The 60,948-nt window shown below is 40.0% G+C and overlaps 2 protein-coding genes across 2 annotated transcripts; both read left to right on the top strand.

The window, feature by feature from the left end:
• The first annotated feature begins 1,568 nt into the window (after positions 1 to 1,568).
• Positions 1,569 to 33,048, top strand: LOC141395046 (uncharacterized). The gene is made up of 8 exons (XM_073970426.1): positions 1,569 to 2,292; positions 21,508 to 21,645; positions 21,715 to 21,894; positions 21,965 to 22,158; positions 22,226 to 22,317; positions 22,397 to 23,071; positions 31,450 to 31,612; positions 31,720 to 33,048. Exons 1-8 carry the CDS (start codon positions 2,266 to 2,268, stop codon positions 32,714 to 32,716), a joined length of 2,466 nt encoding a protein of 821 aa, XP_073826527.1. The 5' UTR covers positions 1,569 to 2,265; the 3' UTR covers positions 32,717 to 33,048.
• Positions 33,049 to 53,094: 20,046 nt separating this feature from the next.
• On the top strand, positions 53,095 to 60,124 carry LOC141392482 (uncharacterized). The gene is made up of 2 exons (XM_073965419.1): positions 53,095 to 57,461; positions 59,899 to 60,124. The coding sequence occupies exons 1-2, from the start codon at positions 53,095 to 53,097 to the stop codon at positions 60,122 to 60,124; spliced, it is 4,593 nt and encodes a 1,530-aa protein (XP_073821520.1).
• The last annotated feature ends 824 nt before the right edge of the window (positions 60,125 to 60,948 follow it).

Raw genomic sequence — 60,948 nt, 5'->3', positions numbered from 1 at the left:
ATAAGTCTTTGTTGTTTTTTTTTTAATTTTTTCCTAAAAAATCATGGTAGAACAATAAAAGGTAACAGCAATACCCAGCTGACTGAACTGGGCTGTAATGATAGTGTCAAATTCCATACGACATTTTATAAATTTATTTCTATGTTCGACGTATATTAGGGATATATATTTTTTGAAGAAAAAATATATTCATCAGAAAAAAAATATTTCCCATAAAGACTTCTTCATATCAATGACATGTAACCTCCTCCATGGTGTGGTGTTTTGATAAGTTTGAATAAATAAAACCCTAATTAACACCTATTTGCAAGAGTTCTACTTTTTGTGAGAAATTATGCATTTAGTGGAATGATATGGAAACATTCAAATTAAAAATCTAACGAGTTTTCATTCATGTTTTCCAAAATATTCAATAAAATGTGAAAAAATATTAGTTTTTTAAATTCCAATAATTTATAGACATTTCCTTATTTTGTTTACATTTTACGATGACACTAACATTACAAACAACAAATTTCTATGTGGTTGTTGTTGAGTATTTGTTCTACCATGTAAAAAATAATAAAAATACATTTTCAATGAAAAAAGTACCATTTTAGTACGTTATTTTTCTATCCCAGTTGCGTGTGCGGCTGCTGTTGGGAGACTTCGAGGGAGTCTCGAACTCTGATGCCGATGACGACGAATCACTGGGGCTGTGTTCGCGCAGCATCCTAGTCATTGTCGTATTCCGTTATATGGACGAGTCCAGTACATGGTAGAATAAGAAAAGGTAGCAGCAATACCCAGCTGACTGAACTGGGTTGTAGTGTTAGTGTCAAATTTCATATGACATTTGATACATTTATTTATATTTCGATGTACATTAGGGAGATATATTTTTTGAGAAAAAAAATATATCATTCGGAAAAAAACCATTTCCCAGAAAGACTTCTTCATATCAATGATATGTAACCTCCTCCAAGTTCGAACGATAAGCCGCGCAGTAAATCACCGCTTGTAGAGGCGATACAACGTTAGTTAATATGTGTTAAAATTTTAAAAAATAAAGCCCTAATAAACATGTGTTTCTTTGATTTCTAAAACAAAACATTGAAACAGATTCTCCTTTTTCTATGAATTTCCAGCGACCCCAAACTTTTCTGCAAGAATTCTACTTTCTGCGAGAATTTATGCATTTAGTGGAATGATGTGGAAACATAAAAATTGAAAATGTAACGAATTTTCATTCATGTTTTCCAAAATATTCAACCAAATGTGAAAAATTATTAGTTTTTTAAATTCCAATAATTTATAGACATTTCCTTGTTTTGTTTACAAATACAACTGGCAGTAACGTTACAAACAAAAACAAATTCCTTTGTGGTTGTTGTTCGAGTTGTATTTGTTGTAGTATTAACTTTACCTTATATTTGTTCTACCATGACTTTTACCATTAAAAAGTAAAGAAACAAAGCTTTAATAATTGAAAAATGTGTGTTCTAATTAGTTGCCAACACTGTATGCATAACAAACAATGGCAACTCTTATTACGGAAGTAGTCCATTCACAATAACACATATGAGAGTGTTTCCTTTTGACAAAACAAGAACTATACAATAAGAGAATAATAACGGAAATATGTAAACAAAACGAAAACTTAGTTTTAATATAAAAACGTATATTTTTATTAATATAATTTTTTTAATTGTTATTAACTAATATAAAACAAAAAAGTTTGATACTAATAACTGAATTAAATTGATATTTCCTAGTAACTAAAATTTCCACGAGTGTTGAAGAGAGTGAGAGTACATTTACTGTTATTACAAAAACTCTCCCCATTGCTTTCTCTCTTTGTTACTGTCAAATTAAAGGACGACTCTGTCATAGACAAAAAACGGCAAGAATAGAACATCCGAACAAGAAATTTTCTTAGACAGTTAAGACATTTTCACAGGTGTAGACGTACATGTACATACATATATTTTATTTCATAAGTGTTCAACAATTCATCTTTGTTTTTAATAAAAGAAAAAAATTATGTTTTTTAACATTTTAATTTTGTGAAAAAGAAATAAAAGCAATAATAGAAGCGACAAAAATCAACCAAATAAAAGTTAAAACGAAACGAAAAGTGAAAAATTCCAAAGCTATAGTGAAAAAAAACGAATGAAAATCATATAAAATCGAGTGACGAAAAAACGGGAATACATTTTAATATTTGATTAAACCTAAAAAACATTTCTAGGATACATTTTTTTCGAAAAGTCCAACGTATTATGTATGGGTTCCAAAATTGTTAATTTAGAGGTGAGTTGTTTGAGTGTTAAAGGATTATATAAATGTTGATGATGCAGGAGGAGACATGATGATGAGCCATTAAAATATCTTCAACATTTCCGTTTTTTTTCCAAGTTTTCATAACTCTATATATAAATGTTCCTGTTTTTGCCCTCTCCTCATACTCTTTTTTCCTATCATCATCATGGCTGTCCGTTCTTTGCCCTCCTTTCGTTTCGTTTCCTCAAAAGTCCTGTCAAAGTATGTTATCGATTTTTTGGAATGAGAAGTATGCAGTGTGTGTATATGTGTGTGCGCTCTCATTTTGTTGTACTCCTTTTTTTCTTTGCTGTGTGTTACCACTGACTGACTGAATGCTTTTTTGCCTCCTCTTCTAACAGGATTCTCTTTTTTCGTTTCAAAAAAGTTTGTTTTGAGTGTAGCTTTGAGTGTGTATGTGTGTGGAGCGTGCTGTTGTTTGTGTCCATAGAAAATAAATGTTATGCGGCATTGTGTTGGGTCGGTCGTCTGTTTGTTTTCTCACCGAAATGACCTAAAAATAACAGTGCATGTGCTAATGGCTGTCGACGTCGACTTTGCCTATTATTATTGCTGTTGTCTTGTGTGTGTGTGCGCGCGCCCATGTGTGAGTGAATGTAGCGGTATTTGACGATTAAACTAAACGGAAATTGCCTTTTGCGCGTTTTAAGGCCAACCATCTCATATGTGTTGGCCACATGCATGCTGGCGACCAACCACCGACCAAAAAGCACAACGATAGCCATTGTGGCCACAATGAAATTATTGGCTTATTGCAATAATAAAGTGTCGGTAGGTACCGTGGTTAAAGTGACGTATCTTTTTGGTGAAATATAAAAGGAAATCCTCTTTCCGTAAAATGTTTAAAATTAAAATTTAAAGCTTTCTATATATCCCCGTTTACATTGGTCCTTCGAACTGGATAGTATCAATAGGGAGAATATATGGTCAGCAAGAAGAAGCAATGGTGGAGTCCTACAAACTATCACTCAAGTCTGCAGATTGTTCTAACGGATAGTAAATCAGAATAGAGGATGAAACAGAGTGAATTTATGGTCTCACCAAATGGGCGATTGAAGAGATCAATGAAACTCAGTCTGAAGAGTACCACGAAGAAACATATGACTACATTTTTGTTGAAATATAAAAGGAAATTCTCTTTCCGTAAAATGTTTAAAATTGAATTTATTACAAATAAAATTTAAAGCTTTCTATATATCCCCGTTTACATTGCTCCTTCGAACTGGATCATATCAATAGGGAGAATATTTGGCCAGCAAGAAGGAGCAATGGTGGAGTCCTACAAACTAATACACAAGTCTGTAGATTGTTCTAACGGATAGTAAATTAGAATGGAGGATGAAATAGAGGGAATTTTTGGTCTCACCAACTGGGCGATTGAAGACATTAAGGAAACTCAGTCTGAAGAGTACCACGAAGAAACATATGACTACATAGGTCGAAAGACAGCGGGATGCAACATATGAAATCAAATTAAAAAGATAAACTAGTGAATGTTCCGATTGTTTACTGAGAAGATTGTGTTGCGAAATCAGTTTTTTTTGCGAAGGAGAATGGCCAGATTAAAATTTTCCAATATAAGAAAAAAATCTTGGCACCAGGAGTTGGAAAAGTCAGAGCGAACATTGTCACAATTGCGGGCAATGAATATGAAATTACAAATTGACCTGAACAAAACTACTATTAATTAAATTAAATTAATTAAAACTACATTAGGCTTGAAGCTAATGTGAGCGTTAAGTTTGAAACCATTCGGCAACTCCTGATTATGAATCAACACGGCTATGAAGGAATATGAAAGGTGAGATCATGGTAATTGAACTTCCCATGATTGCATACAAAATGAGACAACTTGCCATCAAACTAAGGGAACAGCTCAATAATACTCTGTGTGAAGCTGGGGAACCTAGGTCAGCCCATGAATATATAGGTTAATTAAAGGACGTCGTAATAGACGGTGACCTTATGGCCCACAGGTTATTCAACCTCTAGAGTGCTGAAAAAGGAAGTTATATAAAAAAGGCATAGTGTAAAATGCCAATCTCACAAGAAGGAGAATAGCCGAGCATTATTGCATTGGTGGAGTGAAGGTGGACGTAATGGAAATATCGAGAAGAACAACATGGACGACAAAGAGGATGTTTTTTTTTTTTTTGAAGCAGGAAGGGAAGGCGCATAAGACCACAAAGTTTAAACCCCCACGGTTGGAAGATGTGATTAGTCCCAGTGCGAAGAAACCATCAAATGAAGATTGTTCAGTCAAGAATGTGAAGCCGGCAGACAAGAGCTCCTAAGAATCATTAAACAATCCCACGACGGCCGGTTCTATGCACCGGATTGACTCGAAGGAATCTTCGACCATGGGCCGTCACCTCAACAATTATGTGTTTGTGTTCGTGTATTTTTTTCACCATGGGAGGGGCAATTTATCCCGGAATGCCTGCTCCGAGCTCTTCTGGTCCGTGCCGGGATTAAAATGAACCCCGGGCCAGTATGGATCTGTTCCGTTTGCCAGATCCGCACCCACCACATGTCAACAATGGTGAGATGTAATGGATGTATGGAATGGGTGCATTTTCGTGGGTGCTCTGGCCTTAGTAGCACCCGGGATTACAGCGACAGGTATGTTGCTGCTTGCTGCGTCAGCACATCACCCAGTGCGTCTTCTACGTCGTCGTCGGAATACGAGACGCCCCCGCAGTCTCCCCAACAACAACAACAACGGCCCGGAAATGCATCATTCCTGCAATTCAATTGCAACGGTCTCCGCAATAAGGTCAGTGAAATTGTGGACTTTATGAGTCGGAAAAACATCATGGTCGCCGCGATCCAGGAAACAAAGCTCACCGCCACCTGTAGCTTACGTTGTGATGGTTTCAATGTTTTTCGGAAGGATCGCACAAGAAGCGGAGGAGGAGGATTAGAGGATTAGAGGATTAGAGGAAACTGCCACAGCTCGCCAGATATCACCATTGTGGCACCAGGTGTGATAAGTGACGTATCCTGGCAATCCGTCATTCCCTTAGTTCGGACCACCTCCCTATCATCAACTCCGTAAACAGACCTCCCGACTTCATAACCTCTGAACGCCGTACTTTCCTGAACCATGGGAAAGCTGATTGGCAAGGTTTCAGAGAATTTACCAATCACCGCTTCAGTCAATTGCCCACCCTCTTAGATCCTCGGGTAGCTGAGAGAACTTTCCGAGACATCATCACTAAAGCAGCCGCTCGCTACATACCTGCTGGTCGAATACCCGAAATAAGACCAAATTTCCCAGCAGAGGCGACGGGACTAGCAAATGAACGTGATGAGCTTCGTCGTACAAACCACGAAGACCCAAGAGTAAGAGAGCTTACTCTTGAAGTCAACAGGCTAGTGGGCGAACATAAGCGGAAAAAGTGGCTAGACCATCTGAAGCAATGCAACATTGGAGCAGGAATAAGTAAATTGTGGGCAACGGTTAAATCACTCTCGAGTCCGGAAAAGAAGGATGACAGAACGGCTGTTACATTCAACGGCGTGACAGTAACTGACCCAAAGAGGTGCGCGTGTTATTTTAACCGGCAGTTCATACTGAACCAGAAAAGGCCGTGCGACCGAACAGTCATGGTGGCTCTTGACCTATCGAAGGCCTTCGATACCGTCAACCATGCCAAGCTGTTCGAGGATATAGAGAAAACTAATCTCCATCCATGTTTGAAACGTTGGGTAATCAACTATATGTGTGGACGCCAGTCGTTTGTAGAATTCAGAAACAAGAAGTCCAAAACCCGTAGAGTGAAACAGGGAGTTCCTCAAGGACGGGTGATATCTCCGGAACTGTTTAACCTCTACCTTTCTGAAATTCCACACCCTCCAGACGGCATAGAGATCGTGATGTATGCGGATGATTGTACGATCTTGGCGTTGGGTCCTATCGTCGATGACATATGTGATAGGTTAAATGTCTACATAGCTGACCTAGTGCAGTTCTTCCATCTGAGGAATATGAAAATATCCGCCGCCAAATCCACACCCACGCTGTTCACCACATGGACGGCTGAGATGAGGCTCCCACTGAACATATTGGTCGATGGTGCACTGATTCCGACCACTAACTATCCTAAAATACTGGGTGTAGCGTTCGATAGCATGTTCAAGTCGTCCGCGCATGCCACAGCTATTTGCAATAAGATCAGAAGTAGGAACAAGGTTCTCAAGTCGCTGGCCGGCAGCACTTGGGGTGCTGATAAAGAAACCTTGTTGACCACCTACAATGGAATAGGCCGGTCTGTGGTAAGCTATGCGGCGCCAGCGTGGTCCGCAAGGGTTAGCGCATCGCAGTGGAAGAAGATTCAAACCTGCCAGAATACCGCCCTGAGGACTGCAACAGGGTGCCTCCTCATGACACCAGTGGACCATCTTCATGAGAAGGCGAAGGTTTTACCGGTGCGTCAGCACAATAAGATGTTGTCGATGCAGGACCTGCTTGGGTGTTACCGCAGCGAGCATCCCTGTCACGATTTAATGGACAGGGCACGTCAGGAGAGACCTTCATGATCTAGAGAGAGAGGTCCAAAGGTATAAAAGAGAACCGCTAGATCAACGAGCCTATCAGGCAGGCTTGAATCGCATTCACATCAACATGGTTGCGCAAGCAGTACGAAGATACAGTGTGAATGCCATACTTGGAAACCATCCCCCATCCATCGCAGCAGAAGAACGACAGCTGCCAAGGCAAACACGAGTGGTTTTAGCTCAGTTAAGATCCGGACGATGCAGCCGCCTCAATTCGTATTGGGCCAGAATTGACGCCACGATACCCAACATATGCCCAGCATGTGGATTGGGACCACACGATACTCTGCATTTATTCAACTGCCCAGCTAACCCCACTCATCTGTCTCCTCATTCTTTATGGACGCAACCAGTCCAGGTTGCGGAATTCTTGAGTCTGGATACAGAGGAACTTGATAACTGAAATAATACACGAACGAACATATATGCGTTGCTACAACAACAACAACAAGAATCATTAAAATCGACGATTTGTGGCCTCTTTGGTTGCTCCTAGAAATTTTTAAAAAATTTCCGAAATCAGAATCTTTAAAAAATATTTTAAAAACCCACGTTTTGTGGCCTCATTGGTTATTGCTAAAAATCTTTAAAAATCCACGTTTTGTAATCTCCTTGGTTGTTGCTAAAAATCTTAAAAAAATCCACGTTTTGTGGCCTCATTGGTTGTTGCTAAAAATCTTAAAAAAATCCACGTTTTGTGGCCTCATAGGTTGTTGCTATAAAAATCATCAAAAAGATCCACGTTTTGTAGAAATCTTTAAAAAACTCCACGCTTAGTGGCCTTTTTAGTTGTTGCTGAAAATCTTTAAAAAAACTTTATGGTTGCCTCTAAAAATCTTTAAAAAAATCCACGTTTTGTGGCCTTTGTGGTTGCCTCTAAAAATCTTTAAAAAAAATCCACGTTTTGTGGCCTTTATGGTTGCCTCTAAAAATCCACGCTTTGTGGCCTCTTTGGTTGTTACTAAAAATCTTTAAAAAATCCACGCTTTGTGGCCTCTATGCTTGCCCCTAAAAATCTTTAAAAAATCCACGCGTTGTGGCCTCTATGCTTGCCCCTAAAAATCTTTAAAAAATCCACGCTTTGTGGCCTCTTTGGTTGTTACTAAATATCATTAAAAAATTCACTTTTTGACCTCTTTGGTTGTTGCTAAAAATCTTTAAAAAAATCCACGTTTTGCGGTATCCACTGTCCTTTTTCTAAAGTCCTTATGATTAGAAGTTCATGTCCTTTTAGGAAAATGCCATAAAAACTCCACGAAAATGAGGGGAGAGAGGTTGTGTAAAAAAGTCTCCCATTCTTGCTTTTTACTGTGTTGACTTGGCTGCCATTTGGCGTGTCTTCTAATTGGTATTTGACACAAATTTCTTTAGTCCCATATACGTAAGTATGTGGATGTGTGTTATGAGACTTCGCTTGTCGTTACTTTGGTATATAATTTTTTGGCATTTCTTAACAGAGTTTTTGCTTTGAAGGATATGTCCATTCGCTCCTTACATGTTAACAAAATTTGCATAAATGTGTCACAGCCCATCCATCGTCTGGCAGTTGTTCAGTGGTGCATTTAACGTTGGAACTACCACAAAAAAAAAAAAAAATAGAAAATTAAAACCTTTACAGACGAAACATGTTTTCTATTGGAAGGAACAAAAAAAAAAACGGATGGAATGGAAAACGGAGCGGAAAGTAAGGCAATTTCTAGTGAAAGTGTTGTTTCGTGTCAATTAAGTAAAGGTTGCGATTAGTTAGTTTTGTTGACATTTCCGGCATTTTTCACTTTCCATGTCTGTCGAAAACGTTTAGGAGCCCCCTGTTTTGTTGGCAACATTTCCGTTTGCCTTTTTCTGGTTCTGGTGAGTAAGTGAGTGAGTTAGTGTGTGTGTGAGTGAGAGAGTTTATTATTTGCTGGTTCTAAGGTTCTAAGTGGTCTAATAATCTACAATTAGATGTGTGGCATTAAAGTGTTTAGTTTGGTTTCTATTCATTCTCATTCTCATTCGTGATATATTGTTGTTATAGTTCTTGTTGTATGTGGTAGTATAACGAAGGAGTGCTAGTTATTAGTTTTATAACTTTGTTTTAAAACAAATGTCAACTTTTTTTCGTTTCTTTGAAAACAACAAATGGACATGGCATGCACACTGTGTGACAACTTTGACCTTTTTTTGCAAAGGTAAAATGACAATGGGCATTTGCTTTAAATTATGGCTACTTAGGATTATAAGAGGATTTTAGAGGATATTTTAATAAAATTTGGCAAAGCAAAACATGATACCAATTGCTGTCCTAAAATTAACATGTTACTCAATGTATGTGGTATTATTGTACTTGCCAACGTCATAAAAAAGTTTTGTGCGTCATTATTATCTACCAGCTGACGTATGACCTAAAGGGCGTATACGTAACTTTGATTTTAAATGCGTATACGAGCGTGTGGAGTGACACAAGCGTTGATTTTTTAAAGAATATTTTTAAGGGCTACCCGAGACCTAATCGTGGATTTTTAAAGACTAACAACAATATAAGCTACAGGGCACTTTCTGCCTCTTGGAAACCTTTAAAACGTGGTGGAGAGAGTAGGTACGCAATGTCCCCAAATAGGACAATTGCTACAAAAGCCCAAAGCCTTAGCGGGGTAACTAAAAGACACACCAGTAAGGTTTAGTTAAAGTTGTATTACTTTCCTCTAAGCTTAGATATGTTTCCTTCGATGGCCGTGAGTAAAATAATGGAGTAGAGGAATAAGTATACAATGATACCAAATTTAAAATGAATTTACAGGGTTGGAAGTAATGATTATATGTTGTTTTTAACGTAGTTTAAACAATAAGAATATAATAAGGAGCATCAATTGTAGATTTTTAATGACCATCATAGCCGCAAGAATATTTTTTAAGGAGTAAGGGGCTTTAAAAACCCTCAAGTGTGGATCTTTTACGGCCATCAGAGCCATAAAGAATAAGAACCATCAAGTGTGCATTTTTAAGAACTATCAGAGTCACAATAATATTTTTTAAGGAATAAGTATTAAGTATGGAGTAAGTATTTAAGTATGGATTTTTACTGACCATCAGAGCCACAATATTTTTAAAGAAATAAGTACTATTTGGGACCATTACGTGTGAATTTTTACGGGCCATCAGAGTCACAAGAATATGTTTAAGGAATAATGGCTATTTAGGACCATCAAGTGTGGATTTTTAAGGATCTTCAGAGCTATAAGAATATTTGTAAGGACTACGGGTCATTTAGACCGTTAGGTGTGGATTTTTTGCGGACAATAAAGTGTGGATTTTTACCATTAGAGGCACAAGAATATTTTTAAGGAGTAAGGACCATTAAGAACAATCAACTGTGAATTTCTTAAGGACTATCAGACTTCTTGGGACCAACAGAGATCTAAGAATATTTTCTAAGAAGTAAGCACCATTAATAACCATCAGGTGTGGATTTTTAAGGACCATAGTTTCTATGGAATGGTTCTTGAGGGTGAATTTTTGAAGGACCATTAGCAGAATATCTTTTAAGGATTAGGATCATTAAGAATCATTAAGTGCGGTTTTTTTGATGACCATAAGAGTCAGACCACGCCACAAAACGTGGATTTTTTAAGATTTTTAGAGGCCACAAAACAGGGATTTTTTAAAGATTTTTAGAGGCCACAGAAAGTGGATTTTTTAAAGATTTTTAGAGGCCACAGAACGTGGATTTTTTAAAGATTTTTAGAGGCCACAGAACGTGGATTTTTTAAAGATTTTTTGAGGCCACAGAGCATGGATTTTTTTAAAGATTTTTAGAGGCCACAGAACGTGGATTTTTTAAAGATTTTTAGGGGCCACAGAACGTGGATTTTTTAAGATTTTTAGAGGCCACAAAACAGGGATTTTTTAAAGATTTTTAGAGGCCACAGAAAGTGGATTTTTTAAAGATTTTTAGAGGCCACAAAACGTGGATTTTTTAAAGATTTTTAGACGCCACAGAACTTGGATTTTTTAAAGATTTATAGAGGCCACAGAACGTGGATTTTTTAAAGATTTTTAGAGGCCACAGAACGTGGATTTTTTAAAGATTTTCAGAGGCCACAGAACGTGGATTTTTTAAAGATTTTTAGAGGCCACAAAACGTGGATTTTTTAAAGATTTTTAGAGGCCACAAAACGTGGATTTTTTAAAGATTTTTAGAGGCCACAAAACGTGGATTTTTTAAAGAGTTTTAGAGGCCACAAAACGTGGATTTTTTAAAGATTTTTAGAGGCCACAGAACGTGAATTTTTTAAAGATTTTTAGAGGCCACAGAACGTGGATTTTTTAAAGATTTTTAGAGGCCACAGAACGTGGATTTTTTAAGATTTTTAGAGGCCACAGAACGTGGATTTTTTAAAGATTTTAAGAGGCCACAGAACGTGGATTTTTTAAAGATTTTTAGAGGCCACAGAACGTGGATTTTTTAAAGATTTTTAGAGGCCACAGAACGTGGATTTTTTTAAAGATTTTTAGAGGCCACAAAACGTGGATTTTTTAAAGATTTTTAGAGGTCACAAAACGTGGATTTTTTAAAGATTTTTAGAGGCCACAAAACGTGGATTTTTTAAAGATTTTTAGAGGCCACAGAACGTGGATTTTTTAAAGATTTTTAGAGGCCACAGAACGTGGATTTTTTAAAGATTTTTAGAGGCCACAGAACGTGGATTTTTTAAAGATTTTTAGAGGCCACAGAACGTGGATTTTTAAAGATTTTTAGAGGCCACAGAACGTGGATTTTTTAAAGTTTTTTAGAGGCCACAGATCGTGGATTTTTTAAAGATTTTTAGAGGCCACAGAACGTGGATTTTTTAAAGATTTTTAGAGGCCACAGAACGTGGATTTTTTAAAGATTTTTAGAGGCCACAGATCGTGGATTTTTTAAAGATTTTTAGAGGCCACAGATCGTGGATTTTTTAAAGATTTTTAGAGGCCACAGAACGTGGATTTTTTAAAGATTTTTAGAGGCCACAGAACGTGGATTTTTTAAAGATTTTTAGAGGCCACAGAACGTGGATTTTTTAAAGATTTTTAGAGGCCACAGAACGTGGATTTTTTAAAGATTTTTAGAGGCCACAGAACGTGGATTTTTTAAAGATTTTTAGAGGCCACAGAACGTGGATTTTTTATAGATTTTTAGAGGCCACAGAACTTGGATTTTTTAAAGATTTTTAGAGGCCACAGAACGTGGATTTTTTAAAGATTTTTAGAGGCCACAGAACGTGGATTTTTTAAAGATTTTTAGAGGCCACAGAACTTGGATTTTTTAAAGATTTTTAGAGGCCACAGAACGTGGATTTTTTTTAAAGATTTTTAGAGGCCACAGAACGTGGATTTTTTAAAGATTTTTAGAGGCCACAGAACGTAGATTTTTTAAAGATTTTTAGAGGCCACAGAACGTGGATTTTTTAAAGATTTTTAGAGGCCACAGAACGTAGATTTTTTAAAGATTTTTAGAGGCCACAGAACGTGGATTTTTTAAAGATTTTTAGAGGCCACAGAACGTGGATTTTTTAAAGATTTTTGGAGGCCACAGAACGTGGATTTTTTAAAGATTTTTAGAGGCCACAGAACGTAGATTTTTTAAAGATTTTTAGAGGCCACAGAACGTGGATTTTTTAAAGATTTTTAGAGGCCACAGAACGTGGATTTTTTAAAGATTTTTAGAGGCCACAGAACGTGGATTTTTTAAAGATTTTTAGAGGCCACAGAACGTGGATTTTTTAAAGATTTTTAGAGGCCACAGAACGTGGATTTTTTAAAGATTTTTAGAGGCCACAGAACGTGGATTTTTAAAGATTTTTAGAGGCCACAGAACGTGGATTTTTTAAAGATTTTTAGAGGCCACAGAACGTGGATTTTTTAAAGATTTTTAGAGGCCACAGAACGTGGATTTTTTAAAGATTTTTAGAGGCCACAGAACGTGGATTTTTTAAAGATTTTTAGAGGCCACAGAACGTGGATTTTTTAAAAATTTTTAGAGGCCACAGAACGTGGATTTTTAAAAAAATTTTAGAGGCCACAGAACGTGGATTTTGTAAAGATTTTTAGAGGCCACAGAACGTGGATTTTTTAAAGATTTTTAGAGGCCACAGAACGTGGATTTTTTAAAGATTTTTAGAGGCCACCGAACGTGGATTTTTTAAAGATTTTTAGAGGCCACAGAACGTGGATTTTTTAAAGATTTTTAGAGGCCACCGAACGTGGATTTTTTAAAGATTTTTAGAGGCCACAGAACGTGGATTTTTTAAAGATTTTTAGAGGCCACAGAACGTGGATTTTTTAAAGATTTTTAGAGGCCATAGAACGTGGATTTTTTAAAGATTTTTAGCGGCCATAGAACGTGGATTTTTTAAAGATTTTTAGCGGCCACAGAACGTGGATTTTTTAAAGATTTTTAGCGGCCACAGAACGTGGATTTTTTAAAGATTTTTGCAACAACCAAAGAGGACACAAAATGTGGATTTTTCAAAGATTTTTAGCAACAACAAAAGAGGCCACAGAACGTGGATTTTTCAAAGATTTTTAGCAACAACAAAAGAGGCCACAGAACGTGGATTTTTTTTAAAGATTTTTAGCAACAACCAAGGATGCACAAGCATTTTTTTTTCTTGAGGAATAATGACCATTAATGACCGTCAGGTGTGGATTTTTAAGGACCATCCGAGCCCCAAAAATATTTTTTTATAGAATGAGGACCCTTAATGACCATTAAGTGTGCACTTTTAAAGTACCATTAGAAGAATATTTTTAAGGATTAGGACCATTAAGGATCATAAAGCGCGGATTTCTTAAGGTCCATCAGAGCTCTTAGAATATTTTTTTAAGAAGAAAGGACCATTAATGACCCCAAGAATATTTTCTATAGTATGAAGACCTTTAAGGACCATTAAGTGTGCATTTTTAAAGGATCATTAGTATAATATTTTTTAGGGATTAGGATCCTTAAGTGTGGTTTTTTTAATGACCATCACATCCACACGAAAATGTTAAAGGAATAAGACCCTTCTTTAAGTGCGGACAATAAAGTGTGGATTTTAAGGACCGTCACAGCCACAAGAATATTTTTTATGCAGTAAGGATTATTAAGGACCATCAAGTGTGGATTTTTTAAGGGCCTCAATAATATTTTATAAGGAATAAAGACATTTAAGGACCATCAAGAGTGTTTTTTAGGAACCTTTAGAACAACAAGAATATTTTTTGTGGAATAAGGTCAGTTAAGGACCGTTACTGTGTGATTTTTTAAAGTTCACAAGACCCATAAAAATATTTTTTTAAAGAATAAGGACCATTAGGGACCACAACGGCGGGTTCCTCGATAGCAGATAGACCCGGAACCACACAACACCCGTGTTCCGGCCAGTGGCTGGCACCTCAGTGTACGCATGTTTGTATTTGTATCGCTGTTTTGTGTTTCCTAGAAATCCTGTTACTGATTCTTTTGGTCCATGCCGGGACGGAGGAAAATCTTTAATGCTCTGGGACTTTAATGCTCTTCATAGTGCTGGCTGAGTAAATTGATAGCTCTACGTGTTGTACGGTCAATGAGGACGCCCCTACAGACTTAGCGGAGAGTGTCACAATTCGCGAGACCCCGTTTCTCTACGATCTGACCATTTAGGCCTCATTGTCTCCATCATCAGACCGCCCGATTTCACCACCTCTGAACGCCGCCCTGGCATCAATCAATGGAAAGCTAATTGGCCGAGTTTCAGAGAGCTCACCAATCACCGCTTCAGAAATCTGTCCAACCTTTCTGATGTTTGGGCAGCAGAAAGGACTTTTCGAGACGTTACCTCTGCTGAAGTGAGACCAAATTTTCCAGCAGGGGCGCCAGGATTAGCAAATGAGAGTGATGAGCTTCGTCGTGCTAACCCCAGTGACGCCAGGGTCAGGAAACTGACACTGGAAGTTAAGAGGTTGGTCGTTCAGCAAAAGCGGAAAAAGTGGTTAAATCATCTGAAAAGTTGCAAGTCATATTGGAGCCGGAATAAGTAAATTGTAGTCACTTTCGAACCCTGGAAAGAAAAAAAATATACGACCTATGTAATGTTTGGCAACGTTACGTTGACTAATCCGAAGAGGTGGGCAAGTTATTTTAATCGACAGTTTCTCAAGAATCCCGGAGTTACAGGACAATGAGAAGAGTACTGCGACGTATTAGATCTCTTCCTGCCGAGGAGGTTATCACAACAATTTACAATAAATGATGTTGCGAATGTCATCATGAACGCTAAATCAGCCAAAATGTTTGGCCCTGATGGACTCGCCATGTGATGGCAGTCGAGTATTTCACTAAAGTTCTCAAAATGTCGCTAGCCACCGACATCATTCCCGAAGTCAAAAAAATTGGCAGATTGGTCTCGCTACTGAAGTCAGGGAACGAAGATGCCAGCAATACGATTGACCGATTTCGCTTTTGTCGCCCGTAACAAAGTCCCTTGATGCTTTAGTCCTCCCCAGCGTCAGAAATAGCTATCCAGTTGCCGATCATCAGCATGGGTTCGGTAGTCAGCACAGCATCACAACAGCGCTACACGCCATCTGCAAACATATTAGTCGAAGGCCCAATCTCAACAAAACATGTGATAGGACATTGACGGTGGCGCTCGACTTATCAGAAGCCATGGATATTGTCAAGCACTCTACGCTTTCTGAGGTATCGATCAGACTACCCACCGGCCATGTTTGAAATGTTGGATAACCAATTAAATGTGTGGACGCCTGTTGTACGTGGAATTCAGGAACAAGAAATCGAAGCCTAGTAAAGTTAAACAGAGAGTTTCCCAAGGTGGGGTGATATTTCCGGATCTGTTTAATCCCTTCTGTATTCCAATCCCTCCAGACGTCATTGAGATCATTATGTATGCGGATGGTTGTACTATCTTTGCATCGGGTATTTCTGAAAGGCTGAACTTCTGTTTGATTGATCCTACCATCTTTTTTCTGCTCGAGGAATATGCAACATATCCGCCACGGAGACTACTGCCACTTTGTTCACTGCATGGACTGCGGAGATGAGGACAGAGTTGAATTTTCTGGTCATTGGACTTTCGACAGAGTGTTCACGTCGTCTGCGCATGCTGCTGCTTCTGCGACAAACTGAAATGCAGGAACAAGTTTCTCAATTCTCTTGCCGTCTTGGAGGTGTCTCAATTAAGCGACTGTAAACAACCCAACATATGGTCGTGTGTCAAACTGTCCTGAGTTCGCTTAGGCTAAAAACGGTTAAATTTCCCAAAAAAAAATGTCAAAAGACCCCTGGAGACACTGCGTGTTGCTTAGGCCAGAAAATTCTGAAGTGCCTCTCGTAGCTTGTGAATACATCTGAAGAACGTCAGCTGCCACGACAAACAAGTGTAGTTTTGGCTCAACAATGATCGGAGTAGTGCAGCCGTCTAAGTTCTTATAGGGCAAAGGATTGATGACTTCTCTCGATTGTGTCACGAATATTATAAAAACCCTGCCCGAGTGATATTGTTGCAATATAAAACTCTCTTCTAGTCGTCAATGAAAACTCTCTTCTGATCATCCAAAAAAATCCCCGCTGATCAACTAGAAGGCCTCTCTTTTGCTCGTCTATAAAGTCTTCCTATTGGTCGTCTATAAAGACTTCCTTCTGGTCGTCTATAAAGACTTCCTTCTGGTCGTCTATAAAGACTTCCTTCTGGTCGTCTATAATGTCTTCCAACGGGTCGGGTATAAAGACATCCTTTCTGGTCGTCTATAAATACTTTCTTCTGATCGTCTATAAAGTCTTCCTACTGGTTGTCTATAAAGACTCCCTTTTGGTCGTCTATAAATACTTCCTTCTGGTCGTCTATAAAGATTTCCAACTGGTCGGGTATAAAGACTTCCTTCTGGTCGTCTGTAAAGTCTTCCTTCTGGTCGTCTATAAAGTTTCCCTTCTGGTCGTCTATATAGTCTTCCTTCTGGTCGTCTATAAAGACTTCCTTCTCGTCGTCTATAAAAACTCCCTTCTGATCGTCTATAAAGACTTCCTTCTGGTCGTCTGTAAAGTCTTCCTTCCGGTCGTCTATAAAGACTTCCTTCTGGTCGTATATAAAGTCTTTCAACTGGTCGGGTATAAAGACTTCCTTCTGGTCGTCTGTAAAGTCTTCCTACTGGTCGCCTATAAAGTCTCCCTTCTGGTCATATATAAAGACTCCCTTTTGGTCGTCTATAAAGACTTCCGTCTGGTCGTCTATAAAGTCTTCCTACTGGTCATCTATAAAGACTCCCTTCTGGTCGTCTCTAAAGACTTCCTTCTGGTCGTCTATAAAGTCTCCCTTCTGGTCGTCTATAAAGACTTCCGTCTGGTCGTCTATAAAGTCTTCCTACTGGTCGTCTGTAAAGACTCCCTTCTGGTCGTCTCTAAAGGCTTCCTTCTGGTCGTCTATAAAGACTTCCTTCTGGTCGTCTATAAAGACTCCCTTCTGGTCGTCTATAAAGACTTCCGTCTGGTAGTCAATAAAGTCTTCCTACTGGTCGTCTATAAAGACTCCCTTTTGGTCGTCTATAAAGACTTCCGTCTGGTCGTCTATAAAGACTCCCTTCTGGTCGTCTATAAAGACTTGCGTCTGGTCGTCTAAAAAGTCTTCCTACTGGTCGTCTATAAAGACTCCCTTCTGGTCGTCTCTAAAGACTTCCTTCTGGTCGCCTATAAAGACTCCCTTTTGGTCGTCTATAAAGACTCGCTTCTGGTCGTCTATAAAGTCTCCCTTCTGGTCATATATAAAGACTCCCTTTTGGTCGTCTATAAAGACTTCCGTCTGGTCGTCTAAAAAGTCTTCCTACTGGTCGTCTATAAAGACTCCCTTCTGGTCGTCTCTAAAGACTTCCTTCTGGTCGCCTATAAAGACTCCCTTTTGGTCGTCTATAAAGACTCGCTTCTGGTCGTCTATAAAGTCTCCCTTCTGGTCGTCTATAAAGAATCCCTTTTGGTCGTCTATAAAGACTTCCGTCTGGTCGTCTATAAAGACTTCCGTCTGGTCGCCTATAAAGACTTCCGTCTGGTCGTCTATAAAGTCTTCCTACTGGTCATCTATAAAGACTCCCTTCTGGTCGTCTCTAAAGACTATCTTCTGGTCGTCTCTAAAGACTTCCTTCTGGTCGTCTATAAAGACTTCCTTTTGGTCGTCTATAAAGACTCGCTTCTGGTCGTCTATAAAGTCTCCCTTCTGGTCATATATAAAGACTCCCTTTTGGTCGTCTATAAAGACTTCCGTCTGGTCGTCTATAAAGACTTCCGTCTGGTCGTCTATAAAGTCTCCCTTCTGGTCGTCTCTAAAGGCTTCCTTCTGGTCGTCTATAAAGACTTCCTTCTGGTCGTCTATAAAGACTCCCTTCTGGTCGTCTATAAAGACTTCCGTCTGGTAGTCAATAAAGTCTTCCTACTGGTCGTCTATAAAGTCTCCCTTCTGGTCATATATAAAGACTCCCTTTTGGTCGTCTATAAAGACTTCCGTCTGGTCGTCTATAAAGTCTTCCTACTGGTCATCTATAAAGACTCCCTTCTGGTCGTCTCTAAAGACTTCCTTCTGGTCGTCTATAAAGACTTCCTTTTGGTCGTCTATAAAGACTCGCTTCTGGTCGTCTATAAAGTCTCCCTTCTGGTCATATATAAAGACTCCCTTTTGGTCGTCTATAAAGACTTCCGTCTGGTCGTCTATAAAGACTCCCTTCTGGTCGTCTATAAAGACTTCCGTCTGGTCGTCTAAAAAGTCTTCCTACTGGTCGTCTATAAAGACTCCCTTCTGGTCGTCTCTAAAGACTTCCTTCTGGTCGCCTATAAAGACTCCCTTCTGGTCGTCTCTAAAGACTTCCTTCTGGTCGTCTATAAAGTCTCCCTTCTGGTCGTCTATAAAGACTTCCGTCTGGTCGTTTCTAAAGACTTCCTTCTGGTCGTCTATAAAGTCTCCCTTCTGGTCGTCTATAAAGACTCCCTTCTGGTCGTCTATAAAGACTTCCGTCTGGTAGTCAATAAAGTCTTCCTACTGGTCGTCTATAAAGACTCCCTTTTGGTCGTCTATAAAGACTTCCGTCTGGTCGTCTATAAAGACTCCCTTCTGGTCGTCTATAAAGACTTCCGTCTGGTCGTCTAAAAAGTCTTCCTACTGGTCGTCTATAAAGACTCCCTTCTGGTCGTCTATAAAGACTTCCGTCTGGTCGTCTAAAAAGTCTTCCTACTGGTCGTCTATAAAGACTCCCTTCTGGTCGTCTCTAAAGACTTCCTTCTGGTCGCCTATAAAGACTCCCTTTTGGTCATATATAAAGACTCCCTTTTGGTCGTCTATAAAGACTTCCGTCTGGTCGTCTATAAAGTCTTCCTACTGGTCATCTATAAAGACTCCCTTCTGGTCGTCTCTAAAGACTTCCTTCTGGTCGTCTATAAAGACTTCCTTTTGGTCGTCTATAAAGACTCGCTTCTGGTCGTCTATAAAGTCTCCCTTCTGGTCATATATAAAGACTCCCTTTTGGTCGTCTATAAAGACTTCCGTCTGGTCGTCTATAAAGTCTCCCTTCTGGTCGTCTCTAAAGGCTTCCTTCTGGTCGTCTATAAAGACTCCCTTCTGGTCGTCTATAAAGACTTCCTTTTGGTCGTCTATAAAGACTCGCTTCTGGTCGTCTATAAAGTCTCCCTTCTGGTCATATATAAAGACTCCCTTTTGGTCGTCTATAAAGACTTCCGTCTGGTCGTCTATAAAGTCTCCCTTCTGGTCGTCTATAAAGACTTCCTTCTGGTCGTCTATAAAGACTTCCTTCTGGTTGTCTATAAAGTCTTCCTACTGGTCGTCTATAAAGACTCCCTTCTGGTCGTCTATAAAGACTCCCTTCTGATCGTCTATAAAGACTCCCTTCTGGTCGTCTATAAAGACTCCCTTCTGGTCGTCTATAAAGACTCCCTTCTGGTAGTCTATAAAGACTCCCTTCTGGTCGTCTATAAAGACTCCCTTCTGGTCGCCTATAAAGACTCCCTTCTGGTCGTTTATAAAGACTCCCTTCTGGTCGTCTATAAAGACTCCCTTCTGGTCGTTTATAAAGACTCCCTTCTGGTCGTCTATAAATACTTCCTTCTGGTTGTCTATAAAGACTCCCTTCTGGTCGTCTATAAAGACTCCCTTCTGGTCGTCTATAAAGACTCCCTTTTGGTCGTCTATAAAGACTTCCGTCTGGTCGTCTATAAAGTCTCCCTTCTGGTCGTCTATAAAGACTTCCTTCTGGTTGTCTATAAAGTCTTTCTACTGGTCGTCTATAAAGTCTCGCTTCTGGTCGTCTATAAAGACTCCCTTCTGGTCGTCTATAAAGACTCCCTTCTGGTCGTCTATAAAGACTCCCTTCTGGTCGTCTATAAAGACTCCCTTCTGGTCGTCTATAAATACTTCCTTCTGGTCGTCTATAAAGACTCCCTTCTGGTCGTCTATAAAGACTCCCTTCTGGTCGTCGATAAAGACTCCCTTCTGGTCGTCTATAAAGACTCCCTTCTGGTCGTCTATAAAGACTCCCTTCTGGTCGTCTATAAAGACTCCCTTCTGGTCGTCTATAAAGACTCCCTTCTGGTCGTCTATAAAGACTCCCTTCTGGTCGTCTATAAAGACTCCCTTCTGGTCGTCTATAAATACTTCCTTCTGGTCGTCTATAAAGACTCCCTTCTGGTCGTCTACAAAGACTCCCTTCTGGTCGTGTATAAAGACTCCCTTCTGGTCGTCTATAAAACTCCCTTTTGGTCGTCTATAAAGACTTCCGTCTGGTCATCTATAAAGTCTCCCTTCTGGTCGTCTATAAAGACTTCCTTCTGGTTGTCTATAAAGTCTTTCTACTGGTCGTCTATAAAGTCTCCCTTCTGGTCGTCTATAAAGACTCCCTTCTGGTCGTCTATAAAGACTCCCTTCTGGTCGTCTATAAAGACTCCCTTCTGGTCGTCTATAAAGACACCCTTCTGGTCATGTATGGTGGAGCCGTCTAAGTTCTTATAGGGAAAGGATTGATGACTTCTCTCGATTGTTTTCTGAATATTATAAAAATCCTGCACTTGTGATAATGTTGCAATATAACACTCCCTTATGTCGTCTATAAATACTCTTGTCTGATCGTCTATAAAAACTCCCTTCTGATCGTTTATAAGGCCTCTCTTTTGCTCGTCTATAAAGTCTTCCTACCGGTCGTCTGTAAAGCATCCCTTCTGGTCACCTATAAAGTCTTCCTTTTGGTCGCATATAAAGAATCCCTTCTGGTCATGTATAAAGATTCCTTTCTGGTCGTCTATAAAGACTCCCGTCCGGTCGACTATAAACCTTCCTTTTGATCTTCAATAAAGACAAACATCTGCTCGTCTATAAAGACTCACTTTTGCTTGTCCATAAATACTTCCTTCTGTTCGTCCATAAATACTACCTTCTGGTCGTACATACAAAGACCTTTCTGTTCTTTTATAAAGACTCCCATCTGGTTATCGTTGTACTCGTCTCCCTTCTGTTCGCCTATAAATACTCCCTTTTGTTAGACACCCCCTTCGGGTCAAACAACTTCGGTCTGACTATAATTCTGATACACAATTTAATATCTTTTTTAATAATTTTATTTCTCTTTTCACTTTCATTGCAGATTTTTCTAATTTACTTTTTTCTGCTAATACCATGGCCTCATACACATGTTATCAAGCGTCTATGTTCGAAAGATAACAGTCGTCTAGTACGGAAAATTGTACGTTCAAAATGGACACCGATATTAGATAAATATCAGGTAAGCAGGAATTCAAACCCAGCATATAGAACCTCAATACTTATTATACCCCTTTTCCACTAATAATAGGTGAAACTTCCTCTCGAATGTCCATTGCATCCATTTCGAGATATATTTGCACCCCGACAAGATGCCAAAAAACGTGATAGACCCACACAATGGACATGCCGATTGTGTGGCAAAAGTTTCTATCAGGAGAAATTTTTGGATTTACATTTTGAGACAAGACATAAAGCAATTATAAATGAGGTAAGGTGGTGGGGGGGAGACTTCAGTCGGGGCAGTATATGATTTAGAATAATGTTGTTCTTCTTTTTAGGCTGAAGACGCTGTATGCTTAGCAGACTATTGCGATATAATGCGTTGTGAAGTATTTCAAACGGAAGAATCATCTTCGTTGAAAATTGGCGATCAAAATATTGCTACAGAAATTGAGGTTTGGGGCGATTCATTTGGTCAAAATTCCGCACTGGCTAAGGCGAATGTAGCATATTTAAGTTTATTACCCATCAGGTGGATAGAAAGTGAAATCAAAAAAAGGTTAACAATAAATTTAAGGGTATCTTCTTCTTCTTTGCAGAACTTCCTCTATTGGTGCATCTCGACAAGCCAAAGTACAAAATCGTCAATTATGTCAGGATAAAATTGGCCAAACTAAATGTCAACAGACTGGTATGTCACACACAAGGACACATTCAACAAATTTCCTTTAAAAATCCCACCTCTCACTCTTTCTCTCTTCCACTTCTAGAAACCTCTAATGAGAACTATATATATAGTAGCAACAACAATAATAACAACAACAACAATGGTGCCTCACGTACAAAATATATGCCACATACACCACAAACACCAGCAGAGAGCTTAACATCATCCGCCGCACCTCACATATATAATAGCGCTAGTGGTAGTACAAGTTCAGCAGCATCGGGATCAACAAGATCACCAAAATCCTATTCATCATCATCATCATCGACGGCTAGCAGTGGTGCTGCTGGTAGTAGTAGTGGCGGCAGCGGCAGCGCCAGCAGTAGTAGTTCATCATCGGGTAGCAGCAGTAGCAAATCATATAGTACAACGACCAGTACTACTACTTCCTCAGCCTCGTCTGCGGCGTCAGCTTCCCCTGCATCAGCAAGTGGTGCTAAAATGAGTGCAGATTCTCCTTATTCCACTGATGCCTCAAAGGATACCACTAATGATAGCTTGAAAGCAAATTCATCCGATGATGATGAAGATGGCGATGGCAGTGAGAGCAGTAAAACGTCAACAACGAATGGCCAATTGACGAATATGCAAAAGATTCGTGCCAATTGTAAGCCAGAAGAGCTGAATAAGTTACAGGCAAAATGTGAATATTTGGTGCGCAGCTGTATTGGAGGCCTTATCCTGTCGATGACCGATCAGCAGTTTAAGGATATGGAAGGTAAAAAACACACTTCTGGTCGTCTATAAAGATTCCAATCTGACCGTCTATAAAAAAGTCAGGGACGCATGCAGGGGGTGACACAAGAAGGCAGCTCCCCTCATCCCAAATGAAAAATTTTCATACAATTTTTGAACATTTTGCTTTTATAGAAACTCTATTAAAAGCGTCTAAAGATAAAATCTGCTGTCTATAGAGACTCCCTTCTGAGCGTCTGTACAGAGACTCCCTTCAAGACGACCTTCTGCTCGTCTATATAAAGACAACCTTCAGCTCGCCTACATAACGAAGATCTTCAGTTCGTCTAAAAGGACGACCTTCAGTTCGCCTATAAAGACGACCTTGAGCTCGTCTATAAAGACGACCCTGAGCTCACCTACAAAAAGACGACCTTGAGCTCGTCTATAAGGACGACATTCAGTTCGTCTATAAAGACAACCTTGAGCTCGTCTATAAAGACGACCCTGAGCTCATCTACAAAAAGACGACCTTGAGCTCGTCTATAAGGACGACATTCAGTTCGTCTATAAAGACAACCTTGAGCTCGTCTATAAAGACGACCTTGAGCTCATCTACAAAAAGACGACCTTGAGCTCGTCTATAAGGACGACATTCAGTTCGTCTATAAAGACAACCTTGAGCTCGTCTATAAAGACGACCTTGAGCTCGTCTATAAAGACGACCTTGAGCTCGTCTATAAAGACGACCTTGAGCTCGTCTATAAAGACGACCTTGAGCTCGTCTATAAAGACGACCTTGAGCTCGTCTATAAAGACGACCTTGAGCTCGTCTATAAAGACGACCTTGAGCTCGTCTATAAAGACGACCTTGAGCTCGTCTATAAAGACGACCTTGAGCTCGTCTATAAAGACGACCTTGAGCTCGTCTATAAAGACGACCTTGAGCTCGTCTATAAAGACGACCTTGAGCTCGTCTATAAAGACGACCTTGAGCTCGTCTATAAAGACGACCTTGAGCTCGTCTATAAAGACGACCTTGAGCTCGTCTATAAAGACGACCCTGAGCTCATCTACAAAAAGACGACCTTGAGCTCGTCTATAAGGACGACATTCAGTTCGTCTATAAAGACAACCTTGAGCTCGTCTATAAAGACGACCTTGAGCTCGTCTATAACGACGACCTTGAGCTCGTCTATAAAGACGACCTTGAGCTCGTCTATAAAGACGACCTTGAGCTCGTCTATAAAGACGACCTTGAGCTCGTCTATAAAGACGACCTTGAGCTCGTCTATAAAGACGACCTTGAGCTCGTCTATAAAGACGACCTTGAGCTCGTCTATAAAGACGACCTTGAGCTCGTCTATAAAGACGACCTTGAGCTCGTCTATAAAGACGACCTTGAGCTCGTCTATAAAGACGACCTTGAGCTCGTCTATAAAGACGACCTTGAGCTCGTCTATAAAGACGACCTTGAGCTCGTCTATAAAGACGACCTTGATCTCGTCTATAAAGACGACCTTGAGTTCGTCTATAAAGACGACCTTGAGCTCGTCTATAAAGACGACCTTGAGCTCGTCTATAAAGACGACGTTCAGTTCGTCTATAAAGACGACCTTCAGTTCGTCTATAAAGACTACCATGAGCTCGTCTATAAAGACGACCTTGAGCTCGTCTATAAAGACGACCTTGAGCTCGTCTATAAAGACGACCTTGAGCTCGTCTATAAAGACGACCTTGAGCTCGTCTATAAAGACGACCTTGATCTCGTCTATAAAGACGACCTTGAGTTCGTCTATAAAGACGACCTTGAGCTCGTCTATAAAGACGACCTTGATCTCGTCTATAAAGACGACCTTGAGTTCGTCTATAAAGACGACCTTGAGTTCGTCTATAAAGACGACCTTGAGCTCGTCTATAAAGACGACGTTCAGTTCGTCTATAAAGACGACCTTCAGTTCGTCTATAAAGACTACCATGAGCTCGTCTATAAAGACGACCTTGAGCTCGTCTATAAAGACGACCTTGAGCTCGTCTATAAAGACGACCTTGAGCTCGTCTATAAAGACGACCTTGAGCTCGTCTATAAAGACGACCTTGATCTCGTCTATAAAGACGACCTTGAGTTCGTCTATAAAGACGACCTTGAGCTCGTCTATAAAGACGACCTTGAGCTCGTCTATAAAGACGACGTTCAGTTCGTCTATAAAGACGACCTTCAGTTCGTCTATAAAGACTACCATGAGCTCGTCTATAAAGACGACCTTGAGCTCGTCTATAAAGACGACCTTGATCTCGTCTATAAAGACGACCTTGAGTTCGTCTATAAAGACGACCTTGAGCTCGTCTATAAAGACGACCTTGAGCTCGTCTATAAAGACGACGTTCAGTTCGTCTATAAAGACGACCTTCAGTTCGTCTATAAAGACTACCATGAGCTCGTCTATAAAGACGACCTTGAGCTCGTCTATAAAGACGACCTTGAGCTCGTCTATAAAGACGACCTTGAGCTCGTCTATAAAGACGACCTTGAGCTCGTCTATAAAGACGACCTTGATCTCGTCTATAAAGACGACCTTGAGTTCGTCTATAAAGACGACCTTGAGCTCGTCTATAAAGACGACCTTGATCTCGTCTATAAAGACGACCTTGAGTTCGTCTATAAAGACGACCTTGAGTTCGTCTATAAAGACGACCTTGAGCTCGTCTATAAAGACGACGTTCAGTTCGTCTATAAAGACGACCTTCAGTTCGTCTATAAAGACTACCATGAGCTCGTCTATAAAGACGACCTTGAGCTCGTCTATAAAGACGACCTTGAGCTCGTCTATAAAGACGACCTTGAGCTCGTCTATAAAGACGACCTTGAGCTCGTCTATAAAGACGACCTTGATCTCGTCTATAAAGACGACCTTGAGTTCGTCTATAAAGACGACCTTGAGCTCGTCTATAAAGACGACCTTGAGCTCGTCTATAAAGACGACGTTCAGTTCGTCTATAAAGACGACCTTCAGTTCGTCTATAAAGACTACCATGAGCTCGTCTATAAAGACGACCTTGAGCTCGTCTATAAAGACGACCTTGAGCTCGTCTATAAAGACGACCTTGAGCTCGTCTATAAAGACGACCTTGAGCTCGTCTATAAAGACGACCTTGATCTCGTCTATAAAGACGACCTTGAGTTCGTCTATAAAGACGACCTTGAGCTCGTCTATAAAGACGACCTTGATCTCGTCTATAAAGACGACCTTGAGTTCGTCTATAAAGACGACCTTGAGTTCGTCTATAAAGACGACCTTGAGCTCGTCTATAAAGACGACGTTCAGTTCGTCTATAAAGACGACCTTCAGTTCGTCTATAAAGACTACCATGAGCTCGTCTATAAAGACGACCTTGAGCTCGTCTATAAAGACGACCTTGAGCTCGTCTATAAAGACGACCTTGAGCTCGTCTATAAAGACGACCTTGAGCTCGTCTATAAAGACGACCTTGATCTCGTCTATAAAGACGACCTTGAGCTCGTCTATAAAGACGACCTTGAGCTCGTCTATAAAGACGACCTTGAGCTCGTCTATAAAGACGACCTTGAGCTCGTCTATAAAGACGACCTTGAGCTCGTCTATAAAGACGACCTTGAGCTCGTCTATAAAGACGATGTTCAGTTCGTCTATAAAGACGACCTTCAGTTCGTCTATAAAGACTACCATGAGCTCGTCTATAAAGACGACCTTGAGCTCGTCTGTAAAGACGACCTTGAGCTCGTCTATAAAGACGACCTTGAGCTCGTCTACAAAGACGACCTTGAGCTCGTCTATAAAGACGACCTTGAGCTCGTCTATAAAGACGACCTTGAGCTCGTCTATAAAGACGACCTTGAGCTCGTCTATAAAGACGACCTTGAGCTCGTCTATAAAGACGACCTTGAGCTCGTCTATAAAGACGACCTTGAGCTCGTTCGTCTATAAAGACGACCTTGAGCTCGTTCGTCTATAAAGACGACCTTGAGCTCGTTCGTCTATAAAGACGACCTTGAGCTCGTTCGTCTATAAAGACGACCTTGAGCTCGTTCGTCTATAAAGACGACCTTGAGCTCGTTCGTCTATAAAGACGACCTTGAGCTCGTTCGTCTATAAAGACGACCTTGAGCTCGTTCGTCTATAAAGACGACCTTGAGCTCGTTCGTCTATAAAGACGACCTTGAGCTCGTTCGTCTATAAAGACGACCTGGAGCTCGTCTATAAAGACGACCTGGAGCTCGTCTATAAAGACGACCTGGAGCTCGTCTATAAAGACGACCTGGAGCTCGTCTATAAAAACGACCTGGAGCTCGTCTATAAAGACGACCTGGAGCTCGTCTATAAAGACGACCTTGAGCTCGTCTATAAAGACGACCTTGAGCTCGTCTATAAAGACGACCTTGAGCTCGTCTATAAAGACGACCTTGAGCTCGTCTATAAAGACGACCTTGAGCTCGTCTATAAAGACGACCTTGAGCTCGTCTATAAAGACGACCTTGAGCTCGTCTATAAAGACGACCTTGAGCTCGTCTATAAAGACGACCTTGAGCTCGTCTACAAAAAGACGACCTTGAGCTCGTCTACAAAAAGACGACCTTGAACTCGTCTACAAAAAGACGACCTTGAGCTCGTCTACAAAAAGACGACCTTGAGCTCGTCTACAAAAAGACGACCTTGAGCTCGTCTACAAAAAGACGACCTTGAGCTCGTCTACAAAAAGACGACCTTGAGCTCGTCTATAAAGACGACCTTGAGCTCGTCTATAAAGACGACCTTGAGCTCGTCTATAAAGACGACCTTGAGCTCGTCTATAAAGACGACCTTGAGCTCGTCTATAAAGACGACCTTGAGCTCGTCTATAAAGACGACCTTGAGCTCGTCTATAAAGACGACCTTGAGCTCGTCTATAAAGACGACCTTGAGCTCGTCTATAAAGACGACCTTGATCTCGTCTATAAAGACGACCTTGAGTTCGTCTATAAAGACGACCTTGAGCTCGTCTATAAAGACGACCTTGAGCTCGTCTATAAAGACGACGTTCAGTTCGTCTATAAAGACGACCTTCAGTTCGTCTATAAAGACTACCATGAGCTCGTCTATAAAGACGACCTTGAGCTCGTCTATAAAGACGACCTTGAGCTCGTCTATAAAGACGACCTTGAGCTCGTCTATAAAGACGACCTTGAGCTCGTCTATAAAGACGACCTTGATCTCGTCTATAAAGACGACCTTGAGCTCGTCTATAAAGACGACCTTGAGCTCGTCTATAAAGACGACCTTGAGCTCGTCTATAAAGACGACCTTGAGCTCGTCTATAAAGACGACCTTGAGCTCGTCTATAAAGACGATGTTCAGTTCGTCTATAAAGACGACCTTCAGTTCGTCTATAAAGACTACCATGAGCTCGTCTATAAAGACGACCTTGAGCTCGTCTGTAAAGACGACCTTGAGCTCGTCTATAAAGACGACCTTGAGCTCGTCTACAAAGACGACCTTGAGCTCGTCTATAAAGACGACCTTGAGCTCGTCTATAAAGACGACCTTGAGCTCGTCTATAAAGACGACCTTGAGCTCGTCTATAAAGACGACCTTGAGCTCGTCTATAAAGACGACCTTGAGCTCGTCTATAAAGACGACCTTGAGCTCGTTCGTCTATAAAGACGACCTTGAGCTCGTTCGTCTATAAAGACGACCTTGAGCTCGTTCGTCTATAAAGACGACCTTGAGCTCGTTCGTCTATAAAGACGACCTTGAGCTCGTTCGTCTATAAAGACGACCTTGAGCTCGTTCGTCTATAAAGACGACCTTGAGCTCGTTCGTCTATAAAGACGACCTTGAGCTCGTTCGTCTATAAAGACGACCTTGAGCTCGTTCGTCTATAAAGACGACCTTGAGCTCGTTCGTCTATAAAGACGACCTGGAGCTCGTCTATAAAGACGACCTGGAGCTCGTCTATAAAGACGACCTGGAGCTCGTCTATAAAGACGACCTGGAGCTCGTCTATAAAAACGACCTGGAGCTCGTCTATAAAGACGACCTGGAGCTCGTCTATAAAGACGACCTTGAGCTCGTCTATAAAGACGACCTTGAGCTCGTCTATAAAGACGACCTTGAGCTCGTCTATAAAGACGACCTTGAGCTCGTCTATAAAGACGACCTTGAGCTCGTCTATAAAGACGACCTTGAGCTCGTCTATAAAGACGACCTTGAGCTCGTCTATAAAGACGACCTTGAGCTCGTCTATAAAGACGACCTTGAGCTCGTCTACAAAAAGACGACCTTGAGCTCGTCTACAAAAAGACGACCTTGAACTCGTCTACAAAAAGACGACCTTGAGCTCGTCTACAAAAAGACGACCTTGAGCTCGTCTACAAAAAGACGACCTTGAGCTCGTCTACAAAAAGACGACCTTGAGCTCGTCTACAAAAAGACGACCTTGAACTCGTCTACAAAAAGACGACCTTGAGCTCGTCTATAAAGACGACTGTGAGCTCGTCTATAAAGACGACCTTGAGTTCGTCTTTATAGTCGACCTTGAGTTCGTCTATAAAGACGACCTTCAGTTCGTCTATAAAGACTACCTTGAGCTCGTCTATAAAGACGACCTTGAGCTCGTCTATAAAGACGACCTTGAGCTCGTCTATAAAGACGACCTTGAGCTCGTCTATAAAGACGACCTTGAGCTCGTCTATAAAGACGACCTTGAGCTCGTCTATAAAGACGACCTTGAGCTCGTCTATAAAGACGACCTTGAGCTCGTCTATAAAGACGACCTTGAGCTCGTCTATAAAGACGACCTTGAGCTCGTCTATAAAGACGACCTTCAGTTCGTCTATAAAGACTACCATGAGCTCGTCTATAAAGACTACCATGAGCTCGTCTATAAAGACGACCTTGAGCTCGTCTATAAAGACGACCTTGAGCTCGTCTATAAAGACGACCTTGAGCTCGTCTATAAAGACGACCTTGAGCTCGTCTATAAAGACGACCTTGAGCTCGTCTATAAAGACGACCTTGAGCTCGTCTATAAAGACGACCTTGAGCTCGTCTATAAAGACGACCTTGAGCTCGTCTATAAAGACGACCTTGAGCTCGTCTATAAAGACGACCTTGAGCTCGTCTATAAAGACGACCTTGAGCTCGTCTATAAAGACGACGTTCAGTTCGTCTATAAAGACGACCTTCAGTTCGTCTATAAAGACTACCATGAGCTCGTCTATAAAGACGACCTTGAGCTCGTCTGTAAAGACGACCTTGAGCTCGTCTATAAAGACGACCTTGAGCTCGTCTATAAAAACGACCTTGAGCTCGTCTATAAAAACGACCTTGAGCTCGTCCATAAAGACGACCTTGAGCTCGTCTATAAAGACGACCTTGAGCTCGTCCATAAAGACGACCTTGAGCTCGTCTATAAAGACGACCTTGAGCTCGTCTATAAAGACGACCTTGAGCTCGTCTATAAAGACGACCTTGAGCTCGTCTATAAAGACGACCTTGAGCTCGTCTATAAAGACGACCTTGAGCTCGTCTATAAAGACGACCTTGAGCTCGTCTATAAAGACGACCTTGAGCTCGTCTATAAAGACGACCTTGAGCTCGTCTATAAAGACGACCTTGAGCTCGTCTATAAAGACGACCTTGAGCTCGTCTATAAAGACGACCTTGAGCTCGTCTATAAAGACGACCTTGAGCTCGTCTATAAAGACGACCTTGAGCTCGTCTATAAAGACGACCTTGAGCTCGTCTATAAAGACGACCTTGAGCTCGTCTATAAAGACGACCTTGAGCTCGTCTATAAAGACGACCTTGAGCTCGTCTATAAAGACGACCTTGAGCTCGTCTATAAAGACGACCTTGAGCTCGTCTATAAAGACGACCTTGAGCTCGTCTATAAAGACGACCTTGAGCTCGTCTATAAAGACGACCTTGAGCTCGTCTATAAAGACGACCTTGAGCTCGTCTATAAAGACGACCTTGAGCTCGTCTATAAAGACGACCTTGAGCAACCTTGAGCTCGTCTATAAAGACAACCTTCAGCTCGTCTATAAAGACAACTTTCAGCTCGTCTATAAAGACGACCTTCAACTCGTCTATAAAGACGACCTTCAACTCGTCTATAAAGACGACCTTGAGCTCGTCAATAAAGACGACCTTGAGCTCATCAATAACGACGACCTTGAGCTCGTCTATAACGACGATATTGAGCGCTTCTATAAGGAATATGTCTGGTCTTCTATAAATACTACCTTCAGCTCGTCTATAGAGATTCCCTCAGCTTATTTATAGATACTCCTCTCAGTTCGTTTTTAGGCCCCCCTCATCTCATCTCTACGTCCTCCTTTGTTAATGGATTCCCTCATTTTTTGTACTTCCGAATTAATCTTTCTTTTTTATATTTTTGCAGAGGAAATGAATAAAGCTGTCTGCTGGTATCTAACATGCGATCGCTATTGGGAAGATGGTCCACTGGAGCCACGTGCCTTTCCTTGGGGTTTAATTATAATCCTAATTTTCGTTTTATCATCGGGCATTTGTTTTTGTTACTACATCATTTGGATACTATTTGAGTAAGTTGATTAAGAGCCTCCGATGCCATAACAAATTGAAAATCTCACTTGTCTTAAATTGTACGATTAAAGAAATTTTTGGATAAAACCCAAGTTTTTTGTTACAGCTCCGAAGAGACGACAATCAACAATGCCACCAATACAGCAACAGCCGCCAATCATCTATACCAACAGCATATGCAACAACAAGAACATCTGCATCATCTACAGCAGCAGCAGCTTCAGCCGGGTATGGTATCATCGGCGGCGGCGGCTCATCTGTTGCACCCACAGCATCGTCAGCATTTGTATATACCCGCCAGCCAACAGCAGCAGCACCCATCAATGCAAGATCATTATCATTTTCAAGAGTACCCTACTACCGGGATCCATCACCATCTTGGTATGAGCGGCAGCGTAGAGCATCAGACCACCAACAGCAGCAATACCAGCAGCAGCCACCACCACCATCAGCAGCAGCAGCACAATCAGTACTATTACCACCAGGCCCAGGGCGAGGTCGGACATCACGATTTATACCCCGAACCAGTGCAATACGACTATCGTCACAGCCCCAGACGTTACATAGGCGATCAGCGTCGGCCGGGTACACCTACGATTACGATGGCTACCGGACAGCCAGCGGGGATAGGCGTAGCGGGCGTTGGCGCACAGACTCCACTGCGTCATGCTTCCCAGACGCAGAATCTGGCCTACCAACAGGACATTTTAGACCGACGCGATTATATAAGTAGTCGACCCATAGCCACAACGGTTGTTAGCAGCCATAGTACATTGGCGTCAACACGTGGACCAAACACAGGCTCTTCGGGAGCCCTTTCAAGTCTCAGTCATCATTCGCAGGCTCAGCTAGACTGTGATAATACATTACCGGCAACACATTTAGGCAGTAGTAGCAGCTCCGTGGGCGGTGGCAAGCATTATAACACCATACCACGACCCCTGGAGCCAAGGCAGCGTTATGTTAGCGGTTCACAGCAATCGTTAAGAGGATCCTCATCCCAGCACGAAATCATCCAAAATGAAGTTGGGCACAATGAACATTATATCTATGTAACTTATCCGCCGGATTTAAAGAAACGCTTTTTTGAAAAATACGAATGAAGAGGAGAAGAAGAAGAAGAACAAGCTTAATTTCATGGAGAATGAATCACAAGGCCCAAGTCTAAGTGAAGAGAATTGTTCAAATCTGCTGCTAAAAAGAGAAGGAGTAATGGAATCCAAATAGAGAGAGATAGAGAACGAGTGAAAGAGAGGAAAGTATAATAATCATTTTATTCATCATTTTCTTATGAAAAACAAATACTCGCAAAATTGTAGTCGAAAAGAAAGGAAAACTCTTTTTTTAGTAATAAAATATTTTTCATTTTCTTACGCCTCGCCTCAAACATCATCAGCATCATATTTCCAAAGATTTTCACAGTGATTGGCAAAAAGCATGGAAATTTTGGAAATAATTTGAGAAATTGAAATGGGAATGTGGTCGTGAGAATGAAGAAACGAGAAAAGTTCATTCATGCTTTTCAAGTGTCATTTCTTTAGATAGTTATCGTGCCTACCAGCCATTTTAGTTGGCCACCGTAGGATTTTTAGAGTTGTCAGGTTGAGTGGACTTGTCCACGAATAAAATATGTACATTTGGGTTATGCATTTGAATATGTACATTTGGGTTATGCAATGAATTTCTACATAAGATTACATAAAATCTTAATTATAAGGTGATTCGTTACAAAAACCTCGCACACAAAATAATTTTAAAATTTGAATTTATCAGAATTATAGGCCATTTTTTGAAGTCATGGATTGAACCGCAGGCCTTCTTATGCAAGGCGGATGTGCTTACCACTGAACCAAGGTGGCTCTCCAAAATTCACTTTTCAGTAATTTTTTAGAAATATATGTGAGACGTATGCGAATGATTTGACCGATATAGACTATCTATATTCGAACCAGTCTATGTCTGGAAGAATTATTAAGATGCCTGATGTGATATTTTAAGGAACAATGTTGAACGATTATTAAGGATTTACACGAAGGATTGGAACGATGTGGTCATCTAAACTCGGACTATATTTTACGAAGTTGAAACATTGAACCAAATCGGTTGATTTGGCCGAGAGTTATCATGCCCACCCGCCAGACAGACGGTCCAATAGACTCTTAATTGTCTGAAAAATACTTGGGGACCAAAGTCTTTATATCGATGATGCACATGTTTGATCCCATCGACTAAAGACTAAAGGTATAAATATGTAGCTTAATCGATTGTTATCGATACCTACACCTCCCAATCTTTATTAATTTTTTTCTCTTGTTCCATCAGCTGCTGTACACAGTAGTATGGGAAACAAAAAACGATCGCTAGCAAGTCTATAAGGACTCTCAGATTTAATTCTGATCTTCTATGAAAAGTCCTGTCTGAAAAAAGTCCTGGCCTTCAGTTCGTCTATAAAGACGACCTTCAGTTCGTCTATAAAGACGACCTTCAGTTCGTCTATAAAGACGACCTTCAGTTAGTCTATAAAGACGACCTTCAGTTCGTCTATAAAGACGACCTTCAGTTAGTCTATAAAGACGACCTTCAGTTCGTCTATAAAGACGACCTTCAGTTCGTCTATAAAGACGACCTTCAGTTCGTCTATAAAGACGACCTTCAGTTCGTCTATAAAGACGACCTTCAGTTCGTCTATAAAGACGACCTTCAGTTCGTCTATAAAGACGACCTTCAGTTCGTCTATAAAGACGACCTTCAGTTCGCCTATAAAGACGACCTTCAGTTCGTCTATAAAGACGACCTTCAGTTAGTCTATAAAGACGACCTTCAGTTCGTTTATAAAGACGACCTTCAGTTCGTCTATAAAGACGACCTTCAGTTCGTCTATAAAGACGACCTTCAGTTCGTCTATAAAGACGAGCTTCAGTTCGTCTATAAAGACGACCTTCAGTTCGTCTGTAAAGACGACCTTGAGCTCGTCTATAAAGACGACCTTGAGCTCGTCTATAAAGACGACCTTGAGCTCGTCTATAAAGACGACCTTGAGCTCGTCTATAAAGACGACCTTGAGCTCGTCTATAAAGACGACCTTGAGCTCGTCTATAAAGACGACCTTCAGTTCGTCTATAAAGACGACCTTCAGTTCGTCTATAAAGACGACCTTCAGTTCGTCTATAAAGACGACCTTCAGTTCGTCTATAAAGACGACCTTCAGTTCGTCTATAAAGACGACCTTCAGTTCGTCTATAAAGACGACCTTCAGTTCGTCTATAAAGACGACCTTCAGTTCGTCTATAAAGACGACCTTCAGTTCGTCTATAAAGACGACCTTCAGTTCGTCTATAAAGACGACCTTCAGTTCGTCTATAAAGACGACCTTCAGTTCGTCTATAAAGACGACCTTCAGTTCGTCTATAAAGACGACCTTCAGTTCGTCTATAAAGACGACCTTCAGTTCGTCTATAAAGACGACCTTCAGTTCGTCTATAAAGACGACCTTCAGTTCGTCTATAAAGACGACCTTCAGTTCGTCTATAAAGACGACCTTCAGTTCGTCTATAAAGACGACCTTCAGTTCGTCTATAAAGACGACCTTCAGTTCGTCTATAAAGACGACCTTCAGTTCGTCTATAAAGACGACCTTCAGTTCGTCTATAAAGACGACCTTCAGTTCGTCTATAAAGACGACCTTCAGTTCGTCTATAAAGACGACCTTCAGTTCGTCTATAAAGACGACCTTCAGTTCGTCTATAAAGACGACCTTCAGTTCGTCTATAAAGACGACCTTCAGTTCGTCTATAAAGACGACCTTCAGTTCGTCTATAAAGACGACCTTCAGTTCGTCTATAAAGACGGCCTTCAGTTCGTCTATAAAGACGACCTTCAGTTCGTCTATAAAGACGGCCTTCAGTTCGTCTATAAAGACGACCTTCAGTTCGTCTATAAAGACGACCTTCAGTTCGTCTATAAAGACGACCTTCAGTTCGTCTATAAAGACGACCTTCAGTTCGTCTATAAAGACGACCTTCAGTTCGTCTATAAAGACGAGCTTCAGTTCGTCTATAAAGACGAGCTTCAGTTCGTCTATAAAGACGACCTTCAGTTCGTCTATAAAGACGACCTTCAGTTCGTCTGTAAAGACGACCTTGAGCTCGTCTATAAAGACGACCTTGAGCTCGTCTATAAAGACGACCTTGAGCTCGTCTATAAAGACGACCTTGAGCTCGTCTATAAAGACGACCTTGAGCTCGTCTATAAAGACGACCTTGAGCTCGTCTATAAAGACGACCTTGAGCTCGTCTATAAAGACGACCTTGAGCTCGTCTATAAAGACGACCTTGAGCTCGTCTATAAAGACGACGTTGAGCTCGTCTATAAAGACGACCTTGAGCTCGTCTATAAAGACGACCTTCAGTTCGTCTATAAAGACGACCTTCAGTTCGTCTATAAAGACGACCTTCAGTTCGTCTATAAAGACGACCTTCAGTTCGTCTATAAAGACAACCTTCAGTTCGTCTATAAAGACGACCTTCAGTTCGTCTATAAAGACGACCTTCAGTTCGTCTATAAAGACGACCTTCAGTTCGTCTATAAAGACGACCTTCAGTTCGTCTATAAAGACGACCTTCAGTTCGTCTATAAAGACGACCTTCAGTTCGTCTATAAAGACGACCTTCAGTTCGTCTATAAAGACGACCTTCAGTTCGTCTATAAAGACGACCTTCAGTTCGTCTATAAAGACGACCTTCAGTTCGTCTATAAAGACGACCTTCAGTTCGTCTATAAAGACGACCTTCAGTTCGTCTATAAAGACGACCTTCAGTTCGTCTATAAAGACGACCTTCAGTTCGTCTATAAAGACGGCCTTCAGTTCGTCTATAAAGACGACCTTCAGTTCGTCTATAAAGACGGCCTTCAGTTCGTCTATAAAGACGACCTTCAGTTCGTCTATAAAGACGACCTTCAGTTCGTCTATAAAGACGAACTTCAGTTCGTCTATAAAGACGACCTTCAGTTCGTCTATAAAGACGACCTTCAGTTCGTCTATAAAGACGACCTTCAGTTCGCCTACAAAGACTGCCTTCGGTTCGCCTATAAAGACGACCTTCAGTTAGTCTATAAAGACGACCTTCATTTCGTCTATAAAGACGACCTTCAGTTTGTCTATAAAGACGACCTTCAGTTTGTCTATAAAGACGACCTTCAGTTCGTTTATAAAGACGACCTTCAGTTCGTCTATAAAGACGACCTTCAGTTCGTCTATAAAGACGACCTTCAGTTCGTCTATAAAGACGACCTTCAGTTCGTCTATAAAGACGACCTTCAGTTCGTCTATAAAGACGACCTTCGGTTCGTCTATAAAGACGACCTTCAGTTCGTCTATAAAGACGACCTTCAGTTCGTCTATAAAGACGACCTTCAGTTCGTCTATAAAGACGACCTTCAGTTCGTCTATAAAGACGACCTTCAGTTCGTCTATAAAGACGACCTTCAGTTCGTCTATAAAGACGACCTTCAGTTCGTCTATAAAGACGACCTTCAGTTCGTCTATAAAGACGACCTTCAGTTCGTCTATAAAGACGACCTTCAGTTCGTCTATAAAGACGACCTTCAGTTCGTCTATAAAGACGACCTTCAGTTCGTCTATAAAGACGACCTTCAGTTCGTCTATAAAGACGACCTTCAGTTCGTCTATAAAGACGACCTTCAGTTCGTCTATAAAGACGACCTTCAGTTCGTCTATAAAGACGACCTTCAGTTCGTCTATAAAGACGACCTTCAGTTCGTCTATAAAGACGACCTTCAGTTCGTCTATAAAGACGACCTTCAGTTCGTCTATAAAGACGACCTTCAGTTCGTCTATAAAGACGACCTTCAGTTCGTCTAGAAAGACGACCTTCAGTTCGTCTAGAAAGACGACCTTCAGTTCGTCTAGAAAGACGACCTTCAGTTCGTCTAGAAAGACGACCTTCAGTTCGTCTAGAAAGACGACCTTCAGTTCGTCTATAAAGACGACCTTCAGTCAATAAAGACGACCTTCAGTTCATCTATAAAGACGACCTTCAGTCAATAAAGACGACCTTCAGTTCGTCAATAAAGACGACTTTCAGTTCGTCTATAAAGACGACCTTCAGTTCGTCAATAAAGACGACCTTCAGTTCGTCTATAAACACGACCTTCAGTTCGTCTATAAAGACGACTTTCAGTTCGTCTATAAAGACGACCTTCGGTTCGTCTATAAAGACGACCTTCAGTTCGTCTATAAAGACGACCTTCAGTTCGTCTATAAAGACGACCTTCGGTTCGTCTATAAAGACGACCTTCAGTTCGTCTATAAAGACGACCTTCGGTTCGTCTATAAAGACGACCTTCAGTTCGTCTATAAAGACGACCTTCGGTTCGTCTATAAAGACGACCTTCAGTTCGTCTATAAAGACGACCTTCGGTTCGTCTATAAAGACGACCTTCAGTTCGTCTATAAGGACGACCTTCAGTTCGTCTATAAAGACGACCTTCAGTTCGTCTATAAAGACGACCGTCAGTTCGTCTATAAAGACGAACCGAGCCTGGCTCAAGCTGATTTTTTTATTTCAAAATTGTTGCCTATTAGGGCGAAGATCATTTAATATATAATTTTAATTAACTTCTGGGTGGAGTCGAGATTAATGACAGATGTTTTTTTTTGCAAATGAAAAAGGAAAGCCGAAGATTCGAACCCATACAACCACCATGTGACCGGTTTTGTCGTTGGTAGCGGCTCAATAGACATATCGGCTGTGGAGTGGCTTTTCTGTCATCATTTACTCCTCATTTATTGCTATTAAATATTCCGCCCAAAAGTATGCTCATAATTGTACCCTTTTTGACAAGCTGTAAAATTATAAGCAATTAATGGCGTAGATGGTACCAAAGGAACTCTTTGTTTTCTTAGCTCTCATTGACGACACATTTTCAGAATTTCAAACTTGTTTTTGAACAGTCAATCATTCATCGACTGCCTCTTCTCAATATGTACGGATGTATTAGTAGTTTTTTTTCACCTTAGATTATATATGTATATCGCCTGGGTAGATTTCTCTCATATCAATGAAAGCACCCCGGGCTTCTTTCTAACGTCGAGTCCAATCGAAGTACCGAAAAATAGTGGAAATACTCAGAAAATGTGGCCAGCATTTCGCTTATGGGTTTTATTCAGCGCGGAATTTTAATGTGATTCGCCTCGGTTTGGAACTAAAGGAGCGAACGCAATGAGAAATTCATGGCTATCCAAGCTTCAATTTATGTAAAAGAATAAAGAAATGCAAGATCGCATTTTAATTAGTTAGTACCTTCCCTTCATTCTTTTACATGAAATTGAGCGTGAAGCAAGCGACATACGTATTTCATTGTGTTTTCATCTTAAGATATTCAGTGTAGAAAGCAGGCGTGATAACCATTGCACCGCTATGGCACCCTCTGCACTTCCTTAACAACTATATTCTATTAATCTCCAAATATTGTCACCTCAACAATGTTTAAATTTCGAGCAAAACCATTCACAATTTCCAGAATTATTTTGAAAAATTCATGAAATTGCCTAAAACTGTGCATACCAATGGAAAAGAAAAAAAAAAGCATTCGCACACACTCGCATAACTTAAGACATAAACGACGATGACAACAACAACAAATAAAATACCAAAGATGATCATAAATATTATTAACATTATTATAATTATTGCATTGTATGTAACAAAAACAACAAACCAAACAAACAAAATAACAAATGACGCCCCCCCCCACACACACACACATACACATCCACAAAAACCTTACATCACACAATAATTCTCATTCGATCTAAGTATTTTTAAGTATATATTGTATTTATATACATACATACCTTAAGCAAGTATAAAACAACAACAAAAAGACAACACTAATAGTTATGTATATGTTTTAGTCAATTATTTTCCCCCACACAAATGTCTTTTTCTTTATGGCTTAAATAAAATTTAAATTATTGTTAGCAAAAATTTTATAGGTTAGAACAAGATTAAGATTATTAATTATTTTTTAAGAAACTACGCTTAATTTATTAACAGAATAACCAAAACCAAACCAACAAACTTAACAACAAAAGCAACCAAAGGAAACCCATCAAAATAACATCAACAACAACAAGAATTAATTTAATTTTATTGTAATTATTTAAGAACAAACAGTAAACAAGAAATTTGTAATTAAAACCCAAAACAAAACAAAATGAAAATAAAACAAAGAATAAAATATTTGAATTTCTTACCATTTCAAAAATACTTTTGAATTTTCCTTTTGGGTTCAATTGGGTTAGAAGTAATAGTGGGAGGAAAGGAAAAAAGAATGAAAAAAGAATTAAAAATATAGGGCATACAGGCCATCTATAAAGACGACCTAGCTTTAGCTCGTCTATAGGGATGACCTTTAGCTAGTCTATAAAAACGAAATTTAGCTCGTCTATAAAGACGACCACCAGCTCGTCTATGAAGACGCCTTTTAGATCGTCTATAAAGACGCTCTATAGGTAGTCTATAAAGACGCCCTTTAGGACGTCTATAAAGACGCCCTTTAGGTCGTCTATAAAGACGCCCTTTAGGTCGTCCATAAAGACGCCCTTTTGGTCGTTTATAAAGACGCCCTTTAGGTCTTCTATTAAGACGCCCTTTAGGTCGTCTATAAAGAGGCCCTTTAGGTCGTCCATAAAGACGCCCTTTAGGTCGTCTATAAAGACGCCCTTAAGGTAGTCTATTAAGACGCCCTTTAGGTCGTCTATAAAGACGCCCTTTAGGTCGTCTATAAAGACGCCCTTTAGGTCGTCCATAAAGACGCCCTTTAGGTCGTCCATAAAGACGGCCTTTAGGTAATCTATAAAGGCGCCCTTTAGGTCTTCTATTAAGACGCCCTTTAGGTCTTCTATTAAGACGCCCTTTAGGTCTTCTATTAAGACGCCCTTTAGGTCGTCTATAAAGACGCCCTTTAGGTCGTCTATAAAGACGCCCTTTAGGTCGTCTATAAAGACGCCCTTTAGGTCGTCCATAAAGACGCCCTTTAGGTCGTCCATAAAGACGCCCTTTAGGTCGTCTATAAAGATGCCCTTTAGGTCGTCTATAAAGACGCCCTTTAGGTCGTCTATAAAGACGTCCTTTAGGTCGTCTATAAAGACGCCCTTTAGGTCGTCTATAAAGACTCCCTTTAGGTCGTCTATAAAGACGCCCTTTAGGTCGTCTATAAAGACTCCCTTTAGGTCGTCTATAAAGACGCCCTTTACTTACTTACGTAGTTGGCCCATTGCAGAACATTTGTTCCATAGACCGAACTAAGAAAAGATCTCCATTTCTCTCTATTTTTCGCTTGACTTTTTGGAATACCGCGTCTTTTCATTTCTTCATCCACTTGTATGCTCCATCGAAGCTTAGGCCTACCGATTCTGCGTGCACCGCCATGTGGCATGTATTCGTACGCCTTTTTAGCGGGTTCATCATCGCTCATTCTCATGATATGGCCTAGCCAACGCAATCGTTGCATCTCGATACGTTTAACTATATTCATGCCTTTGTATAGCTGATATAGCTCTTGGCTCATACGACGTCGATATTCACCGTCAACGCAAATCGGCCCGTAGATCTTTTGAAGAATTTTCCTCTCAAACACACCAAGCACTGCCTTATCTGCTTGCGCAGGTACCGAGGCTTCGGAGCCATACATTAGCACGGGTAGTATCAGCGTTTTGTATAGTGTTATTTTTGTTTGACGAGCTATGGCTTTGTTTCTAAATCGCTTACTTAAACCATAGAAGCATCTTTTGGCCAATACAATTCTTCTTCTTATTTCACAACTGATGTTGTTTGTTGTGTATATGGCAGTGCCGAGGTAGACGAAGTCTTTAACTAGCTCAAAATTGTAGGTACCAACTTCCACAGTTGGTCCGAGCTCTATGGACGCTTTGCGAGTCGACACCATCAATTTGGTCTTTTCGCCGTTTACCGCCAGACCCACTTTCGCAGATTCTGCCTCGACCTTCCTAAAGGTATCAGTTACTTCCTTTACTGATCGTCCCATGATGTCTATGTCATCAGCATAGGCAAGTAACATGTGGCCTATCGATGTCCAACTTCCGCGTTGTGTCTGTTCGTGCTTTATTTGCAACGTTTAGACGGGTACGTACCTTTGCTGCTACAAGGTAGTGGTCCGAATCAATGTTTGCGCCTCGGAACAATCGTACATCCAACACGCTGGATGAATGTCTTCCATCTATCACAACATGATCAATTTGATTACTTGTTCTTTGATCTGAAGGCAGCCAGGTACCCTTATGAATATCGAAAAAAAACGTCCTTTATGTCGTCTATAAAGACGCACTTTAGGTTCTTTAAGTCGTATATAAACACGCCCTGTATCAGTAAGGTCGCCCCTTAAGTCGTCTGTAAAGAGACCCTGTAAGTCGTATATAAAGACGCCCTTTAGGTCGTTTATGAAGACGCCCTTTAGGTAGTCTATAAAGACGCCCTTTAGGTCTTCTATAAAGACGCGATTTAGGTCATCTATAAACACGCCCTTTAGGCCATCTATAAACACGGCCTTTAGGTCGTCTATAAAGACGCCCTTTATGTCATCTATAAAGAAGCCCTTTAATTCTTCTATAAAGACGCCCTTTAGGTCTTCTATAAAGACGCACTTCAGGTCGTCTATAACGACGCCCTTTAGGTCGTCTATAAAGACGCCCTTTAGGTCGTCTATAAAGACGCCCTTTAGGTCGTCTATAAAGACGCCCTTTAGGTCGTCTATAAAGACGCCCTTTAGGTCGTCTATAAAGACGCCCTTTAGGTCGTCTATAAAGACGCCCTTTAGGTCGTCTATAAAGACGCCCTTTAGGTCGTCTATAAAGACGCCCTTTAGGTCGTCTATAAAGACGCCCTGTAGGTCGTCTTTAACGACGCGCTTTAGGTCGTCTATAACGACGCCCTTTAGGTCGTCTATAACGACCTTTAGGTCGTCTATAAAGACGCATTGTAGGTCGTCTATAAAGACGCCTTGTAGGTCGTATATAATGACGCCCTTTATGTCGTATATAATGACGCCCTTTAGGTCGTCTATAAAGACGCCCTTTAGGTCGTCTATTAACACGCCCTTTAGCTCGTCTAAAAAGACGACCTGTAGGTCGTATATAAAGACGCCCTTTAGGTCGTCTATGAAGACGCCCTTTAGGTCGTCTATAAAGACGCCCTTTAGGTCGTCTATAAAGTCGTCCTTTAGGTCGTCTATAAAGACGCCCTTTAGGTCGTCTATTAACACGCCCTTTTGGTCGTCTATTAACACGCCCTTTAGGTCGTCTATAAAGACGCCCTGTTGGTCGTCTATAAAGACGCCCTGTTGGTCGTCTATAAAGACGCCATGTTGGACGTCTATAAAGACGCCATGTGGGTCGTCTATAAAAACGCCCTGTTGGTCGTCTATAAAGACGCCCTGTTGGTCGTCTATAAAGACGCCATGTTGGACGTCTATAAACACGCCCTGAAGGTTGTCTATAAAGACGCCCTGAAGGTTGTCTACATACGCTCTTTAGGTCGTCTATAAAGACGCCCTGAAGGTTGTCTATAAAGACGCTCTTTAGGTCGTCTATAAAGACGCCCTTTAGGTCGTCTATAAAGACGCCCTTTAGGTCGTTTATAAAGACGACCTTTAGGTCGTCTATAAAGACGCCCTTTAGGTCGTCTATAAAGACGCCCTTTAGGTCGTCTATAAAGACGCCCTTTAGGTCGTCTATAAAGACGCCCTTTAGGTCGTCTATAAAGACGCCCTTTAGGTCGTCTATAAAGACTCCCTTTAGGTCTTCTATAAAGACTCCCTTTAGGTCGTCTATAAAGACGCCCTTTAGGTCGTCTATAAAGACCCCCTTTTGGTCGTCTATAAAGACGCCCTTTTGGTCGTATATAAAGACGCCGTTTAGGTCGTCTATTAAGACGCCATTTAGGTCGTCTATGAAGACGCCGTTTAGGTCGTCTATTAAGAAGCCATTTAGGTCGTCTGTAAAGACGCCCTGTTGGTCGTCTATGAAGATGCCCTTTTGGTCGTCTATAAATACTCTTACGTGATCCTATTTCTGCTTTAAATAAAACTCATTGCTATTAAATTTTCTAAAACATTGACACATTTATTGTTTTTTCATCAATTTTTTACATAAAAATAAATTTATTTTATGCATATAAATATTTTTTGTAATAAAAAATAACAAATATTGTTTGACACAAAAATGCACTTTTACACTAAAATTTATATAGAAATTATATATAACAAAATTATATAAATTGTTTTAAAAAGTTAATTTTTTTCTATATAGTGATACATATTGTGTTACGAAGAATTAATTTTTTGCTTTATCTAAAAAAATATTTTATAATTATGACTAAATCCATAAAATATTCTACATAAAAAAATACACTACAGTTTAAATACAAATATTTTTCTGTATGTAAATTTTGAATATTTTATAAAGGCATTGATTTTTAAAAATACATTTAAATAGCAATATGGTGATTTAATATTAATTTGCTTAAACGTATTTTTGATTTGATGTTTGTCTTTAGTTTAGTGTTGCTTTTTTGTACAAAAATATACCTATAGTAAAAAGTGAAACAGAAACACTTTAACGTGTATTTAATATAAAAACTTGGTGAGGTTTTTTTTTAAATTAATATTTGTTGCTAAATCTTAAAATTATTAGTTATTAATTAATTAAAATTTTATATCAGTCAATTAGTGCAAACAATTTTTATTAATATTTTTGACAACCAAAAGTAATAATAACAACATTTCAATATAATAAAAATGAAAACAAAAACATATCCCAAAATTTCCCACATTCCACACTGAAATGAAAATTTACTGATTTTTAATATTACATTATTTGTTAAAATGCGACATTTTTTGAATTCTATACAAAACCTTTTTATTTTCAACTTAAAGAAATTAGTGTATATTTTGATATAATATTTTTAGAATCCATAATATAATTTATATATTTTATAAATATTATTTTTTTTATAAATAAAGTATATTGATTATGATTTTATTGGTCCTTTGGAGTGCTTACAAAATATATTAACATATATCATTACTTATTTTTTTTAGTTACTACTACTACACTATATATGTATGTATATGTTAACGACAAGAAAAAGCTGTGTATTGTTGTACTTGTAAATATAATGTACACCTTGAACTATTAACTATTATAAAAACTATATGTGTATACTTAATATAAATTGAGCTAAAAATATTAAATTTTTCAAGCATATAATTTCCTGTATATTGATTTTTAATATTTATTTATTTTTTAGTACTTTTCAAAATATTTTTTTATGGAACATCATCAAACCTCCTTCAAAAATAAATAAATTAATTAAAAATACAAAATGCAATAAAAAAGATAAAGAATTTTGCGAGGCTACCGTGCGATAGTGCTAGCAAACAATCGATAGCACCGGCTGCCAGCAAATAAATACCCACTGTAACAGAAGTGGTGGATCCAAATTTACAATGCAAAGGTCCCTAATTTTAAAAGTGAAAAAGGTGAAGTTTTGTAAATTTCCATCGTATATTTTTAGGCGTGGATCTAATCCTTCCACAGACAGACACAGCAACATTTTTAGGGCGAGAGGGGGATGCAGAGTGACCATAAATATTGGGACATTTCGGTGCCTATGTATACATAAAAACTTAATTATAAGGTGATTCGGTGATAAAAACCTCACGCCCAAAATGATTTTAAAATTTGAATTTATAAGAATTATGGGTAATTTTTTGAAGCCACCGTAAGCAGATATATAATTGAAAATAAACTTAAGAACCACATCAAATAATCACACTGACATAAAATTTGTTTCTCACTAATTTTCATTATGCTTCTTATGTGTCGAGTCCTTTAAGGCCAGCGTACATAAGCTGCCTTACCTGCTTACCTTGCTTGCTTCTGATAAAAAGGGCAACCCAGTTCGAAATTTGCTCGGCCTTCTTTATTCTTTTATTTTTATTATGTCAAAAATGAAGCAGGAAAGCAAGGCAATCAGGCAGAGCAGCTTATGTACGCAGGCCTTTATGGTTTTATACAACTCTTGAACGGATCAACCGATTCGGTCGAAAATTTGGCGTTCGTAATATTTTCTTCAAACTTAGTTTAAGTTCAAAGATGAACCATATCGGCCCACTCTTTCGGGTACCAACCCCACAAAATTTCAAACATTTTCGAAAAAAAATGTCCGCAGGATGACTGAGAAGTGAGTCACCGATTTCGACCGCACTTTGCACATCGTAATATGTCTAACAGACATAGATGAGGTTCCAATATGGACTCAATGGGTCCACTTCTTCGAGTACCTCCTACACACATTTTCGGATAAGTTCTGTTTAAGACCTGTTCTCGAATCACTTTTATTTGTTTTGTAATAAGTTGTATTCGCTGCCCACATTACGACGCACAGTGGTTTAGGAATCGATTTCCCTGGCCAAAACCCGAATTTTTTGTTGTCACCGATTGTTCATTTCTATATCGGATTCGGAAGTAAACATTTTGAAACTGTTTTTTAGGTTTTACACTTTAAGGCCCGTTCTTACATCTTGTCTTTAAAGTAAATTTTTGTTATACCTTACTTTAAGAAAAGTAAGGAATAAAGTTCGCATTAAACTAAATGTTATATTTTGTAAAAATATAGCAATATCAAGCAAAAAAATCTGTATATCTCAAGTTTTCTCAAATCTGATTGGTTGATTTGAATTTGCTGACAATTTTTTCTTGCTTATGGTGCAGCATACTCTCGGGCGCAGTTTAAATTTTAAAAGGAATTCAAAGTTCCTTTTAATTTATCTGACACTTATTCTTAAAGCAAACATGTAAGAATAAAAAATGGGTTTTCTGACCGATACCGGTCAATATTTAACTACAGAAAGGATGTAATAACGGGCCTAACACTTTTTTAATTTTTTTTGAAATTAAATGGCAAAAATTGTGTTTTTATACCGTTTCCCATATAAGTTGCAGTTTTTTTACACAAATAAACATTTTGTTTTTATATATGAGTTTTTATACGTGTTATATGAAAACCCATCATTTTGGAAAAATTTTTAAGTTTTTTGAAAAAAATTGTTTTTTCCAAAAAAAAAAAATATGTTTTTTTTGTATTCTTATGGTTTATGGCTTGTTTATTGGTATTTGACCTTGTTGCAATAGTTAGAACAATGAAACACTTAAAAACACTAATATTTTGATGCATAATATGAAAAAAAAAATATTTTTTTTTAATTTTGACCTTGAATTCCTCTGCAACTACTAGACCAAATTGGAATGTTTTTAATGCATTGAAAAGCTGATTATGTTATCTGTCGGACCAAAAAATATGAAATAATTTCTATCCGTTCAAAAGTTACCGAGTTTTGACCAGGAAAAAAATGATTCTGAAGCACTGTGCGACGGTTCAAGTTTTTTTTCGGGGCAAGTCCATGCTTCCTAAGAAAAAAAGCCAGAAGTTGTATCGTCAGTTGTTTTACAAATGACTGAAAATCTGCGAAGTATTATGTTTCTTAAAACCTACAAATTTACATGTTTCAAAATGTCTAAAATACGCATTTTTAACACAGGTAAAAAAGCAAACATGCATAATTTTTATTTCTGATGCATTTATTTGCATTTTCTGGGAACAATGTATGAGTGTGCAACTGAAATATTTTGACGAAGTTTAAATACCACAAAGCAATAAACGATACGGATGTCAGCCACACCCTATGCACCATGTGTAGTGGTTGAAGCGCACTATAACTCACGAACTGATCAACCGATTTGGTCCAAAATTTGGCCTTCGTATTATTGTGTCCAAACTTAGTTTAAGTTCGGAGATTGGCAATATTGGTGCATAAATTCCGGTACTTCCCCCAAAAATTAAAAAAAATCTATTTAATGGTACACGCCACATCTGTTGAAGGGAGCAACCAATTTGGTTCAAGCTTTGGATTTCCCAATATTTTGTCCATATTCGGTCTCCTCATTGGGGTTTCTCCCCCCCCCCCCCCCCCCCCCCTCCACAAAACTTCAAAATTTTTGTTTGAGGGCTCGGAAATTCATTGGAAATTTATAACGATGCTACTCCTTACGGTCATATTTACAGCGATATTTTATTTTTCGTCGGCAAGTCCATGCCTCCTGACATAGTGGTCCAAACGCTCTAAGTTATATGGTGTCCAACTGAAATGACTAGTTGGCGCGATATATTACATTTCCCGATTAAATAAAACCTTTTCCAGCGGAATTAAAACCTTTTCCATTTGAAATGGAACTTTTTCCAATTTAATGAAACCTTTATTTTTTACTAAAAAGGAAAATGAAAATAATGCTGATTTTCGTAATTGCAAAAAATATAGGTGTATAGATTGTATTTGTGAATAAACATAAAGGCCTTATTATATAATACTTAAGGGGTTTTGGCCACTCAATGAGCACGAAAAATTACATTTGTTTTTGTCTTTGTTTTTTTTTTTTTGTTCCTTTCCTTTGTTGTGTTGTCTTTTCTGCTTTGCTATGGCTTTTAATTATCCCCTTTACCTGAACATGTGTTGTGTTTGTCTATACTCTTAATATTATACGTTACATTTATATCAAAGTTTTGTAGAAAGTGTATATGAGAATTATTTTCAACAAAACAAAAATAAAACAAAACAATCAGTATTTACTCACCTATCTGTTCAAAATATGATTAGAAGATACATAATTATAATCACCTTTAAAATACCTGGATGACCATTTTTTGATTAAGCATTTTTCAATCTTCTGATGATCAAAATGTGACAATAAATAACGAAAAAATAGTCACATTTTTAACGCCTAAATGATTTATTTGTGATTACTACACATTTGTTGTTGTATTTTAATTTGAACTCTTTTCAATCGTTACAGGGAGTCACTTTCGAGTCTCTTTCTGATCATACAAGCGACTTAATCATTTTTTGATCACCAAAAGGACTCTAAAATGGCCCCTCAATGTGATTTTTGAAAAAACAATCTTCCAAATGCTGGCTGGGGTCGTATGATATAAAGAAAATGGTATTATTCGGGTCTTTTTATATGTTTTGCCCCTGTCGGAAAAGGTCGTAAGTCCACAAAATGTGAAAATTTGAGTACGGAAAGGTCGTACGTCCAGGGAAAGTTATATTTTGAATGAATACTACAGGTAATGTAGTTCAGAAATAATGATAAACGCCATACATGGCATCAATGGAAAGGTAAAAAGTTTTTCTTTTAAATATAACTTATGGGGATGGAACATATCTTCCAAGAATACACTGTGTGTCATTTTTTGAGTCATGGTTTAATAACCATATTCTGACACAGCAGCGTGATAGAAGACCAAAAAATAGAAGACACGTGTCTAGCCGTTTTTCCCTATCTCATCATCTTTCGCGGTTATAGGCCTCCAAAGGTTTGAGGCTTTGATATAAAAAGGGGTCATTTTTTAAAGACTATATCTTCCAAACCGTTAGGAATTTTGAATTTATATCAGAGGCAAAGTTGTAGATCTTGTCTTAAGGAACAAAAATTGTGAACACATATAATCCATCAAACTTCATATGCAAAGTAAAAATCGCCAAGGTCAAATTTCTTTAAAAAAATTTTCTCGGGTTTTGGTCTGCAGCTATCAAACCGATCAAATTTGAAGCAAACAACCAACTACAAAAGTATACATCAGATCCCAATAAACATCTTTGTAGAACATACGATCTCTGTATAGACGGTTCTTAAAGGTCAAAATAACAAAGCAAATGGGATTTTTATCCTGTTTTCTCTGGTTCTGGTCCACAGATACTAAACCGTTCAATATTCAAGAAAAGAATCAACTGCAATAATGTAGCAAAGGCATCAATGAACAACTTTCTGGAAAATTCGAAATGTCTATGAGGTACATTTTTGTAGTTGGTTGTTTGCTTCAAATTTGATCGGTTTGATAGCTGCAGACCAAAGAAATTTGACCTTGGCGATTGCACTGTTGCACAGTGATATTGATATAGTCATTATACTAAAAATTTTACCAATTTTTAGACAAAAGTTTTGGTCCATTTAACCCTAATTATTATCTGATCATCATATTAAATTACAAGCTGCTTCTTTGTCCAAACCCAAACATTACCTAAAATTTCGCGCCGATCAAACCATCATTGCAACCATCAGGGCCGCTGCAAAAAAGATAAACATTTTGTTTTTGGTCAGTTTCACATATTACGATCATCACCAACAAATAATGGTATGTATTGAATTAATATTGAATATCTTAACTGATGAAAATTGCTTTATATTGAGAATTTTCTACCCATTGAAAAATCAAAATACCAAGTGCACTTGAGAAGGAAAATGTAAGAAACCCCTTTAAAAAGCTTACATGGGGCGTCATGGAATGAACGTTATTTTTGGCTTTAATAGGCAAAAGTTAATTCATTCTCGATACAGGAAATCATTTTTGAGAAAAAGATGAAAAAGTCATAACCCTAGTGTGCATGCCATTACAGCACGGTGGCACCTATCCTGATATAATAACCAAAAATCTCCAAAAACCCTGCCAGCACCAACTAAAATGACAACACCTTCGGACACCTCCCTCACAAAAGTTCAAAATATTCGCTGTAGTGTAAGGGCTGTCCCAGAAATCGTTTTGCAGCGATATAATGTATAAGCAAGTTCATGTTTCCAGAGATAATGACCCAAAAGCTGTACGGTGACCAGAGTTCTGATTTACTCGCGAGTGAAAATTGGGAGGGAGGGTGTAAGTTTTTTGGTTGCAATTTTTTAGTGGGGGTGGAGCAAATTTATTTTCGGGGTGGGGTAATTTTTTGTTTGGCTGGGGCGAGGTGCATGTTGCCCCCTTCACTTAGCTTGAATTCAAGAAGAGTTTCACTCGCGAGTGGAATTTGAGCGAATATTCGGAGCCCTGACAGTGAACAAAAAATGACTGCCTGGCACGATAACTAGCGAAAAGTGTGTATGACATTGATCCAACATTTGCATATCGCAATATTTCTCGCAAACTTAAATCAAATTCGAAGATTATATAATTATCCAAAAGCTTTAAAATCATATGGAGACCAATTAGAATTAAGAAAATCGGAAGGTACCGTTCTATGGGGGCTATATCGAAAAGTAGACGTATACCGACGAATTGCAGCCGGAAAGCTTTTTACCTCCAACGTAGTAATTTCGGTGGCTGATTTTCGGTATTTGAAGGTTGTGGCCACAAACTTTCAAAATACCGAAAATCTGAATGTACCGTTCTTTAAGGGCAATATAAATGCGGGGACCTATACCTAAAAATGTCAGGTGGAAAGTTTTGTACCCCTAACGAAGACTAAATATCAAATTTCACCCATTTCGTTTGATTATTGTGGTCAGAATCTTCCAAATACCGAAAATCGGGGGGTACTGTTCTATGGGGGCTACACTAAGGCATGAACCGTTACGAAAAAAAATCTGGGGGGAAGTTTTATACCCCCCACGAAGACTAAATACCAAATTTCAGCCATTTCGGTGGAATATTGAGGCCAAAACCTTCAAAATTCCGAAAAACGGGAGGTATTGTTCTATGGGGACTGTATGAAGGCGTGGACCTATGCGGACAACATTCTAGAGGATAGTTCTGTACCCCGAACGAACACTAAGTACCAAATGTCAGCCATTTTGGAGGAATATTGAGGCCACAACCTTCAAAATACCGAAAATCGGAAGGTACCGTTCTATGGGGGCTATATGAAGGCGTGGATCTCTAGCGACAAATTCCATATGGATGGTGTTGTACCCCAAATGAAGACTAAATACCAAATTTCAGCCATTTCAGAGGAATATAGAGGACACAACCTTCAAAATACCGAAAATCGGGAGGTATTGTTCTATTGGGGCTATATGAAGGCGTGGACCTATACCGACAAATTTCATATGGAAAGTTTTATAACCTAAATGAAGTCTATATATCAAATTTCAACAATTTCGGTGGAATATTGATGCCACAAACTTCAAAATACCGAAAATCGGGAGATACCGTTCTTTGGGGGCTATATGAAGGCGTGAACTTATACCGACAAATTTTATACAGAAAGACTAAATACCAAATTTCAACAATTTCGGGGGAATATTGAGGCCACGACCTTCAAAATCCCGAAAATCGGGATGTACTGTTCTATGGGGGCTATATGAAGGCGTAGACCTATGCGGACAAAATTCTAGGGGAAGTTTTGTACCCCCAACGAAGACTAAGTACCAAATTTCAGCCATTTCCGAGGAATATTGAGGCCACAACCTTCAAAATATCGAAAATCGGGAGGTATTGTTCTATTGGGGCTATATGAAGGCGTGGATCTATAGCCACAAATTTTATATAGAAAGTTTTATACCCCAAATGGAGACCAAATACCAAATTTTAGCCATTTCGGTGAATTATTGTGGCCACAACCTTCAACATACCGAAAATCAGGATGTACCGTTCTATGGGGGCTATATGAAGGCGTGGACCTATGCGGACAAAATTCTAGGGAAAAGATTTGTACTCCCAACGAAGACTAAGTACCAAATGTCATCAATTTCGGAGGAATATTGAGGCCACAACCTTCAAAGTACCGAAAATCGGAAGGTACCGTTCTATGGGGCTATATGAAGGTGTGGACGTATACCAAAAAAATTCTAGGGGAAAGTTTTATACCCCCAAAGAAGACTAAATACCAAATTTCTGCCATTTCGGAGGAATATTGAGGCCATAACCTTCAAAATACCGAAAATCGGAAGGTATTGTCCTATGGGGGCTATATGAAGGAGTGGACCTAAGCGGACAAAATTCTAGGGGAAAGTTTTGTACCCCCAACGAAGACTAAGTACCAAATTTCAGCCATTTCGGTGTGATAATGAAGATAACACCTTCAAAATACCAAAAATTGGGAGGTATGGGGCCTATATGAAGGCGTGGACCTATACCGACAAAATTCTTGAGGAATGTCCCTTCAAAAAAAATACATGGTGACCCCGACGTGATCGTACCGGTTTAAGTGTAACGTGTCGCGTTTATTTAATTCGAGTTCCCGGATACAGCGCGTTTTCTGATTCGCCATACGATCCCGCATATCCTGATTCTACATACGATCAGCGCATATCCTGATTCTACATACGGTCAGCGCATATCCTGATTCTACAATCGATCCCGCATATCCTGATTCTACATACGATCAGCGCATATCCTGATTCTACATACGGTCAGCGCATATCCTGATTCTACATACGATCCCACATATCCTGATTCTAAATACGATCCCGCATACAACGCATATCCTTTCTGAGTATACACAGAACCTCAGATACGAACCAGATCCTTGCTGATTCAACTTCGGTTACAACGTTCGAAAACTCATAAAGCTACATATCTAGCAACAACCTCACAAGTGGTTTGGAGATATAGCAATGACAACGGTACAAGACCTTATAGCTCTGCAGGGAGTAAGGGCCAGCAATTTCGACAAATTCGTGTCGACAATTAAGAAGGCGCCGCACGACAGAAGGACGGAGGAGTTCTATTTAAGCAAGCGTAACGAGCTAACGGCGCTCTGGCAGACGTTTGAGAAGGCGGAGAACCAGATCCGCAATGATCCGTCTTTGCCAGAGGATGACCCATATATAGCGGAGAATTTACATAAGAACATTGGAGAAAAATTCAATTCAACAATGGACTACATCGCGGCGGAATTAGACAAAGTGAAGAGCAAGCCAGGTCCATCGGAAAAAGCCCAAGAAATTAGTTCAGAAGGCCAAACTTCGGGCCAGATAGAGGTATATGCATCAACCCAAGTTGAGGGGCTGGCCCGAAGGATAAAAGCCAGAATGGCTGCTCTTAAGCGCCATTTGCAGAGCTTGGACAGTATCGAAGCCGGACAATCAATTCCATTTTATACAATCAAAGAAGATACGATAAAAAAGCTGTGGGGCCAAATCACAGATTTATTCGACGAAATTTGGCAGCAGATCAAGGACCCTTCCAAAATCGGGCTAGATCAAGATAGTTACGATAGCCTAGAAGATTCGGTGCAGCATAACCTAATTCGGCTGGCGGTCCTGAAGGACAAATGCTCTGATAATGTAAGAAACGCACCTCAACTGGGGAGTAACTTGTCAACACACAGTGTAATTCCGCTACCGAAGGTAACAATCCCAAAGTTTAGTGGGGATTATTTAAAATGGCCGGCATTCAGTGATCTTTTTACACAGTTGGTAAACAACCAACGCATACCCACAGTACAAAAGATGTGGTATCTGAAGGCAAATCTGACGGGTGAAGCAGAAAATCTGATTAGTCATATATCAGCTACTGCCGAAAATTATGACGCGGCATGGAAAATGCTGCAAGATCGATACAACAATAAGCGAGTGCTGGTAGCATCGCTTATACATCAACTGGTTGATCAACCATCGACCGGGTCATCTGCCGCGTCCATTAAGCAGCTACATGACGTCACTCAAGAGTGCTTACATGCGCTTAAGAACGTTGGAGTCGACACGTCCTCTTGGAGTCCAATGTTACTTCATCTACTGTCGAGGAAACTAGACCGAAGTACTTACAGCCAGTATGAAAGGTCTATTGTCAACCCAAGGGAGTTGCAGCAAGTTAGCCAATTCCTAGAATTTCTGGAGACTCGATTCCAGTCAATGGAGGCGATGGGTCAAAAGGAAAAAACGTCACCTAAATCGTGTGCTACAGTGGCATCGGCAAACCAAGGAGACAACATGTGTACTCTGTGTAAAAATGGCACCCATAAGCTATATCACTGCCAGAGCTTTCTCAAAATGACACCGCCAGAACGACTAAACTTCACTCAAAAGCAAAAACGATGTGTGAACTGTTTAAAGGCGGGCCATTCATCGAAGCAATGTACAACACGATGTTGCACGAAATGCAACAAGAAACACAACACATTGTTGCATCTAGAACGCAAGCAAGGGTCTACGAACAAACAAGATAGTCGTACGACTTTATCAGCTGGAACTGGTACAAAGCCTGCCGGTGGAGTAGCCTCCGTAAATACTGAGTCGTGCAATAATCAGGAAGCCACGGCGCTAGCTGCTGCTAATAAAGAACAAATCAGCTCGTACGTGGTACTCAGCACTGCTGTAGTAAAAATAAAGGTGGATGAAGCAGAAGTGGAGTGTCGCGCTTTGCTCGATTCGGGTTCCCAAGTCAATTTCATCACAGAACGTTTAGTAAAGCGACTTGGCATTTCAATGCAAAAATCAACAATCAATATCAACGGGATCGGTGCAACCAACACTAGAACAAACCATCGAGTAAATGTAGCTCTAAAGTCTCGAATCAACAATTATTCGACTCGACTTGAAGCGTTTGTTTTGCCTCGTATCCTATCACCACAGCCATCACAATTCATTAACATTGAAGATTGGTCGATTCCAAAGAATCTGACGCTAGCTGATCCAGCCTTCAACCGTCCTGATAAAATTGATATATTGCTAGGTGCAGAACATTATCACGAACTATTGTCGATTGGACAAATAAAATTAGCCAAGAATCTCCCTACAATGCAAAACACTGTGTTTGGATGGGTAATCTCAGGAAAAATTCAAGAGGAACAGCCCAGGAACCTTACATGCGGAATATGTACGACGGATGAATCGCTTGACGCCTCTATCGCCCGACTATGGGAATTGGAAGAAATCAAGACAACCAGCAAACCAATGTCCCTCGAAGAAAGACAATGCGAAAATCACTTTGAGCAGCACACCACCAAGGACAACAAAAATCGATTCGTAGTTCGAATACCATTTCATCAAAACCCCGACGCCTTAGGAGATTCTCATGGGATCGCAATCAATCGATTCTTTTCCCTCGAACGCCGGTTGCAGAAGGATCCTGAGTTGAAACAACAATATGTCAAATTCATGGAAGAATATGAAAACCTAGGACACATGACAAAAATATCGACAGATGCTATTCGCTCCCCACACTACTTTATCCCACATCATTGCGTACAACGACCTGAAAGCACAACAACAAAGCTCCGTGTAGTATTCGACGCTTCGGCCAAAACTTCGTCAATGCATTCGCTAAATGATCTTATGTACGCAGGACCTACGGTTCAGAGCGATCTGTTCTCTATACTACTGAGATTTAGGCTACCCAAGTACGTTTTTACAACTGATGTCGAGAAAATGTACAGGCAGGTCTTAATCTCTCCTGAGGACCGCCAGTTTCAACTAATAATTTGGAGAAAGGATGTCACTCAGCCTATAACCTACTACCAACTCAACACAGTCACATATGGCACAAGAGCCGCCCCATATCTGGCAACAAAATGCCTGCAACGAATGGCCAAGGAGAACGCAATCCGCTACCCACTCGCCTCGCAATTTCTGCAAGAGAACTTTTACGTCGACGATGGCCTGGGCGGAGCCGACAGTTTAATAACCGCAGTAAATTTGCAGCAGCAACTCATTAAAGTTATGAAAGACAGCGGGTTCAACTTACGCAAGTGGTGTGCTAATAACCCTCAATTGCTTAAAGACATTTCAGAAGGAGATCAAGAAGTAAATTTAGATTTCGAGAGCTCAAAGGCTGACACCGTTAAAACATTAGGGTTAACATGGCTTCCAAAAGATGACACCTTCTGTGTAAAAGTCAATATTGATCCCGTCAGGAGAGTCACTAAACGTACAGTGACTTCAGATCTTGCCAGACTTTTTGATCCATTAGGGGTACTGTCTCCAGTCACAGTTACGGCCAAAATATTCATACAAGAATTGTGGGAGTTAAAATTAGACTGGGACCAATCGTTACCAGAATCCTTACACTCTAAATGGACCACGTTTCGATCGGACTTAAACGCTCTAAAAAATCTTCAGATATATAGACACATCTTTAAAGGGAGAGTGCCAGAATCAAGGCAACTACACATCTTCACAGACGCGTCAGAAAAGGCGTACGGCGCAGCGGCTTATATGCGATCAACCTTTAAAGATGGAACAATCATGACACGTCTCCTATGTTCGAAGTCTCGCGTTGCCCCACTCAAAAGGCAAACCATACCACGGTTGGAGCTTTGCTCAGCAGTACTTGGAGCCCAGCTAGCTTCAAAAATCAAAATCGATCTTCAATTGACGTGTCCAACCTGGTTTTGGACTGACTCAGAAATCGTGCTGGCCTGGATAAACTCATCATCCGCAGCATTCAATACATTTGTGGCCAATAGAATTGCAATCATACAAGAAATCACTCAGGCAGAACAGTGGCGTCATGTCAGCTCAAAGTGCAATCCAGCCGATGTACTATCTCGCGGCATATCGCCGACAGCCCTTAAAGATTGTACTCTTTGGTTCTGTGGTCCCTTGTTTTTACACGGAAAGGATACAACATGGCCAGAAAAATTCAATTCAAATCTTGCAATTTCGACCAATCTCGAGAGAAAGAGGAAGGTACCAGAGGCACTCGTCACTTCAGTGACACCAACCAACTTTATGTACAACATAAATCACAACAACTCGTTCATCCGTCTACAACGAATCATAGCATACGTTTTGCGTTTCATTACTCAGAGCAGATGCAAAAATACCCTTCGACAGGCCCAAGGATCACTTACAACGGTCGAGCTAGACACGGCTTTAAGGCATATCATCAGGCACATACAAGAGTCGGACTTTAAGGAAGAAATTCAACAACTGAAGAAGTATCAAGAGGTGCGTGGAACAAGTAAACTGAGTAACCTGTCACCATTCTTGGACAATGACGGCCTAATTCGGGTTGGGGGTCGTCTTGAAGCATCGTCTTTGTCATTCGACTCCAAGCATCAACTTCTTATTCCCTACAATGACCCAATTTCAAAATTAATATTTGAAATGGTCCACAAAGAAAATAAACATTGTGGCGCACAAACATTGCTGGGAATCGTACGACAACGGTTTTGGCCACTAAAAGGGAAGATTATGGCTCGAGCTACGGTTCATCGCTGTACAATTTGTAGCAGAGCTAAACCAGCATTTTTTAATCAAGTTATGGGAAACTTGCCTTCCACGCGTGTCACACCAGCCAGAGCCTTCATTAATACTGGGGTAGATTTTTGTGGCCCAATAACAGTACATTACAAACTTCGCGGAAAACGGCCACACAAGGCATACATTGCAGTATTTTGTTGCTTCTCGACGAAGGCAGTACACTTGGAACTAGTGAGTGATCTCACAACAGAGGCATTCATAGGTGATCTTAAAAGATTCATCGGACGACGTGGGCACTGCCAAAACCTATACTGCGACAACGCAACGAACTTCGTAGGAGCAAAAAACAAGCTACCTGAACTGTCAACCATCATACATACAACAAATGCCCAAGAAGCCATTTCAAATACTTGCAACAACAAGGGCATTCAGTTTCATTTCATTCCGCCAAGAGCGCCACACTTCGGTGGCCTCTGGGAAGCCGCTGTCAAGTCAGCAAAACATCTTCTAATCAGAAGCATGGGGAATGCATCCTTGACTTATGAAGAACTCGAGACTTTGGTCATTGAAATTGAAGCCATATTAAACTCGAGGCCTATTTCTCCGATGTCAAATGATCCCAATGATATAGGTGCACTCACTCCAGGACACTTTTTGATTGGAGAACCACTCACTGCACAAGTGGACTCGCAAGCAAAGCAACCAACCTTAAGCCTAGCGACAAGGTGGAATCTGGTTTCTCGACTTAAGCACGAATTTTGGAGCAGGTGGTCACGAGACTATCTAAACGAACTGCAATATCGCAGTAAGTGGAAAGAGCAGTCGAAGAATCTACAACCAGGAGCCATTGTCATTATAAAAGAAGACAATGTTCCGGTCATGAAGTGGCCCTTAGGTCGTGTTATCAAAACATACAAAGGACCCGACAATTTAGTGAGAGTTGCTGACGTAAAAACCGCATCCGGAGTTTTTAAAAGAGCTATCCAATATTTAGCACCACTTCCGCGACTCGAAGAAGACAACACCTGCAAAGACTTGCCGACCGTGCAACTATCACCAAACCCGACCAATGAGGAAGAGCTGGAGACGCAATCATCCTCAACATCAACAGACGAACGTCCAAGCAAAAGGAAACGAACAACTTCAAGCTCTAAGACCTACTACCAAATTTCAGCCATTTCGGAGGAATATTGATGCCATAAACTTCAAAATACCAGAAATTCGGAGGTACCGTTCTATGGGGGCTATATGAAGGCGTGGACATATACCGACAAATGTTATGTGGAAAGTTTTGTACCCCAAATGAAGACTATATACCTAATTTCAGCCATTTCAGAGGAATATTGATGCCATAAACTTCAAAATACCGAAAATCGGGTGGTACCGTTCTATGGGGACTATATGAAAACGTGGACCCATACCGAAAAAATTCCCGGGGAAAGTTTTATACACCCAAGAAAGACTAAGTTGGACCGGTGACTATCTACGTTGATAGTCAAGCGGCCCTAAAATCACTCAAATCCCAGTAAATCAAGTCCGCGGCTGTTCTAGACTGCAAACACGCTTTGGAGCCACTAAAATCAATCGTCACCTTGTGTTGGGTCCCAGGGCATTGCAACATCGAAGGAAACGAGGCAGCCGACGAACTGGCACGCTGTGGATCGGAGTCACAAACCACTGAAATCGACTACTCCATCAAGCCACCACTGTGCCATTTCAGGAAAACAATAGAGCAAAAATGTCGGGAGAAATTCTGCCAACAATGGCAAAACACGCCAAACTGCAGCATATCAAGGGCAATCTGGCCAATCCCGTCCAAGTCAAGAACCGCCTCACTGCTCTCAATGAGGAAATCAGACCTCAAACTAGCAGTGGGGATCATCACGGATCACTGCAGAATAGGATCCATGATGAGCAAATGGGAAGCAGACCGCACGGCTGACTACTGCAGGCTATGCAAGGATGAGGAAGAAATAGAAACGATCGAGCACCTTTTAGGTCGCTGTCCTATGCTCCTTTCTAGAAGACAACGCACCACGGGTGTGCACACCATCCAAGCTTTTACAGCATTCTGCCAAGCAGAGCCGTCGGATCTATTACACATGGTAAAAGGCCTAAAATGGCTCCAACGTGCTGAGAACAGGACAAGCACTATCCCTACATAGTAACATTGTCAACCACGTCCGAGCTACAACTTACTTCTATTATCACAACTACAATTTCACTACTTCTATATCTAACCTCCACATCTACAATCTCTTTCTACTCCTATAGTTGTATGTATCCGAAAATCACACCCAATCTGCAGACATCGCCTATACATCACTACATCCCACCCGTCAGCACCTTCAATACCATCACCACCACACCTGAACTATTGGATTCTACGCATCTACAACCACATCACTCACAAGCTCCGTCTACCCACAACTACTATCACACATCCACATCTGCTTTATATCACAATCACAACTACAATCCGTTTCAACTTTCAGGATGATCACAATGGACCCCAAGGTCTCCGAGTGGAGTGGCTGCTATTACAGCAGCTACGCATCCTAAAACCTAACCTAAGACTAAGTACAAAATTTCAGCAATTTCGGTGTAATAATGAAGCTAACACCTTCAAAATACCGAAAATCGGGTTGTACCGTTCTATGGGGGCTATATCAACACGTGGACCGATATAGCCCATTCGCAATATTAAACTTGCTTGGAGTTTATATTACTCCAAGCAAGTTTAATATTGCGATCAATACCAAATTACAAAGCTCTATCTTAAAAATTGCTGTATCTTGATTTCAACAGACCGACGGACAGACATGTTTATATCGACTTAGAATTTTCCCCTGATCAAGAATATGCATACTTTATAGGGTCTCCGATGAATATTTCGATGTGTTACAAACGGTATGACAAATTCAATTATACCCTCCATATTATGATGGTGGGTATAATTAAAATTATATAATGTAGCATTGGGTTTTGAATTTATTTTAAATACATATCGCTCATTTACTCAAAGAGTGTCAAAACTCAAAAAATGCGTTTTTGAGTTAGCAAAATTTCTGTTTTTTCTTGGACTTCTTTCTTATCTTGTGTCAAATTTTCACGTTGATATATCGAAAACTGAACGAAATACAGCTCATTTACTAAGGATTTGGCATAATTAAAAAAAGTTTTATGAGTTTATGAACCACTAAAACACTTCAAATCATGTTGGATCTTGCATAGAAATTTAGCACTGATATTTGTTAAGCTCTTTACAAAGGATGGTCCAAATAGCTATTTTAGTTTTTTTCTGTAATAACACTTTTAAATTCG

Source organism: Musca autumnalis, unplaced genomic scaffold (genome assembly GCF_047663935.1).
Source record: "Musca autumnalis isolate F117 unplaced genomic scaffold, ASM4766393v1 scaffold_2, whole genome shotgun sequence".
Lineage (NCBI taxonomy): Eukaryota > Metazoa > Arthropoda > Insecta > Diptera > Muscidae > Musca > Musca autumnalis.
The sequence above is the reverse complement of the archived record's forward strand: the minus strand, read 5'-3'. Positions and strand labels throughout refer to the sequence as shown.

Coding starts and splice junctions, on each gene's coding strand:
- LOC141392482 (XM_073965419.1), top strand. CDS start 53,095: ATGACAACGGTACAAGACCTTATAGCTCTGCAGGGAGTAAGGGCCAGC. Junction 57,462..59,898: donor CGTCTTGAAGCATCGTCTTT/GTCATTCGACTC, acceptor CTACTCCTATAG/TTGTATGTATCCGAAAATCA.
- LOC141395046 (XM_073970426.1), top strand. CDS start 2,266: ATGGGTTCCAAAATTGTTAATTTAGAG. Junction 21,895..21,964: donor ATAAAGCAATTATAAATGAG/GTAAGGTGGTGG, acceptor TCTTCTTTTTAG/GCTGAAGACGCTGTATGCTT. Junction 22,159..22,225: donor TTAAGTTTATTACCCATCAG/GTGGATAGAAAG, acceptor TCTTCTTTGCAG/AACTTCCTCTATTGGTGCAT.